We start from the raw sequence: 72,089 nt of genomic DNA on the forward strand, positions 1-72,089 counted from the left end.
GGCCTGTTGCTCTGTACAAGCTGTCAGCTTGACTACGAGAAACTCACAACAGGACACTGAACTTGTTCTCTTCATAACATAACTCAAAAATCCAAACTAAAACGTGCCATGCAGTATAAAGCAGGAGCAAGCATCTGAGCAGACTGATCATTTCAGATGCTAAACATCTTGCCAAACATCTGTTTATCTCAGATTGAATGAAAGCAGGGAGAGGTTTGCACAAGGAGTGACTATACCACCAAGTGTGGAAAGCCAATACACCAATTCAAAGCAAATGCAAATCTACTGCTGCTTGCCAAACACAATCAAGCCCATGTAAGTTTATTTCTCAGCTTCTCTGAAGGTAAGTTTGTCAGATGGGCCGGAGTTAGTGATGACAAAGACAGAGGAACAATATCTGCTGAACATAAGGATGTATCCAAAATTAACATATTTAGGACTGGGAGTTCAACAAAGGCAAAGAAAAGTTGTACCTCAATTTAATATTCTCTGTAAGAAGAGAAGAATGCCCTTTTCAAGTAATGCCAAATATAAAAATACGAAAAGTGGGGAAAAAACCCCAAAATGCACAGCTAGCTATCTGCTTTACAACATTTACTGACTCTAAATGTGTGTCTTTTTCTGAGTAAACAACAACAACAAAAAACCTAAATGCATGAAAGTGGTTGATTTTGATTGCAGGTTCACACACACAGAAACCAAAGGTATCTGTAGCTTACCACTTTCCCAAGTCACTTGACAAGATTAAATTAATAAATTTAAAATATTTTTGTTATACTTTTTTTGCTAAGGAATAAGGAGTTGAACTTAGCAAAGGGGAAAAATAATAACTCCTTAAAAATGGCAGTGTTCAAAACCCAGTAAAACAGAAACAAAAGTACAATATGATTTCCAGCATAAAGGCAGTGAGAATATTTAAGACTATAAAAGAAAATGGAAATTCATGATGAAGAGGCTCACTGAGCTATCTGCAGCTCTATTATCAGTGATGAAGGATCAGGCAGATGCACTCCATGGCATCTGTCACTGCAAATGGATTCCACTGAGTTTTATAAAAAATTACAGCTTGCCTGCATAACCAGCCAGTGCCTTGGCTGACTTCAACCTAGTTGTATTTGGCTATAAAGCCAAATTAAACCCACAAGGTTTAAGCTGAGGTTAACCAGCACAGCCATTCCTGATCCTGGAGATGGATGAGTTATTTTGCTATTTATGTTTGGGAGATGGCCAAATGCCAAGACAGACTTTGTACAGCTGCCGTAGCCTCACCTCACTGCCATTCGTACACAGGTTTCAAATATTCCTGCTCAGGCAATTCAGTTTGCAGTGAAATTTACTCTGTTCCCAGAAAGCATCTGACTTTTCACTTAGGATACATGAAGTCACATATGCAATTAACCTAGCCTAAAATTTCTTTGCATTTTGCCTCAGCAGAACTTGCTTTCTGGTTATCACAGTAAATCTCCAACTTCCCATGAAAGGCAACCTGCTTCTAGGGGAAACGTCACTTGCTGGTCCTCAAAACTCACAAAGCGGAGCACAATTTCTGGGCAGCAAGGAAAGACATGGAGAGGAGAAGGCAGACTGCAGCCCATGCCCTCCAGTGCCCCCCCCCAGCTGGGGCTGGTGTTTTACAGCTCCCTTCAAGGCCCTGGGCAGGCTGGGCTCCAGCATTCCAGCTCCTGGTCCCAGGAATGCCCTGTTGGTCCCAGACCAGGAGTGGAAAGCCCTAGATAAGGAGAGAGTGAGCACAAGCTGGGGCTGTACTGCCTTGCTTGGTGTCCAGAGCTGGGTCATGGCAGGAGAGGTGGCATTTGGTGCAGCTCTGTTTTTGCAGCAATGCTTGCCAGTCCCATCAAGTTGCAGCTGCCCTGAAAGCTTCTCTGGGGTGCAGGGTATGTCCCCTCTAGAACCATGCAGCCCGCATGACATTTGCAGGTGGGCAGACTGTGCCTGTGCTCCTGCTTTGCCCTGCCGTGCCACAGGGATCCCTTAGTCAGCCACTGGCATTTTTGAAAGATCCTGGAGGCTGGGGAGGTCCCCCATAACCAGAGAAAGGCCAAGAGACAATGGACACAAATTGAACTGGAAGTGGTTCAGACTGAATGGAAAGAAAATCTCCTTTACTTGAGGATGGTCAAGCCATGGAACAGGTCACCCAGAGTGTTTGTGTGGCCTTCATCTTTGGGGGTTTAAGGACTCAGCTACGTAAAGCCCTGAGCAACCTCATCTGTCCCCACAGCTGATCCTGTTTGGAGAAGGAAGTTGGACTAGAGACTTCCTAAGGTCCCTTTCAGTTTGCATTATCCTATGATTTTTTTTTTTCTTCTTCCTCATGTTTACTTATGGAAAGATTGTCATGGAACTGTTCTAAAAGTGAAGTCATAGCAATGTTAAAAAGCACAGCAGCACTGCAAGTATTTTAGCTCAGAAGGATTATCTCATGGCCACATGCAATAATTGAACAAAAGCTGTGTTGACATCTTTGTCATCTTCACAGGCATCAAAGGCTTAAGAGATTAAGAAAATTCAGACAAAGTTTTCTAGATTTTAAACGCATGACTTAAAGATGTAGACAGCCATTGGAAAGCTCAAGTGATCCCCTGGTAACAACCTGAACAGGTTCACAAGATCCCACATTTCTTATGACTTGTTTTTGTAGTTGCTGATGCCTACAATATGCACTCAAAGTACCTCTCCTACAGCATTAGGGACTGTGTTTTAATACTCTGGTGACTCTGAAATCCCTGCCCTAATTCTGAGGGTATGCAAGCAATAAATCAGCAGGAAGATACCTGTTGTCCATCAGGCCTCAAGTCACAATGCAGCTGGCCATGCCTACTTCAGGAAGCTTTCAGTAGTCTGTAAGTTAAATCAGCAAAAGCTGAAGAACACCAATTGAAAATAACTGACAAATTTATGAGATACAAGTTCACTGAACAGAACTGCATCCCAAGAAGTGGTAAAAATCCATGTTCCTGATTTTGACAAGTTAGTAAAAGTCAGAACTGGCAGAGCCAGACCTGCTTGGCGGTCTGGCTTGGCGGTCCTACACTGGGTGCCCGCCCCAGGCCCTTTCTGCTAGCTGTAAATGCAGCTACCCACTCCTACAACTGATCCTGTGGTTTAAACTCTATTCAAACAATACAAATATTCTTAATTCAGATATCTCCAACTGAGAAATATAAATGACATGAGCTGCTTAGCCAGCAGAATGGATAGAGGGAAGGGGAAAGACGGAAAATCCACACTTACTAAATGGTGTTTTATTTTCTGCAACACTCATGAAGGTTTCAATGTGCAGCAGAGAAGGTGACTTTTGGTTTCCTGGAAACATTTATAAATGTCTTAAAGTGACTGTAACTTTTTCTCCACAGTCCACTGAGCTAAGCAGAGTTTGTCATAACTTAGAATTAAGCTAAAGGTAATTGTAGATATGCAGCTCTATTTATCAACTTTACATAAAATGATTTTCATTGTGCTAACTCAGAGCAAGGTGCTGGGCAGGCAGGATGTTGTGTTCTGCCCACCTGCAATATTTTAACAAACTAGAAGGACAACTTGCCTGCATTATTATTTATCTCACTGAAAGTCAATACTGTAGTTTTCCATCCTCTTTTACCACTGGCTATGTGTTGTGAGCTCCACCTCCTGAATAGTTCCCTGCTCTTACTGTAACTGGAACAGTAAGCGATGGCTAGTCTCTCCCTGAACCTGCCCTTTTCCCCATGGTTGCCCGTATAGCACTGGTTGGAAATGCCATAAGCTGAAGGGATGAGCAAAGCCCCCAAGAAGCAAAAAAGAAGAAACAAGGCCAAATTTGCTGTGCTGTTCTTCACAAAAGACCAACTCTCAGGAAAAATAATCACCAGCCCCTGAGAAATCACCAGTGTGCCAGGACGGCCAGGTGCTGGCAGGGAGGTAATGATGTAGAGAGGAACAACCTAGGCAGCACGGGTGGAAATCTCCCCACACAGCAGAGCCACCGGCATCACTAAACAGCCTGAGCGATACCTGGGTAATGTTGCTCAATTTACGCAGCATGCAGCTGGATTCCCAGTGCCAAGGAATTAAAAACCAATCAGCTTTATTGGCCTGTCGATGCCAGGGCAATTAGCATTCATTTCTGACAGCATATGCCCATGCATGGCTCTGGCTCACGTGAGAGCATCTCCCCCAGCCCAGGCTGCTGAGCTGCTTGCTTGGGGCATGGCAGGGCTTGCCAGCAGCAGAGATGGCTGCCACTTCTTGGAGTCCCTCTCTGATCCCTGGCTCCTTCAAAGCTACAGGAGCAATGAGCTTAGTAACAGCATCACCCTCCATCCTTGCTGAAGGAGATGAAAACACCCTGGCCATTAGCCCCCCTTGGATCAGTAAAACCAGCAGCACTGAAACGCTTGCTTTGTTATATGGAGAAATATATTTCACAGGCAGGAAGGGGCATTTGGGGGCTGAAAAAGCAGAGGATCCTTGTTTGCAATCTACAGGAGGTTTCCCTGATGCTTTAATTGTGTATATTTGGAAGTGCTTAATAGTTAAATTAAAGCCTTGATACTAGTTCTTTAGGAGGAGCTGTGGGTTTATACCAGAGTTCTGCATTTATAATTGAGTAGATTGCATCAAAACAACATGTATTTAAATCAGACCGTACTTCTAAATATACCTAACCTCCACACATAAAAACTCCCAGCAGGTGCCTTGTTAAACAATAAGGAACATAGGAGGTAGACTGCTGTTATGAAGCCTTCAGTGAAAACTAACTCTAATTGTGCACTTGCATTTTTTTTTTATCAGTTGCAATAGTAAATCTCGCTGTGGTACAAAAAGAGACTTTTGCACTTCAAGCTAGCAAGCTAAGTAGTGTGATTTCAAGATATCATCTGCCTTAGTATTTAGGGCCTAAAAGCTCAGAGTATTAATATTTGATTCTGTGAGCATCGAAGTATCTTTGAGAACATTAGCCTAGTCCCAGAGACCTTAAATGCCTTTTTTTTTTTTTTTCTTCCATGCACCAAGTTCAAATACAGAGAAACTAGCCGTTATTCAGAAAGAAATCTTTGCCTTCGCTCCCCAGGAAAAAAGATACAATAGATACAGCAGACATAATCTAAACATTACCGGTACATTAAAAACAAGTTCCTTACACAAACCTTAAGGAAAAGATAACACTCTGGTGTTAATTAAAAGGCTGCCTATTTAGCTTCAGTTTTCTTCCTCCTTTTATTAGAGCATTTAATGAAGCTGCTAGGGTTTTTCAAATACAGATGCTAACTATATTCACAAGTAGACTCTGATAAATATATGAGCCTCTCAACACTTAACTATCCTCGACCATAATTTGATGGGCAGCCTGAAGCAAGAGAGGCACCCGCGCCGGTTTGTAAACAGCTGGGAGATTTCCCTTCTTGCCGTGCAAATTCTGCTGCTGAATCCCTCACGCCAGAGCAGCACCGCGAATGTCAGTACAATCCAAACCCCGCACTAATAAAGACTGAACAACAGAAAGTTTTAGTCATGTTAATGTAAAGATTTAATTTAAAATTACCTTCCTGTAAATAAGAATAAAAAGCTAAATTATCAACTCCAGAAAAAAAAAAGCCAAGAACACTAAATATGATTATAGGCCCCTAGTAAAAAGGGGGAAGAAAAAACCCCAACCAAACCAAAACAACTTTCTAGAAGCTGCTCTTTTACTCACCGAAGTAATAAGAGCAATCTAAAAAAGACATCACCACCCTTCCCGAGCCATCAGTAAAAAGCTTTAGGTGGCCACAAAGGCTTTTATAGCAGGAAATTAGGTGTGAAATGTGATATGAGGCCTGCGGCCCCTCGGGAAATGTAGTTTAGTGACTGGGTACCCGTCTTTGTGCAGGCCTCGGCTCATTGCTGAGGAAACTAAAGGAGACATTTTTTACTAGGAGTTTACTTCTATTTACTTTTTAATCCTGCATGGCAGGTCTCTAAGTGGTGCCTTTTTAGATGTGACTTGTCTGAGCCCTTTTCTGAGGGAAAGAAAATTTGAATTCCTAGGGAAAGGATTATGAGTAATCTGCTACTTTAAAAAGGAGTAAGGGAGCATTTCTCAGGTTAAATTTAATCGAGATTGCATGGAGAGCTCACAAGAGAAAGAAGTGCTACTGCTGATATGTAAGTTAGAAAGATGGATATTCATTTTCATCAAATGAGAGTTTATAAATGAGATCTTTTGTTAGGGATCTTTTTTGAGCTGGACAGTCTGTGGAAGCAAGAAATCTGGGTACAAACAGCTTTTAGGGCCAAACAGAGGGAGTAGCACAAAAGCTGGCAAGGAATAAACAGATAGTGCTTAGAGAAGCCAGTAAGCTCCCCCCCCCCCCCCCTTTGCTTTTTAAGCTATTCCAAAATGTTCTCTTGCCCTCTTCTAAACAGCTCCAAAGTGTTAGCCTTACAAATGCTTTTTTCTGGAGTGACAAAAATCTCTTACAGGAAAGGTAAATTAGACTGTAGCCGGCCTTCCTCCCATATACTGCTGCCTGGGCTCTCACCTCCACTTTTTCATTGCAGAATCCCATTCAGTAACCCTTGTTGCTGAAGCCTGAGGGGGTATCCACACTCCTGCCTCACCTGAAAATGTTTGGGTGTTTCTGGTGTTAATAATGTCTCATTAATTTTTCAGGTAACCTCGGTTATCTGTAGAGGCAGACGCACCTTTGGAAATGCTCTGTGGGGGTGTTTTCTTTACTCAGAAATCTGATGGTATTGGCTATGCTGAAGAGCAATTAAGTATGAGAAATCTAGCCTCATCAGCTTCTCTTTTAGGAGTTCTAAGGAGCTTTGAACTCTGATTGTATTAACTGACAGGCAGCTTCATTGTTTCCCTTCATCTGAGTTTTGCTGGGCTATGTAGAGCCTTGAGTAGGTGGAAGGTAGGAGCAATTCTCTCAGCTGCTTCTCTGCTCTGCAGGAGCATGTTGGCCCATGACACTACAGAGTTGAGTGTAAAACCCAGCATCCTCCAGGCATGTGTGTGCTTGGGGTGGAAGTATGCTGGGGGACTCCATGCTGCTCAACAGTACCTCTGTAGCTCAGCCCAGTTTTTGAGCAGAAACACCCTGAGCTCTAAGCCTCTCAATTATTTTTCTTCAGCCTTGCTCAGGTTATAGTTGTTGCTGAATGGGGGAAAAGAGCACAGGTGTGGTGCATGGTTAAATCAAATAGTTGTCCCAGTTCCACCCTCCTCCCCTGCAGCACCTTCTGGGAGGTGGAATGAAGAGCACCACCCAGTAGTCTCATTTATTAGAAGACACTAATGAGCACACAATCTAAAGTGAAGACCCTGTTGTGCATAGGTCAGCTTCATTTGAAACCTAAGGAGACCCAGGGAACCGGTTTACTGCGAGATGTTAATTAGTTTTATTGAAAGCAACAGCAGTTTAAAAACACAACAAAAATAGTTTTTCTTTTTTTTTGTTGAGAAGACGAGCTCACAACTAGTGACAGGGAGGAAGAGAGGAGAACAAAAAGATAACTGATTGGAAAAAGATGGAAAAATATTACTATGGGCTTTAACAACTTATTATAATAGCCAATGATATCATCTTGATTTCACAGTGAAACTCAATTTTATGTGTCAGCAAAGCAATCTTAAACTGCTGAGCAGATGTCAGCTGCATATCTGCCATGTCAGTGATCAGGAAAGATGTTTTTCATGAGCAGTAGCAGGGGCATTGCAAGGAATGTTATTTTTTTTTTTGCTTTGCAATGAATGTGGAAAGTTGCAAGGCTTTGAGAAAGTAATTCCTAATCTCTGCAAGTCATGGGTTCTGTCCATTTATGCATTTTTTTATACAGAATGTTTTCTGCAGCTTTTGGGAGACAAGTAAGACACCAGGAGGAAGCTATTGGATAAGGGTTTTTTAGAGAACACTTTAGGCAAGACTGGTATTTCAGTTCATTATTTTCAAATTAAATTCTGCTGCAAATCTTCACAGTCTTTGTAGAGCCTGGGTAAATTCATAAAACTATTCCCTAAAACACTTGCTCAGCTTTTTTAAAATTAATTTAGCTCTGTACCTGAGCATCCTGCTTCAACTTCCTCTTGGCTGGTGCTGCTGTGACTGGAGTTTTTACTGACATGCAGTCTTGAAAGCACAGTTTAAGTTCTTATGTGTGAGTAATGATACTAGAAAGGAGTTTTTGCCACCTCTCACTACTACTAGTGGTATATTGTTGCTAGAAGCTAGCTAAGATTTTAGAACATCTCGCCTAAGATGAGAGAGTGGCGTGTTATGGAGGAGATAGAAACCACTACTATTAAGAACCGGGGTGGGGGGAGTGAGCATTAAAATTAGGGGTATCAGGTACTCATCAGGCAAGTTGCTCCCTGCCATGTGACTGAGTCTGAATACTCTGCCCACAAGCTGTGGGTCACATATAACCTTGTGGTTTCTATCTAGTTTTCCAGGTTTGCAATACTTGACCAGCCATGTTTTCTTTGCGTCTTTTTTCCTGGTGTAAGAGATCTGCTAAATAACATCACATGCCACTTCTAGGGTTTTGTGAGTTTTTTTGTTTTGCAAAGTTCACGAGTGGACTTTCACTTCCATTTCTTCCACTGGGGTCAGACGTTCTGAAGATTTCAAAATTTGCTAGTCCTCAAGGGTGCAAAGACATGACTAGTGCTTGGCTGTGAGCTGTGTGTGATAGACCTTGGTTCAACTCTTGACTCTGCCTTGAAATTTGAAGTCTATGAACCTTGCTATAATTCTGCTCTCTGTGGATCTAATTAGGTACTGCTGTATCTGTATCGAGAGTGACAAGGTTTAAAGGAATAATGCAGGTGCTTAACTGGACAATGAGATCCCAGTAAACATGGCCAAACACAGACTAGGTTTACAATGGCGCTCAGAACTCCACATACACCCTGTGCACAGAAAATCTGTTCCAGAATCTAAAGTATCAACAGCCTTTTTTTTTTTTTTTTTAATATGATTCTACCATTTTTTAGTAATGCATGCAATGCTGTTTTGGGATTCCAAAGCACAGGGGTTTTTGTTTTTCTGGGATTTTTTATATTTATTTTTTCTCACTTCAGCTTAGCCAGGAGCTTGCAATACACAGCAGAGCTTGCAGCCTTGAGACACTGAAGCAGACAGAGCATTTTGAGCTGTGCTTTTGTCCTATGTCTCATCAGAATCAGTAATTTCAATCCCAGCATTGCAAAAGTTTTCTCAGTATTTTAAGTACAGATGAAATTAATCCTATTGTGAAGTTGTGACTAGAGTTTCTTTCATTTTCCATATTCAAGTCTTCATCCCAGAGAACACAGAGTAAAAGGAGAAATGTTGATCTTCAGTTCCAGTGCAGTAAATGAAGAGTTCTAGCTAGAGCAGAACAAATTTTGACAGGACAGCATGCACAACGAGAGGAGGAAAGAAATCTCTGATATCTCATTATCTATAAATAATGTAAATGAATATTTGAATGGGAAGAGATGAAGCTACAGGACTTATTCCTCATTTTCCCCATGGGACGGATTTATAGTGACTGCTGTGAAAGGACCTTTAAGTGGCTGGGCATGTCAAATGGACATCAAGATGAATACTGGAGTAGTGCAGTCACCTGTGATATATTTTCTGGTCATGAACAGTTGAAGATGTAATATGTACATGTGGGACTCCTGAAGCTTATCTTTATGTCTGAATTGCCATTTTACACACAAGACAGGTAGCCTTCACAGAGGTCATGAGCAATAGCATCCTCAAAGTCTGCTCTTTTGTTGCAGCGCTTTCACCACAGCATACTGTGCTTTGAGCAGGGCTTGTCAAAGCAGGAGTAGTTACTTCTGTTCATCAGCCTGATTTTTGTTTACAGAAATGAACAGGAGCTGTAAGTTCAAGCTCAGTTCCTGAAATTCAGCTTTCTAGAGATGCTCCCCCAGGCCCAGCAGCAGAGGAAGTTCAAGGGCACCGGTTCTCCAGCCTTGTATTGCATTTGCCACTGTCTAAAAGCATCCTGCAGCATCTGGGAAAACACTTCCCATTTTTTAATCTCTTTCCTGTTATTTATCAAATCCTGCTGGCTATGGAGTTTAAGGGGTCTAGTACTGATCTTATTCCAGTTACCCAAATCGAGTAGATGTTGAGGTGAGCAGGCATGCCGTTCTGAGCTTCTGCACACTGCTGGCTGCTACCATACCTGGGGGTCTTACAGCTTTCTCTGCTGATTTCACAACAGAAGGAGGGGCTGGAAGGGGTGTCAGGAAGGTAACACAAGCCCACCTTCCTGCCCCACAACAGAAACAGCTCCTCCTAAGCAACTGGTGCTGAATGTTGGTCCAATCAGTCCTTATTAACCTCCACAAAGATGAGTGCTACAAATTCCCTAGCCAGCCTATGGCAGCAGTTTCCTTTGTAGTCATTAAATAATTAGTGCCTTTAATTTGAATGAGTCAGGCTTTATCTTTCATGCAGTGGTTGTTACTGTGCCTTTATGATATATTGAATGGTTATTTACCACTTATATCTTCTCCCTCTGCATATCTCTCTCTATATATCTACATTGTAGTCAAGTCACTTCTGGGTAGCCTAAATAGATTTTGGTAAGTTAAACAAGGCTTTTTGCTGACGATGATTGTACAGATTGGATTTGAAGTATAATATTATCAGTCTAATCAACCCATGAGGAAGAAAAATCCAACTTTTTTCTCACAGTCAAACACAGGATTGCACAACCACTCCTTGCTGTCTCATCAGATATTCCAGGGAGACATTTGTCTAGGCTTTTTATAGCTTCCCTTAAAAAAAATCATGAAACTCCTAAACAAAAAAGCAAACCCAAAACCAAAAAGAAAACTCTGCTTCCTGTGTTTTGACCTGAGATGGGTGAAAAAAATTGCTTTTCCTTGACCCTTAAGGCACGTCCCACTCAACTCAACTGACAGGTTATTTCATGGCAGATGAACTGTCTTCATTCTTAATTATACCTGTAAACATACTTTTCAGTCATGCCTCCGTGTGTGTACATATGGCATAGGCCCCTGTCTTCTCCATTGGAAAGGTGGTCTGTTCATGGCATAATTTCTGAATTGCTACATATGTTGGACAGGTTCTCAAGGTTTTTCCATTTGAAATGCCTGAAATCTGATTCAGTAAATGTGTTGCATTACAGCTTTGGCTGCAAAGGTAATCTCTTGTGAAGCATGTGTAACCTCTAATGAAATTTGTGTATAACTGAACAAATACCTTGTGCTTTTCTTAGATGGAAAAGATATGTTTTAAAAAATTTATTTCAGTATTCTTTATTGCTCACATTTGTTTGAGTTCAGGGAAAGGAAGGAGAGAATTATAGTAGTTCTTTTAACTTTAGATTTTTATTTTCCATTTTTAATAGGTATCAGATGATTACGTCGTGAGAAACAGAACTCATTTGTGATGTTTGCAACACAGAGACCCACCCTGAATGCTTTACAAATAATGATGTCCTAAAAGAGAAAAAAAAAATACTTCCATGGGGTGATGAATTTCAATAGTTTAAAATAATTGCAGTTAGTAAGGGCACTGCTGATGGTTGCTGCAATGGGTCAGCATTCAGGTTGCAACAACACTGAGAAAGGAAGCTTCAATTGTAACTCCACTCTACAACCCACTTGGAATAATTTAAATATTTTCCTTGGCTTGAATGGACTTTACTGTGCAAACAAGCTCCACCCTAATTATCCAGGAGCTGCCGCTGCTGAATGCTGAAGGGGAGGCAGAGTAATCTGGTTTCCAGGCATTTTCTTTTTTTGCATTGCCTTGGCAGGTCACAGAATGCGGTACAGACCCAAAGTGCAGGTCACAATAGATTCTGCAGTCATTAAGAGCTGGGAACCTACTGCAGCCACTGTGCTCGTTTCTTCTAATCACATAACATCTTGTAGGTTCTTCAGCTGGCCATTTTTGTAGTGGCACTTCATTCTAATGGTAGTAACAACATATTACCAAGAGAGAGATGAGTTAGAAGAAACAGCTCTAGAGCTCATTAAAATTTCCATGCAAGAAAAAAGAATGAAGACTTATATTTGGTAATATTTGAATTGCTGAACACTTTGGTGGAATTGCATAGACTGAGTAAAACAAAATATGCTAGGGTGAATTCCCAAGTAGATTACCAAATAAACTCTGTGGCTGGAAGTGTAAGATCTGCAGTAAACTGTCCCAGTCCTGTTTTCTCTTTGCTCCTCCTAATACATGGGCTTGTCATAGGCTTGAATATGATGCACCATTCTTTAGATTTCTGGTTAATGGAAAAATCTGTTTCATATTCCTGATGGGATGTGTGTACCTTCAGCTGAAGGCTGGGAAAGTGCAGGAAATCAATAGGGTTCTGTTTTGCATAAAATTAACAGTGTGGAATTTAAGTGACTGCCTTCTGTACACAATTTAATTATTGGAAGCACAACCCCCTTTGAAACTGAGCCCAGGAAATGCATTTCTCTGTAAATGAATGAGCACTCTATTACAGTGTAATGCACTGGAAAAGAGTCCAATAAAATCAACTTGCTCACCCTAATTTTTTTTTTCTTAGAGTAGTTCCTGTAAGTGAGGAGCACTGGAAATCTTCTTCCAGTAAACTTTGGATTGAATATTCAATACAGTACTGTCAGGATATTCTTCTTCTCCCATTGTACTCCCCCTTCCCGATCACTCAAAGAAACTGGCAGTTTTGATTTACTTTTCAGAACGCTTGTTCTCTTTATAGGAATAAAAAGAAAAGAAAATAAGGAAATGTACCTGTGTGTTCAGGAGAAAATGTCATTAACTACAATATTGTTTCAGTTTCTTTCCATTATTTCATTAGAGAAATTAATGTTCCATTTCAAGTAAATTTTCAGATTCAAACAAGGACTCATGATTCAGTTAACATAATCCTAAGAATGGGACTATTCTTTGTCTGTATCTTTTATCTTTATTTTTCAAGGACTCCACCAGGGCTTGGAGGTCTCCATAGGGATTTTTTGCATTACTTGCATTTAGGAATTAATAACTTTGAATTCTCATTTTTCCCATTCTCTTTCTTTTTGCATACTGAACCTATCATTATTTACGATCGTTTTTTATGAGTTTGAGTTATCCATGAAATTGAAAATTCAGTGAAGACATTACTCAGGCATTTGACTAATTTAAATAAAATAAAAAAAAAGGAGAAAATTTCCAGCACTGAAGATTGTTAATCTTGATCATCTTTAGCACACTGAAGACACATAGTTTTTGGGTTGCTTTTAAAATTCTATTAATCGTGCTGGAGGCTCTGCCTCCACCCAGCCTTTAAGTCTACTAATACAGTCCCAGATGTTGTTAGCACCTTCCCATTATACTTCACTGACGTAATATAGGAAGGAAAATAATGTGTGTGGTAATTAACTCATATCCTAACCTGAAATCCTGGTGACTATAATAGAGTGTTGTGCTCCACTCACTGAAGAACCACATGTGTGTTTCAGGTAATGATACTGGTTAAAGACTTCTGTCATGGAAAGCCTTTGTCCAGGTGTAGACGACGCCCTTGTGATCCAGTAAATCACAATGCAGAAAATGTCTCCTTTTAGTGATATGATTAAAGCTCAAAATATTCCAGAGATTTGCAAATGAAGAACAGCAAAAACAAATGCTACTCATTTTTAGCTGAATTGTTGAATTCCCTTGGGTTTGCAGAAGCAGAATACAGATTTCTGAAATACTCAGCTCTTCTTCCATTAGCGTTTTTGCTTTTTCCATTTTCTCCAAATAGAAGAGGCGAAGGCACATGACAACTTTTAGAATATATGCTTAGGATACATCTCTTGGAGCATTTTAGCTAAAGCCTGGACAGAAATGCATTTTCTCTGAAAGAGTGAAATTATGAGTTAAGTGAAAGAATTTGGATCAATATGAGATGAATGCTTGGTTTGTGCTTTCTTTGCTGTGTTTTGTTTTTCTAATAGGAATAAATCAGAGCCCACAAAATGACTGAATGGTACAGGAGAACAAAATAAGCTTAGGATTCAAGGGACTGCTTTCAGTTCCCTGTTGTGATTTTACCTTTTTGGAAAATCTAAACCTGAGCATATATAGGCTTAGGTTTCTCATTTGCCAAGTGTTAATAGCAATTTCCAGGGTGTGGTGAGGATGTGGATATTGTGGATTCTGGCATATTTAGCTGTTATGGAAGCTGGAAGTAAGGAAGGTTACAGATATTCGATCATTCCAGTGATATGGTCATGCATGTTTTCTCCTCAGGACATCCTTCATTAACTGTCTTGCACTCTCCAGTGGCTTAGTGTCCCTCTTTTATTTCCTCCCTGTGCAAGAAGCAGATATACTTATGAAAAAAACATGTTTTTTTAATAAAAGGCTCTAGTTGCCATGCTAATACAGGCGTTTTAAAAGCTTTATCTGCCCAGCAAAGGCAGGAGTGCTTTCCAGTGAGACTTCAAACAGGATCATAAACTGTTTGTTTCTCACCACAAGACCCCTTCTACCTTTTGAAAGCTTCACTAAAGCATTTTCTGTGTTCGAATTTCCAGATTTCCTACTTGAGGGAAAAGGAGGCAGGCAAAGGATTGCTGTAGCAAGCTGCTTACAGTAAACTTCTCCATTTTCCTGCAAATGCATGAATAAGCTACCTCAAAGGAAGCTCCAAGAACAAGAAATTTTTATCCTTTGTCCCTTTTCTCCTTGTCCAGTAAAGAGGAAGGAAAGGAAAAAGCAAGTATAAAACTCTACTTTAGTTCTCAAATTTACTGAGCCTGCCAAGATTGCCAGAAGTGTCTTTAAATTTCTGAGCCTTTTGATACTCAAAATTCCTCACCTCAAATCTCAAAAACAAGGAAGAACTTAAGAACTTTTGACATGAACAGCGTATAGATACAAATAAAAATATTCAAGATGTAATCATCATAAAAACAGTGTGCAGGCAGGTTTATGAATTACTAGGCTTCAGGCAGACTCCTCTATAGCTTTGAGGGCTCAGTGGAAACCTCTGGAGAAAGAGCTCAGAAGAGCTTATGGTTGAGATGTTGCATCTTCCTCTGTTTCTTGCTGCTGCTGGAAATGAGACGCTGGATTAGATCCTAGTACTGTGCTGCGATGGTAGTTCCTTTAGACTTGTGATTCAGAAGTGAAAATGAAATAATCAAAGGTAATATACTGAGAAAATAGGGGCTAAAGCATTTATGGTTTAGTGTAATATCACTTAATGCCACAAAGTAAGTCATCCTTATTAAGAATTATGAACAAACCTCTATCGTTCATCTGCATTTCCTGGTATATCAGCAATGACTTTTTATTTGGATAGAACAAATAAAACCAGGAGATCTGGGATCAGGCCTTAGAAAGAGAAAACCATTTTCTTTTTCAAAGCATCTTTGCTTTCAGTTGCCGCAAGTACTTTTTTTAACAGAAAGGTCCCAGTCCTGCAGTCCTGATTGGATCTACCAGAGCAACTACACCAGGTCTGCTGGTGGCTCCTTTTAGTCTGGGCCTGGGAGCCTACACTGTGCTCCCCCCACCCTCCCGACCCCTATCTGTGCTTTTTGGGGGTGGAAGAGGGTGGGGTGGGCTGGAGTGTCCTGTGAGATGGGAGAAAAACAGGAACGTATTCACCTGCATTTCAATTGCATCACAACTATGTTTCCTGTGGCTTGATGAAAGGGTACTACTCTCATCAAGCTCTACAATCTGCTGGATTTTGGGCACCATTGACCTGACACTTTTGAATTGCACTATGTATGAATTTTGGAATTTACTTCTTATGTGAAGCTATGATTAGGGAGGGCATTTTAAGATATAAGATGCATCAGAAAAATATTGTTCTTCTGGAGACGCAAGTACTCAATTTCCAAACCTGGTGTGATATAGGATGACAGTATAAGAGCCCTTCTTTGTATGGCTTCATTGTGAGAGCTCAGAAAACACATTTTATTTCCCAAACCGCTCAAAAGCTCTACAAACACCTGCCGCTGGAGAATAGGCCAGTTTAGTCCTGCTGCCATTATCCCAGCCTCAGAGGGTGCTTAGCAGACAAGCAGAACGCGTTGCTATCCATCTCCTCTCCACTGGATAGCAGCTTTGCTCAGTTAATTATTTTTTGGTACTGCTGCCCCAGAGAATGCTTTAACTATGAGGCTTGTATCCAGCTGTGACAGGATAACAAACAAAGAAATAAATAAAAGTCAAACCCAGTAATTTTGAAGGAGCTGAATTATGAAAGAACTCTTCTAACTTTGTGTTAACAGTTGACGGGGTAACATTTTACAATGTTTTCTCAGTTTTATGGTTATACACGTGTCTGGTGACTGAAGAAAGGCTTGATTTGTATTTTCCCAAAGGTCCCTTATAATGGCTGTAGTACCTCATTATCCCTTGGCCCTTGAAGGTTTTAGAGAGCAGCTTTTGTAAGAAATACTCGGTGTTTCTAAAATGGCTCATGCAGCAGACTTGCCAAAAAATGTACTGGAAAGAGTCACTTGCTGTCTACAACTAAAGCCGATGGATTAGGGACTATATCCCTTGTCAGCAAATATCTCCTTGTGCATGAAATCAGGTTAAATTGTTTACCCTCCAAGATGCATCTGTGGATGACATAGCCCATAAGGATGACACACAACCAATAAACTAGCTGCTATGAGAATAATAGGTCCTAATATTTATGGTTGTTTGACAGTGTTAGATAAATATCCTTTAGATATCTGAACCTAGCAAGGGGTGTGTTTGTCACTGTAAATTGAGAGGTCTGCAGATTTTAGACATTACTTTGCAAAATAATTAAAAAGAATGTGTTGGTAGGAGTTAACACCTTGCTGAACTCTGAGGCTTAGACAACTGTAGAACACTGATGGAAAATGTACAGTTCTGAGTATAAATCTGGAAGCTTGTGCTTGTTTTATTTCTATTCTTTGATAAAACATGGGGGGAAAAAAGAAAAAGAAAACTCTACCATGAATTACCAAAGGGCTGACACTGACTCCTGTTTTTATTGAAAATGCAGATTACATGTTTACCGTCTGTTCATTACAGATATTAGTTGGTATATTTAATAACCTACGATTAATCTGTAATCACCATGCCTCTGGTTAACAGAAAAGAGGTAAGAAGCATGATTTTTATGTCAAAACCTTGCTGCTTTAGATAGTGTCCAGCACAGGTGATCCCAGTAGGGGAGAGAGAATCCTAGAAGGGAGCTGCTTTAGCACTGTACATTGAAAAAGAGAAATCAGAAAAAAAAAAAAAAGTTTATTCTTGTACAAATTTAGTATCCTTTAGGATGCAGAACCCAAAAATACTTAACTCTTCCTTGATGGGGGGTAAAATATCACAGAATTAGAAAGTGAAATTATTTACTTGATCATTTAGTACTTGGTACTCTTTTGGAATCTGGCCCCCAAAGTGGTTAACTGCTCACCTGTGTGATGGAGATATTTGAACTACCGGACACTGAGGATAGACCACAAATCTCTTTAGGCTGCTGAAGTAGAAAAGTTCACCTTCTCACAGAACTGAAAAAGATTGGAGTCCCTGACTACATTCTGCATCATGCTGGCCTGTGATACAGGATTTCTAAAACTGTTTCAGGAGATCAGTGATTGCATGGCAGGAAAGAGACACTGGCCTCAAGCTAGGAGATAAATGGAGAAGGTAGGAGTGAACGGGGAAGGTAGGAGTAAATGCAGAAGGTAGCTGTAAGGCCACATGGTTAGTTTGCTTGAGCTAACGGATTTCTTAAGTTACATTTCAGCTTGTGAAAGGGTTTATGCAAGAGAAGGCACTACAAAAGGTCACTTAATATATGGCCTTGAAGCAGATGGAGACACGGAGAGACTGAAGAGTGAAATGAAAAGGAGGAGGTGGCGCATTCCATTAACTTTAGTTCAGACTCTGTGTCCCCTGGAGAGAGGATGTGAACATGTAATCCTATAATTCATGTGTCTTGGTTGTACATCTCCATGAATAATGCACTGAAAATAGGAATCTGCTACAGCCTTCAGTCCGAGAATTTAGTTCTTAATTCCTATGTAAAGGTCCATGCGCCTGGTTGTGGGGACTAATTGTTCAGTCACTTTTGCCAAATGAAATTGCAACTGCTTCATGTTACCAGTATCTGAGAGAAGACAGACTCAGAGTTTGGAGGAATTTTTTTATTCTCCATTTGTCTCCAAGAGAGTTTTGGCTATGGGGTTGTTGTTTGGTTTTGGGGGTTTTTAAAATATGAATTAAAACATTGATTACTCAATGCTAACTTTGGTTTGTATTTCAAGGCAAACTTAAGCCTCTGCTTTATTTGAGAGTGCATGTGTAAAAAGATGCTTCTGTGCTGTTTTTATAACTCTGTCCTTGAAGTGAAGTTCTACTGACACACTGTTGCGTGTCTGTGAAGTGTAACTGGTGTGGGTTTCCTTCTTTCCCGGGAAAATTCCTTTGCGTGCTGAAGATGCAATAGAGGTTGTGAGCAAGACACCATATTTGTCTTTCCACTTCAAAACATGCCCTCTCCAAGTGTCTCTCAGTCCTTCTGCAGTTAGAGCTTATAGGAGGAAAAAGGTGGGTTTCGTCCACTGGAAGTGTTCCAGACCATCAAATTCCTATTGATCAGAGCAGCACTTTCAGTTTTTATCCCAAGTGTGTGATAATTCCCTGTGGACTTAACCCCAGCTCCAAATTGCCACATAGAAAACAGCCCTTTCTCAGACATACTCTTAATTTATCCCCCTCTGACCATTCTCGATTCAAGACTATGATATTTCACTGTCATCTCAAATAGAGATGATTAAGTCTCTCAATCTTTAGTGTAAAGGAACTGATATGAACTGCCCTGACAGGACAATGTCTTCCCTCTTCATCTCTCCTGCATTTAAAAGACGCCTGAAATGAGCTGATAAATGGGATTTCAGATGATGGGAGAAGCCAGTCAGCAAATCCCGTTGTGCCAGGCTCCCTCAGTCTCAAAGGTTGTAAAGATGCTGACTCCTGGCAAAGTTCTACAGACCTTGGATGACTAAGCAAGCTTCAATAACTTAGATTTGACTAATTGCTCATTTAAGGAAAACAAATAGAAATAGAAAAACTCAGAGCCAACAAGCGAAATGCTGTGAATAGGATATAGTGAAAATTGCTTGAAAGCCAGCTTTGGGGCATGTAAGCAACCCGTTTTTTTCTTTTTTTCATTTGCTGCCATTTGCATCTTTCTTGCTACTGCATCTTTGTGAAACTGATGGCTGGTGTATTTTTGCAGCTATTCCTTTGTTATCCACTAATTGCACACTTTTCACCTTGACTATTTCAGTGAAAAAGATGCAAAAGAAAAATCTCATACCCCCTGTGAGCAACACCCCATTGGAACTTGCAAAAAAATCTGGAGGATGAAAATCAGGTAGTATAATCTAGCTGCAACTTGGTTTTCTGTTCACTGCTGGTCCTCAACACTAGCATAAGTCATCCATGTGTTCCTTACTCACCTCCCATTTTCACCATCCCTAATTTGCTCCTAGCCTGTACTATTAGTCTAGCAGCTTCCAGAATACTTGAATCTAGTTTTGATTTAGTCACTGACTCAACCAAAAATATTGCTCATCTTATGGCTCCCTTCCTGACATGGTTTTTGTCTTGGAAATGTAGTTTACAGGTTTAGTGGGGCTGGGGATTTGTTACCATTCTGTATTTGTAGTTTTTATACAGTCCTTTGCTGAGGCCATTGTTCCACCCACAGCCTCAAAGTACTCCAGTAATTCACTTCAAAAAAAAAAATTTCATGTGGGTTACTTCGTCAATGAGAATCGGCAGATTCACTGGGGTTACATTTAGCACATGAGCAAATGGTGGAAAAAAAGATAAAAAAGAAAAGAAAAAGAGAGAGAGAAAACAGGGAGAATATATTCATCTGGTAATTTATTCATGATGAATAATTTGACATTGTCTCACACACCAGCTTGGCTGTCAGGAGTGCTCAGATGGTTTTGTGATGAACTTATTTGAAAGGTGCTTTATTTAAAGGCAGGCAATTCTTCATGGGCAAGTGTCACTTTGCAATAGGAAAATAAACATGACACTTAACATCATTAGTATCTTATTATTCATGTTCCCCTGGACAGCAGAAGGCATCCTGGTTTGGTCTTTGCTCTTGTGCCCTGTGTGAAAAATTGCCTGATTTCACATTTCTTTGTAAGTGGAGAAAATATTTCAGCTGAAAAACCTGCTAATTGTTAGCTTTATAGTATCCTGCTAACCTTAGAGACATGCTGCAGTTTTGCACTCCACTGAACAGGCTAAAAGGAAGAAGTCTTTTGTCCAAATGTCTCCAGTCCAGTTAGTGGTCCATGTGTCTTAGGGCCCTGGTGGAGATTATTCCAAGTCTGTATGCCAACTGCCCAACATGATAGCACCCTGATTCCCCCTACCAGGTGTGACTTCAGTATACCTAACTCTTACTGGGGAGGAGTGTTTCTTTTCCAATATCAGTTTCTAGGCTCTCTGTGGACGTCCCATGCATCTCATGAGGACAGGTTTACAAATAAGGGATGTTTTGACTTGTTCTGTGTCGGATGAATTGGAGGGAGGCTCTCCCACCCTGCCTCGTGTGTGCACCTTGTGCACTTCTGGTGTGGCTTTCTTCTGTGGAGTATTGCCAGGGTACTTCAGGCCACTTTGGTGCCTGCTCCTTGAGACACTGGGGACTACGCACCAAGGCAATGTTTGCCTTAACCATTCATACATATCCCACATGCTTCCATGTCCTTTCTTGCTTAGCTCTTGAAGTGTGATACTGTTAAGCCCTCCGATGAATCTCATTTATGAGAACAAGCCCAGTTCCAGTTGAGGCCAAGCATGTTTTCTAAGACATTTGCCAGTGTTTTAAGTGTCTGTCCAAACATTTCCAAAGGTGGATTTTTTTTGGACTTGCAAAACTGTAAGTTAAGGAGACACTCTGAGATGAACTTTGGAAATTTGATTCCAGTGGGAATTAGACCTCTGAATGCATATTTAGCATCAGGAAATTAGTCTTTAAGCATTAGATATTGATAGCCAAATTCTTAATTTTTGTTTTAAGCTGGGAAACGGGTTTGTTGCTTTGCTAATTCAAGACACGACTTCCTTTTAAACATCCCCACAGGCTTGCATGAGACAACAGACACAAATCACTTTATATATTTCGGCAATTCCCTTATTTTTAAAGGCAGCACTGATACTGTGAATAACTAGTATTTTCATGAAATATATTATTATGATTACTATTTTTAACTAATGCTCACCCCAAAACTTTTTCATTGCTCTGGATGGATGATCTTTTTCTGTCTCTGTTCTGTTAACAGCAAAACTAAGCTCTTGCTCTGCCTTGTTATGGAATCCTTAATGCTGCTGTGCACCTGTCTGCACGCTTTTATGTTTTGCTCTTCATAATGAAGTCCAACGGCTGCCAAGGCGGTAGCGGAGAGAGAGCGCTTCTGTTTGACACCAACACGTTGAACCATTTGTTCAAAACTGCAACTCCTTTAATCGTGCATGCTGCATCTTAATAGAGAGCCTTGTTGAAGTTAATTATTTCTGTTGGCATACCCCAGCACTCAAGATGTTCCAGAGTGAATCATGATGGTACCTCTCCTAGACTTGATGCAATTCGTTAAAAGCTACATTCGTTTGAAGGTGAAACATTGGCAACAACCTTTAATTTAAATCCTGTGATGGTTTTGTCAGTTTTATACACTGTGTAGTGATAAAAATTTTACTTGGTATGGGGAAGGGGGAAGGATAAAGGAAATAACTTGTAATTGTCATAGTGAGCACATCGGTAGGAATAGAGAGAAGCAGCCATTCTGGGCTGGAATATGAATCCATGCTGTTGCTTGTGGCTATATAGGCTGTCTTAAAAAGCTGGACAACCCAGAATAACCCAAATTCATCCCAAATTCATGCTAGAAACCTACAAACTAGTTTTGATAGAAAATTTTAGCAAAACCAGATTTCTGATCAGCACAGTAGCGAGTGAAAATGAAATTAGATGAATGCAGGGCAATTCATGTTAGAAAGGACAATTTATTAAACAACAGTGGAAACAGCATGCAGTTACATAAAGCAGTGGTGTATTTAAGATGTGTGTATTGTATGCTGTTACTCACAGAAAGCTGCAAAATGGTTCTCAGGAGAAAAGGAAGGGAAAAATAACCAAATGGTTCTAAAGTTTATTTTACGTTAGCTACAACAATATATTTTACCTGCTTTTAACTTCCAAAAGTGGTGAACAGCCTGAGCTGAATCTCTATGCAAAAACTGAACTGTAGCAGAGAATTTCCTTCCCAATTGTTGTTTAAGAATTGAAAATGAAATTTTATCAGGAAAAACGTCAGGCAACCTTCTCTTTCTGGGGCTTTCCTAAATTCCCCTATGCTCCTATGCTCAAGACAGTTGTAGTTGGGTTTAGTTGCCACATACAAAACTGCAAAGGGTTGCAGGAGGAAGTAAGTATACCACACACACAGAAAAGGCCAAGGAAGTACTGATATATACAGCTCAAAATTAAAATATTTGCCGCTTCCCACTTAGCGAGGTCCCATCTGGCTTGAAGCAAGTCATATTCATCCTGAAGAAGTGGTCCAAGATGACAGTGTTTCTGGGGATGTCATCTTCCCCTCCTCCAAATAAAACCAGTCAATTATTGAAAAGAATGAAAAATTATGTGAAAAGAAATGGTGAAAGGGCAAAGTGCCAGAAAGGGAAAAGACTTGGTTTCATTTTGCCTTTTCGTTCCCATAAGACACATCAAATAACATTCACACCATAACATGCACCTCTAAGAATGGCAATAACGGCAGCGATACATCTTATTGCATACAATATGTGTAAACAGATGACATTCTTGGAGCTTCTCAGTGAAATACAGTGATTAAAAAGGCTATAGCTCCTGCAACAGTAAAACAAGGCACAATTAAAACAAATTCAATACACAAATAAAATCAGTGTACCATTAAGGGAATCAGTTTGAAATTTTTAAAAAAACCCAAACAGGTATAATAATAGTGATAGATGATTCTATCTAGTTTTGGAGCTCTTTGCAGATTTGCCACCCAAATCAGAGGTAATCATATAATAAGGTATATGTCAGCTTTAATCCTGTTTTCTACTTAAACATATAAACAAATGGAAAGGTGTTCCTACTGCAGTGATGTGTAACACGTCAAGGAGGGGAATGTTAATTTTAAGAATCACGATGCAATTTAAAACTCAGGGACTCCTTGATTTCCATAACTCTGGCTCTGCAGCCCGTGCTGTGATGGAAGGAAGGGTAGGAGCAGTTTTCCACCTGACCTTCTCTGCCCACTTGAGAATGAGGAGTTATAGCCAACTGCTGACAGGCTGGGAGCGGGGGCTGCCCGAGCCACCAACAGCCAAAGGCCACAGGAAGCAAAGCAGCGCTAAAACCTCTGCGAGGTTTAGAGGGTGAATCTTGTAACTGGCATCTCCTCCAGGGTCTGCACGCTTGGGGTTACTTTCAAAGAGATGTCAGCACCCCAGGCCCTTGCTAACTTTAGAGGATTTGTTTAGATACACTGTTCTGGAGGCAAGAAATGCAGAGTATTTTTTTAAAATCCAAAGTGAGGTATGGTAATCATTGTTACAGCATTGTAAGGCTCAACAATTAGTCTTATGGCATTAATAAGAAACATAAGCTTAAAACAGCCTATGTTAAAAAGCTTAGCTTTTTTAGCTTTCAAGCAAATAATTGTCTTCATTGTGCTAGAAGTTGACGATAGCTGCAGGCATCGTTTAGAATTATTTTTCTTTTCTTTTTTTTTAAGGAACAGACTATTTTTTTAAAGGATTTTACTCACATAGGTCATATAAATGAGCTTTCTCTTGAACAGACAAATTAACTGTTTTAAGATGACTGGTTTGCAATGAGTGCAAATACTCGTTCACGTTTAACTGTATTTTAAGAGCATCACATTAGTAATTGACTATGACATCTTTCCTAGATCTTCCTACTAATTTTCAAGCTTTCACTAAAAAAATAAAACTCATGCTTGGCTTTCAACTCCAAACTCAGAAAATGCTTGTAAATTAGCACTACAGAAGTATCAGCTTGAGAAATCAATATCTACAGAGTATTTATTTGTAGAAATGTATATTCTTTAAAAACTAAACAACAACAACAGAAAACCAGCAAACCCACAAGCCAAAGAAAACCCCTCTAGGCACTAACTCAGTCCCTGTAGGTTAGAAATCTGTGTGTTTCCCTAGGTTTTATCTGGTTATTTTGGTGCAGGCTCCTGCTGTGAGGAACAGAAGATGTGCTCTGGGTGCACACTGGGTGCTGCTGAGATGTTCCCAAATCGGGTTTCAGCTGATCCGTGGGCTGGGGGGAGCGGCAGCGTCCCTTGCAGCTGTGCATCTGGGACACAGCAGAGCTCTGCTCCAGCCCATTTGATAAGCTTTAGGATCAAATCCCACAATTTGTATTCCGGCAACACCCCCCATGCAGCTCAGCAGGTTTTCTCTCCTTCAAGAGAGAGAAGTAAAGACCTGGCTCTCTGAGAGCACCAAAAGGAAAACTTGCTACATTTCTTGTTCTTTTCCCTCTCCTTTTACTGAATGACAATTGCTTGGAATTTTTCTTGACTCCAACCACCAAAGCCAAATCCAACAGAAAGAAGTGATAGTAAGCAGTTTCAGAGAAAAGAAGTGCTAGCAGATAGAAAGCTTGAACAAGTCATTAAAGCAACTGATGTTTTCTCATATTTTTTATCTCCTCCTCATTAATTGCTAGGAACGATTGCAATTGCCATCACTTCATGTACCCAAAATTCCCTCATCCAGTCATGCTAGCCCTGATCAAAACCCAATGAATTTCATAGTGGACATAAGTCTTTTTACTTCCACATCATGTAATGTCACCAAGTCTTCCTGCCCTTATCGTATTGTCAAAATATGTCACCAGGTAAGGAAAGCACATCCAAATATGAGAAGCATTGGCGCTCTCTCCCTTGTTTCTTTTCTTCATGCATGATTTATTTCCTGTGGAAATTAGAGGTTCTTAACTATTGCATGGCAGGAGCAGCATGCAGTCAAGCAGCTAGTGTAGTAGGTCTCCAAAAATAGTTTGTCCCATATTCTGACGTATGTACAGTCTGCCAGTGAAAGTAAATCACATTCTTGGGACACTGTGGACAGGTGGATTATGGATACATTAAAGACATAAACCCAGTCAAGTTCATTATTAGTGCCAATAGGATGATGGTAGAATAGATCACAGTGCAGGCAGAGTACCTGCGTTAATCCAGACTTTGGGAACTATTTTGAAACCTGCCCTAATGTCTGGTTGGTCTGGGTACTTTGCTGGATTTTTCACTCTGTTACAGCTACAAGAGCTGCAGGTGCTGTGCACGTTACAGAGTAGACGTGTTTTTATGCTCTATGCCACACTATTTTAAATGACTTAGCTATTCCATTTTAACATAATGAGATGGGTACCGCGCATCTATCCAATGTCAACTGATTGCAGAAAGAGCATTCAGCTGAACTTTAATTAGCATGTAACTGATAAGTCCAATTACTCTATAATGATTTGGAAATTACATGAGCTACATATTTTGTGATCGTGGCCTTATATAAAACACAAAACTTGTGAGGAAATTTTAGCTATGTAATGAACACTTTAAAAAACTATTCTGGGTGTAATCAGATATCAATTAGTTGGAAAAGGGAAATCTTAAATAAATATGTATTAACAGTGTTAATTGGCAGCAGCCTTCCCATTGAGTCAACCGCAGCATGGAAGCCCATTTCTACCACAGTGTGCAATGTAGCACAGAACGTGCAGTCCATACAATGCCTCTTATTGTGTGAAATTTTGTAAGAAATTCAATTATTCCCTTATTCTGGGGGTGGATCTGATACATAATTAATTCTGGCTTGTTTTAAAAGATGCCTACATAATTAGCAATGCATGGAATACATTCTCTCTGGCATATTTTTAAAACCTTAGTAGTTCCCCTGTGAAACTAGCCCTTGCTCTTTAATTAACAGATAACGTATTGCAATATTAAATTTTAGATGTTGCCATTTTGGCAGCATTGAAGTGCTGTTGTTCATTATGGTTGCCATGGAGTGTACTTGATTTAATTTATGATCATGTGTCCTTGTTGATGGAAGAATATCTTGGGGACAGCACCCACAATGTTACTTCAGAATTGCTGCTTTATATTTAAATACGTGCTCTGGAAATCAGAGTAATGTGGGCAGTGGGAGTATTTTTGCTGCATGTCTCTGGTGTTAGGTGGCTATTTCCCAATGAACTGTGGGAGAACTTTCTAATCTTTCTGGTGTCAGAGGGGGGACTTTTGGGAAGGCATTGGAGCCTAGCCTTCAAAAACAGCACAGAAAAAGGTTGTCTTTAGAGAATTAAGGACACAAAGGTTAGGTGTTTTTAGTGGATTGTCATCTGGAGTATGACTCTTTTTCCCATTAAACTCTGTAGGGATCCTAGCTAGATTGGTCATTCAAGTTAGATGCTAAATTTCCTAAAATAGTGTTTGTGAATAATCACCACCATGCTCAGAATTGTCCAAATATAAGTATAACCTGGATGTAAGACAGCCTAACACGCCTTTCCTTAAAGAAGTTTATATGAAACACAAAAAACGCAGAAAAAAAAATCATGGTTGTTGAAGTTTCTCATTACAGTAGAAGAAAAAAAAAGAGGCTTTCAAAGGCTTTAATTTCCTTCTGCTAGATTTCTCTTAGCCTTTTAATGTGACACATGACTCCTACTGTTTCTGGTCCATCAAAACACTTTTAAAATACAACAACAAAAAGATTCTGCATTTATTCATTGCAGAAGGAGGGAAGGGAAAGGTTACAGACCTATTGTTTCTCTCTATACTCACAGCCAAAAGGTTTTTTACTCTCTGGATATATTTGGGTACCAGATGGCAGATTAATTTCAAAGTTGTCAAGCAGATTAACTGAAGTTAAGATCCTAAATCCGTTTGAGGGCCTGATGATCCTGCTTAGCAAAGATGCCAATGATCTCACCCAAAGTGAGAGCAAAGTTGGGCATTTGGTACTCAAGAAAAAAACAGGCATATAAGTCCAAATGTTAACTCAGTTCTAAAACTTTGTTCTGAAAGAGAAATGTTAGACTCTTCCAGGACAAAGGAGGAGGCAAAGCGATGTGTCCTCCACTAAAATATTTTCCTTGGTTTTCTGTGACAAAGACTTTGGACCTGTATTCCAGGAATACCGAGTCTCTCCTTCTTTGCCTTCTCTCTCTGAGCTTCCTAGTGAAGAAGATGATTCTTGTTACGTGAGCAGAGGGTGCCAATACCACAGAGTCCCACTCTAAACAATTCCATTCCACTAAACAAGGCAGGAATATAAATAATGAACCATGGAAGTATGGGAAGGATGAAATGATTTGTACACTCAAAGTGCAAAGTGCAAAAGACAAACTGCTTCCATCCATTACCTCCACCACAATTGGCACTGATGAGCTTGTCCAAAATTCATTTGTAACTGAGTGATCACAGCTGTTGAATAGTGGTGAATGCTTTAAGTAGTTTAAAATATTGAGCAGTATCAGTATGGTTATTAGAAATGCCTAGAAAGCAAGATAATTCCAGTTGGCTTTTTGGCTGCCTTTAGTATAGCAGGATCGTGTCATGAAGTCAGCTGGTGGTGTTAACAATGTTCAGATGCATTGCTGTCTTGCTGTTTGACGCTGGCCTTAATGGAGCAAGACTGTGTGATTGGAAAATGCTGCCTAAATGGTTGTAATACACACTTCTGTTGATAATACTTTATAGCTATGTACAGAGCTGGCAGAAAAGAGGCTACGGGGAACATTAGGTCTACACAGAAAGGGATCCTTTCATTGTTTTATGTGTTGATCTGATATTCCTGAAGAGATAACACTGTTTTGTGGCATTGGTTATTTTCCGTTATTTTTTCTATTCTCCAGCAAAATTTCCCAGGATGTTGAAACAGAGTAGAAACAAATGGAAAATATTCAGGCCAAAGTAAATTTTTTTTAAAGTGGAAATAAGCATAAATATGTTCTAAGTAATCCTTATTTCAGCACAGACTGACAAAAAAGCCCACACACAAAACAAAACAAAACAAACCCAAACAAAAACTATTGAAATGGATTTGTGCTGTAGGAACATTTTGTGGAGTGCATAGCTTTATATATGTATGTGTGTTTGTGTTCTAGCTCCAAACTCCTGGTGTCTGCTTGGTCTACAAGAAACAAGACAGGGGCTGAACAGCCTAATGATGCTTTAAAACATTTTTGCCTTTCCCCAAGCATTCCCTCAGCACTACGCTCTGAGAGGCTGAGCAAGAGACCTTGCTTCACTCACAGTGGTGGGATCTGAGCCGCGGTGTTAGCTCAGCCTGCAGGGCTGGCTCTACTCTGACAAAGTCAAGCCGCCTCAAGGCAATTCAGAAGATACTGCAGAAGCCTGGGGAAGGCATCATTTCTCCCCCTTTTCATTACTAAGAAGAAGGCGAAGCAGTGAGCGATCTTTGAGCGTGGCTTTAATGAGCTGCAAACATGGCACGATGATTCAATATGAGCCAGAAATTAGTCAGGCTGAGTAGCAAAATGACACTTTTTTTTAAAAACACCACAAAAGCATACTGTAATTTTGTATAATTACTGATCAATTGCCATTGATTTATGCCTCTCATTTACCGTGAAAGGACCAACTAGAATTTAGCCTAAGCACCATACAGCAACTGGATGCCTTTCTAATAGGATGTACTAAATAATTATGTAAGATGCACCTGGACTTCAGGATCATAGAGACTCTGTCATGGGAAACTGTAATGTAAGAGCATGAGTTCTTTAAAACCTCATTACTCCTGAAAAGGAAAATGTTTTCTCCAGTGGAGCAAGTTGTGTCCTTTCCTAACACACTGACTCATATTTACCCTGTTGCAAAGACAAGGGTCCAGATTAGCCTCACCTAGTTCTGCTGTTTAACTGAAGACTCTCTGCTAAACCCCTAGGTATTGCAGGCTTCTTCATTCACTAAAAATAGGGGAGATGTCTTCACGGGTGGTCTATGCATTATGAATGTAAGTCTATATATTCCTGACTGCCACCACAGGCGCTGACTTTTTTTAGTCAAATTTCTTGCTGCTTTTATGACTGGTAGCTGAATCAACGCTAGCTGATCTATATTGTGTATAATAGTCAGGGATGTGCTGCAGGGACTTAGGCTGGGGCTCCTGTCCAGCTGTTGGCACCTGGCTTTGTGGGCTCCGTCGCTGAGCTGATGCTGCAGGCTCCAGCTGTAGCAGGACTGTGGGTCTGTACAGGGAGAATACCCATTCCCTGGCCAAAATAAAAGCTCTGCCTGGCACTGTTGTGGTCAAACGTATCTACCGATGAGGATATGAGTAATATATTCAGAGCCTGACCTTTTAGTATTATTGTGGAATAATTTAAATCAATATTGCTGTGTGACAAATTATAATTTCTGTCATCTGACACAATGTTCTGGGGGAAAAATTGCCTCTCTGAGGAGCACAAAGATGTGAAATGGAAAAAGCAAAAGCTTAGTTTTCCTTTCTGCTTGCTCCCTTGACAGTAAAAGGAGACCAAAACCTTAAGATGACAGTGTGATTTTTGACACACCACCTGTATTTTCAAGTGCCACCAGGCTGTGTGTGTCTGGATGTGTACGAGCAGGAGAGGTCTGTGTGTGTCACTGCTCTCATACAGTATGTGAAGAAAATGCTTGCATGCTCTTTTCCTCCCTTCCAGCTGAGATAGTGGAGTTTTTAATTGATTGTTATGAGGGCAGAATTTAAATAAAATGAAAAAACCAGCAATTCCACAGTACATGCTATTGATTTATGGTTTCCTTTTTGAGCAGAAAGTGGCAGGCTATAGGGCAGAGAAGTAGTATGAAACAAGGCAAAAGGATGAAAAAGGTCAAAGAGATAGGAGAAGAAAAAAGGTTACAAAGAGCACCTATAGAAGAGGAGAGACACTATTGAGAACTTGGCTTGCAGGAAAAGGGTATATCCAAGAATGCTTGGGGAAAAATGTGTGTGGGTAGGGGAACAAAAGGAAAGGAAACATCGATCTAAGGAGAGGGTAGGCAAGTCAAATAAGACGTCAGGTCAAAAAAGAGGTAGAGAACAGGAGCTAAACCACTTTTTCTCAGTGGTGAAATCTTGAACCTATCTCTGTTTCCCGAGGCTGTTTGTTATATCGGGCTGCTGTTCTTCGACACTGCGGGTGGAGGCTGCCCTTCCTCAGCATCAGCCAGCTGCACTGGGCTGCTCAGCAGGACCAGTCGTGGGTCTGACCAGCTTTCCTGGCGAGTGTTTCTGGTAAGTCTTTTCCAGGACTCGGAAAGTTAAATCTCTAAGGGCCATCAAAGAAACAAAGTGAGTGGCCAGGAATACTGCATGGTAAATGCATAGCTAGTTACAGTATAGGTCAAAGAGACTAATTAATGAAATGTCCTGAAAGTTTGAAGCAGCAGCCTACGATATGTATTTAGACCTGTAGTCCAGGGTCGCATCTTTGGAAAAACAGCACTTCTGGGATATTTTTGCTAAAACATGACAGAGGGACAGGGTTAAGCCAAATGAACTTTCTTTCAAAGCGTATCGGAAGTTAGAGAGGCGGGGAATGATTCATCATTCAGAATTCTCAGAATAGATTTGCTAAATTTACAAATTCCATGTTAACTCCGATTCTCTTCTCCAGTCTTGACTGGCAACAGCTGTTTACTTTGTTCTGCTTTACTCCTTGGCTTCATAATTTTCCCATCAAAATGTACCTGTTTGTCTGCTGTGAGATCCTGAATTGGTTTGGAAGTTGATGGCAGGAAGGGGATCTGTCAGTACAGTAGTGAAGCAAAGCTTCACTAATATTCAAAGAGAATATTTTTTGTTTTGTTTAATTTTCCACTGCCCATTTTCTGTAATTATATAGCAAAGACTGTAGGCATATTTCTGGAAAGAACAAAGTTTTGATGATTGCAGAATATTTGGGCAAAGCAAACTTGCATTTCTTTGAGAAGCTAGTTCTTTGTCCTCTTTCAAATACAAAGCCACAGAGCACTGCGACCTCGTTGGTCAATCAAGCAAAACAAATAGAATTTGAAGTAATTACTACTTGCCACAATGTGCTTGGGAATATACTAACAACTGAGAACTATTTGCAAAGAATTACTTCAGTTAATTAAACAGACAAAGATGAAACTAATCAGATAAATTATTTCTTTTGTCCAGGTCTAATAAAAAATATCAGTGGTAGGTTTCTTTTTGCTGTTGCACTGCTGATACCTTCACTGGTGAGTCTTGCCTCTTTGAGTAAGCAAAGCACGCCATGAAATGTAGCATTTTCACAGTATTTTTATTCTGGTTTGATTTGGAAGTTGGAGTAACATCTCCTGTCTTGAACTTCTGCATTTTTGAAGGAATGAATTTTGATTTTTAAAATTAACTAGTGTCAAGTGATTGGAGATGTAGTAACCAGAAGAATGAGAAGAACTGAGGTTGCCCAACCTCTAGAGAAGGGGGGATGCAGCACAAAGATTACAAAAGTAAAAAAGGTGGAGGAGGATGAACTGTTTTGTATATTTGCTTGGGCTAGGACAAAATACCATGGAATAAAATAACGCTGAGAAGTTCTAAAAAAAATAAAATAAATCTAACTGGCAGGTTAATTAAACCTGGAGTGGATCATCTGTAGACTCCACCCTTGGAGTATTTTAAGAACAGCCTAGGCATAACTTTAAGTCTAATATACTCCACCTTGGGATGCGGGGGACAGGTAACACAACCTTTATCCATGTTACTGTCATGACTGTGGTTCAGGCACAAGTTGGGTGAGAAAGCAAGAATTTAAACTGTGAGAACGTTCGTTTTCACCTGTAATATCTAAGGACTGGAAGTCATTTGAGCATCATCTGTTTAAAACTGGTAGTATAAATAAAACTGGGGTGTTTGGGGTTTTGGGAGGAGGAAGGGGTACCTGCACTGCTTTGTATGCATGCTTCAAATAGAGCTTTCCCTGTTTTAGCAGGATTACATATTGTCTATCCATAAGCCAAGTTAACTGTCTCAAAACGCGCCTGCGTGAGTGCATCTCACCTTTAATGAGAAAAACAGGCAGAGATGAAAGATGTTCATTCCTGTACCAGGAATTGCAATAATCTATGAGCTGGAAAACAAAACCACAAGGTTTTGGGTGGTGGGATCTGCCATGCTTTCCTCACTATGGATTACAGACTACTTTATCAGTGGCTTTAAGAGGTCTCTCACCTCCATACGTCGAGTGCTTGTGAGGTACCACCAGCCTTAAGTGATTTTTCCCTTCTGCATTATCCTTCTCATTTGGCAGTGCCCACCTTGACATTTTTGATTACTTTGAGGAGCTGCTCCCTTACCTAGGAGCCTCTTTTGTTACAGATGCACATACGATTTCTCAGAAACATCTCCAGTGTGTGTCAGGCTGTCTCAGGAACCATTCTTGCTTAGGCTGCAAGATAGTGACACAAAGCTGAATAGTACCATAATGCACCCAAGACAAGTTTTTGAGACACCAAGTTATCACAACCAGAACTAACTCCAGAGACCATTATATGCATTTATTATACAGTACTAAAGTATGAAAGACTCAATTAAAGTTTATTTGATATAAAATTAACACTCCTTTCTTCCCCTTCACTGTGCTGATTACGTTAGAACAGAACAATGAGGCAGCTGCAGTGGAACAGTATCAGAGAAATTTCTGTCAGCATTTACTATAGGCAAAATTATAAGGCTAGGTTTTCTCAGCCAGTTCAGTGAGCCAACTGGCTGCACATGTTGCAAATGCTTTTTTATACTATCATGAACTGCAACAAGAATACATTGAAATTTTCCTCCTTTTTGAAAAGTAAGAGAATGGTGCAAACGCAGGAAAAATTACCATATTCAGCTCTTGCATTGTGCTGCTTCTGCACAGCTTTCCAGGGCTCTGATCCAGCAAAGCCCTTCAGTGCTTGTACAACTTTTAAGCACCTACACAGTCCCTTTGAAGTCACCGTGAGTATCTTTTAATAAACGTGGAGTTAAACACATCTCACTTGAACTTTAGTTTGATTTGAATGTCCAAATTTTCCAAAGCAAAATACTGTGTTTTACAATTAAGTCAATTAATGTGATTTTAGTATATAGGGAAAACTGAGCAGGAATTATTACCTTTTAAAAGCAGTCAATGCAAATCAATCACAGGGACTATGTTTCTTTTACTTTTTTTATAGTAGAATAAAACTTCTCTAGACTGAGTTACCTTTTCAGGGCCCTTTAGTGTAATTTCTTTAGAAGTTTTTTGGATCTATTCCTACTAAATTTTATACACTTCTGTTCCATGAAAGTGAAAAATAATATTTCAAATGATGAGTCTATTGAAACCATCATTTTTTTTTATCATAAGGATTACTTTTTTACAAAAATCCTGCAATCTATTTTTTCCCCTCTATGATGGAGTTGGAATAAGAGTAGTAATTTGGTAAGGTATATTTGCATAGAAATATGCTGCCTAAAACCCCATTTATTACACCAGTTATAACTCAAGCAGATAGGAAATGACCCAAAGGTAAAGCAGAGTTGATGGCAGAATAAAAATATGCATGAAACTTTCTTTAGGTTTAAATCTGTTGATTTTGTGATAATTTAAAATGTCTCCAGATTATTATTTTTTTTTTTTTGCTGGAAGTTTACCTCTGGCTCACATGTATTAAAATAAAAAAATGGGTGCTCTGATGAACATTTGGTTTAATTTAACTGTAGGTTTTCTGTTCCTTGCTGAAATACAACTTCAGGGTTTTTTTTAAGGGTGATTTTGTTTTTCTATTTTCCAGTGACTCAGAAGGGATATTCCTACAACAAAAGTAATCATGCATTGTAGGTAGCTACTGTAATTTTTCTTCCTTCACGATAGCAAACATGTACTACTTTCCTTGCATTCAGATTTAGTGAACATGATGTCAGAAGAACAGTTCTATTCCCAGTTCTGTTTTTTTTTTCCTTTGTTTTCCATCCTTATTGCTCCCTGACTTACAGCTGAGAAATCTAATTCACTATGAATTTTATTCAAGGTATGGAAAAAGGAAACTGAGTCAGGGTTTAATAAGAGAGAGCAGCAAAGGGTACTTTTGTTCAAGCTCACAGATCCTGCTTCTGCCCTGCTAAAGTACATTGAAAAGCATGTGTGTTCTCAGCTGGCTTGCTCAGCTTGTGCTTTCCAGGCAAACATGACTTTTCCTGGAGTGCAGACAGAAGGTATCTTCTAAGAACAACAAAAACAACAACAACAAAAAAAGTAAGATTTTTGAGATGCTTTTTCCTCTTCCGATGTAATATATTTTCTATTTTATGACACAGTCAGACTTTGAGACATGGTTCTAAGTGCTGAAGCCAGTTTGATGCTGAATCTGTGCATATAGCAGCTCCTGGGCAAGTCAGATATTGCATGTCTTCAGTAAAGTCTTGTTATCCTTACTCTTCTGCAGAGTCACCAGGCTATAAAATCCAACTTTGAAGCTGCAAATGAAGCTGAAAAGTCATATGTTATGACAAGGGTTAATTGGGCAATAATTACTTTTCTGGTCTCTTACTCTCTGTTTATGGCAAATGAAAACAAAAAAAAGAAGCCAAAATAGCTTATGTTTCTATACTGCAGACAATAATGACTATCACATGGGTTGTTATAACCATTATAGACTTGTGGTATTTTTCAGCTGGAATAGTTTAATGTTACTTTTTTATTACTGACTAGTGTTTGCTGCTTTAAAAATTAGCTCTGTAATTGTAAATATCTTTTTCCCCCTTGTATTATGGCCATAAAAACAGGGTAATATTTTTCTCCCATTGCTTTTGTTTGGTTTTCTGACTTCTTCCATATTGATTTGTCTCAGTGCTCTTTGAAATTGATTACATTTGTTTCTTTAGAAATGAGGCTTCTGGAATTTTGCATTATATTTACCGCTCAAGAAAAAAAATGACAACAAAGAAACGGGTTTCTTTTAGAAATTAAACAAAAACTTCATTCAGTTGAGAGTTAATTTAATCAAAGTACTTAATCTTCCCCTCCTCCCTATCCTGAAGCAAGAAGTTATGGCACTTCTTTATTTTAAGATCTCCTTGCCATGTTTATTCTGAGTCATTCTCAGTTTACTGGCAGAAATTATTTTTTTATTCTGTTAGGCCTGCTGAGATTATCCTGCTCTGTGTGCTACAGGGAACTTTAGCCCTTCTTCTGGTTTGAGTATCATCAACAGATTGATCTAAAGGTCCTGTTACAGTATATTCACTTAAATTTAGTACTGCTTGTCACATGGATTCCTGTTTGGTTTTGTATTACCAGAAGAAATGGAGGGGGAGATGGCAATTGCAAAGAGGGGAAGATGCCAATTGATTTTGTGGCAAGTTCACATGATGCTGGATTTGATCCAGAGGACTTTGCTCATCCCCTGACCTGGCCACCCCAGGAGTGGTGAACCCATCCCCTGTACCCAGCCTGCAGATGGTTTTAATGCAATGGCACTGTTAGCAAGCAAACCTCTTCCTACCAGCTTGGTAGCAGGACATGGCTCCACAGGTCACACTCAGCAAAACTACAGCTGGGAAGCTCTGTCTTTGTTGGTGGCACTCTGCCTGCTGAAGAGCTTAATGCTGCGAAGGGCTGGGGCTGTCGGGCTGGCACCCTGCCCGCGGCTGGGGCGAGCTCTGTGTGCTCTGATCATGACAAGGAAGAGTAAACTGACTGGGCTCGGTGCTCTGCATGGCTGGTGGGAGACTCTCTGAGGTGGAACAACCTCTGCTGTTTGCAGAGGAAACAGATAAAGCTTGGCATTGTCAGTTATCTAACATCACCCTAGTGCCTTTTTGGAGAGAGACAGACCCATCCTCATTTCACTTGTGAGCTGCAGCATACTGCAGACAAGCAGGTGCCCGGTTCTAACGACAAGAGGCAAGGCAGCTGCAGCCCAGCTGTGTGCAAACCTTTCACCGGTATAGGGACTGGGATGTAGTTATTTCTTGTCCTACAGCCTAGAACCTCAGTTGAAAAGGTCTCCTTATGGCTTTTCTGCTTATGTTCTGTCTGGGGCAGATGCAGTAGCAGAGGGTACCATAGAAAGGCCATACTTTGTGCGGATGTCATGCTTTGATCCAGAAAAGCTAGTTACCATCCAGATGGAACCATGCAAATGCACCCAGCAGCCATGACTTCCAGCTGCTTCTTCTCTTGTTCTAAATCTTCATCTTTACATACATGTGGCAGTGAACATTGAAGTCATTAAAGTTAACCTCAGGTTCTGGAAACCCCCAAGGGCTGGACACATTTCTTTCCTAACTATTGATGTCCCACTTTGGGGCAAGCCTGGACCCCTGCCAGCAGGTTTTGTTTCTCATCTGGCACTCCCTGACCTGCACCAGGCCAGGGTGCTGACGAATGCAGGGCATGATGAGGAGCTTTAAAAAGAGAAACAGTTCTGTAGCTACACATTACAGTTCAATTTAGCTTCCAAATCACTGCGATGGAAAAAGATCAGATAAAATATGTTTCATGGAAAGGTTCTGCAGCTTCATATCATATGCCGTGATTTTTTTCCCCCAGTATAACCATATTAGGCCCTTTAAATACTGTGAGAAGGAGTGGGGAGAGGTGGGAGTGAGAGAAAGAAGAAAGAAACACTTGCTCCCTGTGTTGGCTGCGTATTTAGAGACCCGAAGGTTGAAGTGGAAACTAGATCACCCCTCAATGTAAACTGTATCTTATAGTGGAATTCAGAAATTCCATGAAAGGAAAAAGACCACAAGTCAGGCTGTTTTTTCTCTTTCTCCCACTTTCTGCCATGTTTTTATAGCTATTATTGAATAGAATCTATGTCACAACAGATTAATCTCTTGACTGATGCTCCCTAAAGTAGGAAAAAGCCACAGGCTCTATGTGAGTGCCATCAACAAGGTGTTACAGCCTGCTCATGGGTGGATGCCAAGAGTGGATCAGAAACAGGGGCTGCTTTGAAAGCACTTTGTGCCAGAGGGCACCTTTCCAGGGAATCACTGAAAGAAGCAAGAGGCTCAAGATGAGAGACTGCTTCTGTGTGGTGTGGTCAGTCTCAGAGGGCTCAGCCACCCCTTTGCAACGGGACAGAGGTAAGGGAGCCAAGGGAGAGAAGGTGCAACAAGCACCATCATGGTGAAAGGGTGCTAGCTGGCACGTCTTGATATCTCAGTTTGGAGACGTGTGAATAAAGCATCTACTGTTCAGGCCAGCAGAACAGCAAAGGCCAGAGCTGAATGGAGACAGGTGGATCTGCTTGTGTCACAGACTGACAGAACGTGGTCAATAGGGCGAGGGTCACCAGTCAATTCTCATTGAATTTCCATGTGCTGGACTGCATTTCAGCTGGGGATGGGATCCAGAACTAGTTTTAAACACCCTGAAATATCTTAACCCTTTCTCTCCACTCTGTTGCTTAGGCTCAGACTCCAGTTACAGACCCAGGGCATTGGGGGAAATACCACAGACCTTGTCAACTAGTCACAGCTGCTGAAGGCTGCTTGTCATTTATGATGGGCATATTCACTTTGCGGTTCTTGCTACCCCCACTGTGGCCTGTTTCAGATAATAAATAAAAGCCAAAAGTACCTGCTTAAAGGAAACAATCTGTCTGTAGGGATTTGGAATATTAAAAAAATGGAGGCAACCTCTTAATTTCAAGCCATTAAATTACTTCGGCCAGTGCTTCAGTGTCTTTTAAAATCTGTATTAACAAATATAAACAAGCCACCAGGGAATTTTTCCAGTGCAGCATTATTGACGGGAGAGTCCAGAAAGCATGTCCTCTCAAACCATTACTATCTCAAGATTTAAGTCCTTAATGACACCATATATGTCAAGCCTGTATATTACTTAGACAGCTATAATAGTTCTGATGTTCCAATGAAAACATGCTCCGAACAGAAGTCACTGCACTCTTCACTGCATACTTAATCAGATTTTCAGTCAATATATTGTGAGCAAGATTTTAAAACTCCATAAACTACAGTTTATAGCAAATTATAATGTTTGACAGGGTGAAAACACACTCCTCTTCAAGTCACTGTCTTCAAATGAACTACACCTTCAGAATATCCTGATGAATTAGGGAAAATTTCATAAATGCTGTTTTGTAGATGAGGAAATGTGGTTGCAGCCAGCGCAAATGGCTTTCTCAAGGTTGTGGCAGATTTCCTGCTATTTGCTCCTCCCTCTGGATCTAGATCATGGTAACATAATCATACTACACCACCTTTTCCCCACTGCAACTTGATGATAGTGGGAGTGCTGCTGGTGGAACCTCCTACTTTGTCTTCAAGTAGGAGCCAGAGGTAGGCTTAGCCTCAGCCTTTGTGCCTCCTGTAAGAGGGAGAGGATCACTGGAGTAACCTCAGAGTAAATCACTCCGTTGTAGCATTCATGAAACAAGAGTCTAGTTAGTAGAGACAAAAAGAGCATTAAGCATGTTTACTTCTACAGTTTCTTTTTGCATCTCTTTGCGGTGCTGTGGCAGAAACCACTAGCTCCAGTGAGGCTGGTGGCCCCATTTCTGAGGGACACAGCACCGGGAGTGTGTTGGTGAGTGGTTGATCCACATCCTTACTTGGCATCTGCATTGCCCACCAGCATGGACCCCCTTAGCATGCAACACATCCACAATCTGCCTGCCTCCCTCGTTTGATCTTGTGGTAGCAGTATGGTTTGTACCCCTGTGTGAAGTCAATGCTCCAGAAAATCTTTCTCCAAGGTTGTTTCTCTCTCTTGGATGCTTATAAAAGTATGTACTTAACCAGGTCCCTCAGCACCATCATGTGAGGGATTTCAATAGTTTCATCAGGGAAGAAGAAATTACAAAGACAGCAAAGTGCATTTTATTTTCTTGATCCTTAAGTAGCTTTACTAGGGGAGAATGAAAAGGGCTGTGCATTCTTCTCAGTTACCATCCCTCTCCAAAATAATCTCTATCTTCATTTATCTTAGATCCTTCTAGTTAATCTCTCTCATCTCACACACTCTGAAACATCTCTCTTATAAGAAACACTGCTTCCTGCATCCCTCCATCTGAATTCCTTTTGGAAATCATCCAGTCTCAAATTAATCTTCTGGATAGAAAGCTGGCCCTTCCTGACTGGCTTGATGGGTGACTCATGTCTGTGCTTCTGCCTCTTCCCCAGATATGGCACCCTGAGTCACTGTCCTCCATCACATCCCTCGCTCACTCTTCCTTCCCTCCCCCAGAAAGAAATTCTCCGCCGATGTGTGCATGAAATGCCTGAGCTGCGAGACAGTGCCAGCATGCCGAGGTGACCCGCAGGCTCCCCGCGTGCCTTGCGCCATGCCCTTTGTCTCCATCACTCTGCTGCTGCACTCAGGCTGTCTCTCTCCACATCTTCTGGGACAGGGCTGGCGTGCTGATGGGTTACAGAGTAAGTCCCATCTCAGAGTTCGGCTCTTTGATCACTTCTGGACATTGTCATCGGAGCTAATCATCTAGTTAATGAAACTGTCTCGAATAAATACCAGTATTGGGCTCTGGCCCAGACCTTTTATTTACATTTCTGACCAGCCCCAGTTCTTCGTTTAGCAATATATCAAAATGTACTGATGAATCAAAATAGTTCATCATTTCCCAGTAAAATATGATTCTTTGCAAATAGTAACCCAGACTGTCACAGCTGGTTTTCACAGGGCTTGAATTATACATGTGCAAGCTGGAAGTGCTTTGAAGACTCAGGCAGCCAGAACAGGCACAGTGCCTCACAGAACACTTCTCCACTCACATCCTACCTGCTGGCCCAAAGACGTTCCCTGTGGATGGGGATGGGAAGGCTTCCATCCTTCAGCTGAGCTGTGCTAGCCTCGTGCAGAGCTCAGCCAACGAAACCTGCTGCTGTCGGAGCACTGCTCACCACCAACTCATGGATACCGTACACTCAGAGGAGCTGTCTGACATTCAAATATTCAAATACACATATATTAGAGGAAACATTAGTCTTCAGCAAGCAGAAAGCACCTAAATTAGTTAGATAAATTATTCATCGTAAATAATTTGTTCAGCTCCAACACTCAGCAACAAAAGGGTTTATTTTTCATTCCTGCCGTGCAGTCAGGATTATTCTATCAAAACTAATGGGGATACCCAGAACAATCACATTAATATTGAGCTTTTTGCTTACCTACATGTTTTTTAGAAATGGGTATAATGTAAAAGTGTGGATATATTGGTGGATATATTCCAGCTCAGGGAGCTGTGCCAAGAAATCTCTACTGGGCACACACAGTGGCACACATTCCAGTAAGAATGTGTTTCACAGTTCAGTAAGTATTAGAAATGACATTTTTTAGTTATAGTATCTTCATGTAAGTGACAACTTTACCTATGTTATGAACTCCCTTCTCTATTCCCCTAGTTAAAAACATAATATAGTGTAAGAACTGGGTGACACTGAATATCCCACTAGTCAAGTACACTGTCCAGCTGCAAGGCAGCCTGCTCAGAAAAGAGTAGAAAAGCAAGGCAAGCATATAGCATGCTTCTCCCAGCTTCCAGAAATTTATAGCTTAGGATCATAAGTCGTGAGTGTGTCTTTCTGCTTAGTAACACTCTAGCGTGTGTGCGCCTGTCTGCGTGAGTGTGTGAATTCAGCTATGGCTTTTGTTAATTCCTCCCTTTCTTGTTCTTTAGATTTACAAATGTCTTCTATTCTTACAAAAAGCAACAGATTCTTTATTCACCCGCTTCAACACGTCACTGCTCTGATCTTCCCTTCCAACCTTGTCCAATGTGCTTGCAGAATTCCCAAGAAATGAAATGTATAGCTCCATGCTGTTCGGTCTCTGTTAGAGTGTTTGAAAAAGAATTTATGATTTACAGGAGAATATGTAACAAATTCCTAGGCCAAATAGCTTACCTTTATTGGTTTTATCTTTGTTGGTATCTCTTATCTCAGCGGCCATTCTTCGTCTCCAGACAAAAAAGTATTTTATTTCGTAAATCAATAATTAGCCTTTTGATGGAACTTTTTGCATTCTATAGTCCTCTGATGCCATTATCTTCTCCCTTTCCTTGTTCTCCCTCTTATTTTTGTAATCTCAGCATTACTATTCTTCTGGAAGCCCCATCCCAAAGGTAGGCATGACTTCAGAAGACTTCTGGATGACTTCAGAAAAGATGTTGGTAAATAATACCATATTTAGGCTGTGTAAACAGAGCTGAACTTCGGTCTGTTCTTTCCTCTTTGCAGCCTCCCGACTAGACAAGCAGAGAAGAAAAGCCTGTATGATCAGCCACCTCAGGCAATCCCTTCCCTACTGAAAGCTTTGCTCTAAAGGTTACTCAGAAGGGGAGAGAAGCAAATCTATATCTGTAAATAAACAGCAGGCAAAATAAAAAGATAAACATCAGAGGATGTTCATCAAGGGTCAATAGTGGAACAGTCAGCAAAAGGGAGACACAACTTCTTATGCACTAAAATATCCCCATGGTACCTATAAATAATTTTTCTGTGGCAAGAAGAATGAACAAATGCTGGGGATTAAGTGCAAAAGGCCCCAATGCTCAGTCCCTTTCTGAAGGCCTCCCTCCCTTCTTTCCACCCATGGATGTTCCAGTTGCACTGAAGAGCTGACAGCAATGTTTTGCAGGATTTAATGTGGCCACATATTCAATAATTGAGCTTTCCACTCATTTTGGGAGTCTCAGCAAACCAGAAACAATTCATTTACCATCCCAAGTCACCCAAATGTTGAGGCTGAAGAAATAATTTGGGGTGGAATAGCTCCTTCTAGTGATGTGGATAAGGAACATGGATATAGTTCTTGACTGTTAGGGCCAGATACTCAAATAGTGGCTCAAGAGGTGCAGTTAGTAGGCTGTAGTTGATCCAGTTAGATTCATGGACAAAGAAAATTCAAGAACTGCTGGTGTTGTGTGGTGTGTGTTTGAGCTGTGGTTGTACTGGATTCATTATGGCCAAAACCTGTATCAGTTCAGCTGGGATATGAATCCTGAGAGATAGTTTCAGCCTGGTGCTCTGGTTCGTAGTTGCTATCCAAAAGAAAAGAACCAACCAACTTCCTATTCATTTATCCTCTCCTGCCCCTGCCACTGAATTTAAGCTAGGCTAAAATTTCCCAAACACTTTAAACCACAGAGAATCATAATATTTACTGAAATCAGCATTTCCTCAAAGTTTTTTACATTTCTTGTGTGCTCAGTGATGTCATCCCCTGTGATAACTGCCTTCTCTGGGTCAGCTTTGCTTTATTTTCTATAAAACAATTGAGATTTATGGTTCCTGTCACTCTTTTTTTATGAGTTTATTTTATAGTATGACTGATCTTACTGCAAACAAAGCTTTTGTTCATATTTCCAGCTTTTTTAATATATATTCTATATTCAAGGAAAATACAGGAAAGCGGCCAGTTTGGAAGCTGTAGCTTTTTAAGAGCTGATAATCTTTTTTAAAGCTTTAAAGTATGGAATACCCCCAAATGGTCTTGTGGCAACCAATTTTCCATTATGTTATGATGCATCTATTCATAGACACTCATTCAGCTATTATTAGTGTCTACACTGAAGTAATGTCCAGGCATTTGCTTTCTCAAAGGAGTAGAAATCATGCCCCCCCCCCAAAAAAAAAAACAAAAACCAAACCAAATTTGTTCTTTGCACTATTTTAGCCACTTCTGGAGGAAGAAGTGTAATACAAGAAACAAGGTCACAAGTTGGTTTCTCCATGAGAATGGCAAACACACAATACTTTTGAAAGTGGGGGAAAAGTAGCAGGTTAGGATTTTAATTGCAAAAATACTTTCTGTTCCCAGCTTGGTCTGGTAAGTGTAGTGGTAGTGGCTGGTACTTCAAGACCTGGAAAGTTTATATTTAATACTCAAACTTTTTTATCAAAACACTGCAAAACAGCAAATTCCCTACTGTTCCACTTTCCAAAAGAGAGGACAACTAATGTTGTCTTCATTTAAGCCCCATTTTCTGCTAAGAGTAGCTGTTAGTTTATGTTTTAAGGCTGCAGAAGACATATGATTCTGTGATTCTATGAAAGGAGGGACTCTTTGCCCTGAAGAATTGAAAAGAAAATAGATATGAGAAAGGAGGTCAGAAGGGCAAGCAGTGTTAGCTCTACTTCATAGACAGGAAATGGAGAGCAAGGGATGAGTGTTTTTTTTAAAGCTTTCCAGAAAAAAATGATGATGCCAACTGTGCGTCAAGGTAACCATCTCTATCACCAGAGACAGCAAGAGAAAGATGAGGATATTAGATTCAGCAAGGGTGTAACCAAAATGACTGAAATAAAGAGGAACCTTTGGATCAGCTCAGAAGAATCCAGTTTTATTTCTAGTGATTTAGTCAGTGACTGGAGCTGAGGATTTTACCTGTCACAGACGCCTGTCTCATTTTGGTATAGTGATATCCTTTCTGCCTTTCAGCATCCTTAAATGTGGTGCAACAGAGAGCACTGCTACCTGAAGAATACATGTGGCTCCAGTGCATATTGTGTCTCAGGACTATTGCAGTATCCATATGGAATGCTAGCATCAAATCACATGTTCAAAATCATATATATAATCTGAGGAGTATCTCAAAGCTGAATTTCTGCCAGTCTAGTGGCTCAATCATTTTCACCCCAAATTTTCCCCAACTGGCTACTCCCAGCATTTTGCTATGCAAATATCTTTGTTGGAGCTGTCACTGCCTTTTGTCTTGCAAGTCATTCTCTGTGTGTGGCAGTAGCAGGGTTGAATCATATTTGAATTTTGCTTTCTCATGTGGCTTTTACAACTCTGAGTTCAGACCCTGCCCAGATGGTCTCTCCATGTTGGAATCAATCAGGCATTTTCTTTCCCATCACTCATGAGCAGGATCTGGGCATCTGGGCACATGGTACTGTCAGAATAAAAGCAAATGCCAAACACAGAAATCTCTTTCTTCCTTCATTTCTCTTTTTTCTTTTCTTTTCTTTTCTTTTCTTTTCATTTCTTTTTTCTTTTCTTTTCTTTTCTTTTCTTTTCTTTTCTTTTCTTTTCTTTTCTTTTCTTTTCTTTTCTTTTTTCTTTTCTTTTCTTTTCTTTTCTTTTCTTTTCTTTTCTTTTCTTTTCTCTTCTTTTCTCTTCTCTTCTTTTCTCTTCTTTTCTTTTCTCTTCTTTTCTTTTCTCTTCTTTTCTTTTTTCTTTTCTTTTCTTTTCTTTTCTTTTCTTTTCTTTTCTTTTCTTTTCTTTTCTTTTCTTTTCTTTTCTTTTCTTTTCTTTTCTTTTCTTTTCTTTTCTTTTCTTTTCTTTTCTTCTTTTCTTTTCTCTTTTGTCTTTTTTCTTTTCTCTTCTTTTCTTTTCTCTTTTCTTTCTTTTCTCTTCTTTTCTTTTCTCTTCTTTTCTCTTTTCTTTTCTTTTCTTTTCTTTTCTTTTCTTTTCTTTTCTTTTCTTTTCTTTTCTTTTCTTTTCTTTTCTTTTCTTTTCTTTTCTTTTCTTTTCTCTTCTTTTCTCTTCTTTTCTTTTCTCTATTTTTCTTTTCTTTTTTTTTTTTTTTGACTGCAGGTATTGGTCTCATGTGGCGGTCATGTGGGTCGCTCAGAAGTGACCATACATTGAAAACTTTTCTTTAAAATAGCTGGAATCCATTAAAAGCCCCCATTTGTATTCAGGGCATTTCGGCACTGAGTAGCATGAAAGGAAGAGATCGATAATCACATGCAAAATTCAACTTCTTGCTGTGCCAGGCTAACATAAACTAGCTCAACTCTAATATTGAATCCAGTCCTCCCTGATTTGTCCTTCAAATCTGGCACCCCACCTTCTTCCCTTCCACCTAGCTATCCTCTAGGGCTATTTCCCAGTTAAGCTATGATAACCTTGTTTTACTTCTTTGCAGTTTATTCCCATATCTATCTTCCTCCTCCCTGATCTATCATGTAGGGATTACTACTGAAGGGCCTCATGTTCACATAGTTATCATTGTATAGCCTTTATTTTAATGCTGCTCTCACTTACCACTGGCCCTACAAACTCCTTCCACTCCTTCAGTTACAAGATTGTAGCATCAGGAAGGAAAGCACTGTTTAAACAGCAAACGTGTATCATGATGGAAAAGGTGATAGGGGATCTGTGATGACAGTGTCGTGAGCTGACAGTATGGCAAAACCAGGTATTGTTTCCTAAAAGAAAATGGTAAGAATGTTAACTAGGAGGGGCTCCTTATTTCCTTTGTTCAGTGTTTTCACAACTCAGGTAATTCCCTACATAAGCTTTATCATCATTAACTCAGATCCCACTCCTATCCTGTTCTGCCTGCTACCTATCCTCAGGCTTTAACATCACTACCAACTCTCCAAGGTTGTCTAAGAATATTTAAAGTGCGTTTCAGGTTTTTTAATTGTTGTTTTAAAACCAATTAAATTTCTCCCCAAATTAGCTCTTGGCATTACTGATGCCTCTTCCAGCAACAAAGCAATAAGCAATGGGACCCACTATTCCTTAATGCTCCAAGACGGGAGAAGTAGAGGAGGCAGGTATGTAGCCAAAAATCCAGAGTTGCAACAAGGGGATACGTTGTGGGAGGATGGAGGGAGAGAGAAAAACTGAATGTGGTATCGATGCCAAGAAACAATGAGTGCAGCAAAAGCACTAAGCAGCCCAAGTGAGATGCCCTTCTGCATGACCATGTGCCAAGGCAGGGAGAAGGAGCACAAGGATGTGTTGATGTTTGAGTCACTGCTGGGTTTGTGTCACGCTGAATTCAGCAGTCACACAATTTCTACTGTGTATCACAAAACTCCTGCAGTGAGAAACCACATAAAAGAAATTATGGAGGGGAAAAACATTGGCACAAGAATTTCAGGCTGTCAGTCCCTGAAATGAAATCTTGCTTTAGGTATACTATCAAATCCCTCCAGTCTACTCTTACTTTCACTATATTTATGGCCGTGTCTCATTTTCCACTGCTTCCAATTGCACAGACATAAAAAAGGCTTTGAACACTGCCATATGAACAAGAGACGTTCTGTTTTTGCAGCATATCATGCTTAAATGGCTCTTGCTTTACGCACATGTGAGTTTGTAACTCAGACTTAGGCCAAAAGATACTACGCAGTGTTAAAAATTGGAGCAAGGTCTTTGTGGATCCAGGCTTATCTCATGGCTGGAGTGTCAAGGGTTTGAGGTACTGAATTTGTTGATTATGTTGTCCGTCTGATTTTGTGGAATCTGAAACAGTAATCTGGAGGTTTGAGCCACCTGACTCCTATGTGCAGAGGCACACCCAGAGTGAAAGACTGAATCGCAGCATTCGTAACTGTTTCACTGTGGTCTCCAAAAGAACCACCCACCTCTGCAAGCTCTTCAATCTTTTCCTGAAAGCAGGCTGGCTAGGGGATGTAGGGAATAACTGGGGGACAGTCTGAAAACTTGTAAAGCATCCAGAGAGAAACTGTCTCCCCTTTCTGTGGAACAAAGGTCTTCCATAATTTTCAGCACAGAACAAACCCTGGAGAAGTTAGCAAAGAACTGAGTAATTTTTCCTGCACTGTTTGCTTTTCCTCTTTCACTTGTACAGTTTTGGGTTGGCTCAAAGTGCAGGAGTCAAAATGCTGGTATGGGAGAAGAGCTGTAATGCAGTTCAAAGTTTAAACATCAAGATATATTTGAAACAACACCAGGGGGGAGGGGGTGATGCTCTACTGAGCTTTGTAAACTAGGTTTTATCTTCTAGCACAAAAGTAAATGGAATCCGCACCCAGACTTCCCTTGGCCTGAGCACTGATCCTGGCAAGTTTTATTCATGTCATATTTTTCAGAAATCTTCAAATCTGACGTTGCAAATTAATCCACAATAGGCAGAAAACTTGGGCACTTCAGGTATTTTCAAGATTGCTAATAATATTAGGAGGTAGCCAGGATTTCCTGCTGTTTTCGTCACTGTCTTGAACATCCAAGGGCAGAGAACTGAATATCGCAAGTAATTAACAGAGTGTTCTACAATGAAATTTCCATCAGTTAAAATAAGGCTTTTATTTTTTTTGTAGTGAAATGGGAAATTCGCTTGCTCTGAGCAAACTGAACATATGTTTATCCCATGTGAAAATCTGCCATTAGCGCCCACAAGCTTCCAGTTTACACAACATCTATTTTCTTTTGCAGTGGGTAATGAAAGAAGCGTCGGTGCCACCCAGTCTTCTGTAGTCTCACAGACCATTATTTCATGGACCTGGAAGCAAAGGCCACAGCATCCATTCTTGTTGACACATTCCTAATATTGTGCACAAAAGATAAGCTAATACATATATATATAAGTATGTATATTTGAAAATTAGTTTTAAACCCCCTTCAAAAAGTAAAAAATAGTACAGAAGGAGAGAGCCTCCTTAATTTTTTTGTTTGGTCTGTTTATTGAATGTCACATGATAAGAAGAGGAAAATCTGTTGGATTTTGTAGCAAAGTTTTGGCCAGCGTTGTTAATTGTTTTCTTAGGTTTTAATCAAACAAACTGCCTTGGGCTGAAGCTAAATCTCTTGTGAGCCACACAAGTGAAGATTAACTTCTTGTCCTTCCTCTTTTGTGAAGCCATAAGAAAAGTGTCACTTTTCTCCTTCACTGTTTCCCCTCCCCCCTTAAAATTTTGTACACAGCCCTGCTCAGCATCCTTCTCATTTCAGAGCTACAGACACACAGCTGCTTCCCAGCTTTGTTTGCCTGTGCCAATGCAAGGGGCCAGGGCGTTCCCACTGCGTTTGAAGCAAGATTGCTCTCAAGGTTCACACACCAAGTAGAAAATCCTTTGTCATTTCAGAAACAGTAGACAGCAGCTGAGTATTTGATGAGTTGACGTTAGGAACTGGTAGCAGTGCAACAGGCTGATGCCGCTGTAGTGCAGCCTGTGAAGTCTTCTCACATACCAGCTTTTGCTTTTTTAAAGCTCCTTCCTACACAATAGTGGAGAGTCCTTCAGGCTTTTTGCTCAGTAGTCCATTGTAAGCTAACCAAAAAAAAAAAAAAAAAAAAAAAAGAGGAATGGGAAGCTCTGCAGCAGAAGTGCAGAGTCTCATAGGCAAGGCTGCATTCAGGCAGCTGCCAGGGGGGTTAAAGACAGTATTGCTTACAGGGAAACTTCCATGAAGTGATCAGATTGGCATCAGTGAACAACCTGTGACATCCAAGAGAGCACTGCTAAAATCCCACTGTTCTTATTATGCCTAATACTTGGGAGGTGATGACCCAATGCTGCTCTCATAGTGACATTGTTGGGTTTTTTTAAAAGGAAAAGATGCTCTAAGAAATCAGACTTCTTTAGGCATGTTTACAGTGATGAGTCCTATGATTTTATCATAATTAATTTATCAATGCATCGATCTCTAGAACTGGAATATGATGTTAGACAAGTAGATTCAACATAAAGCAAGGGAAGAGCATTTCTAACCCTTGTGGATTTGAAAGACTCAAAATCCAGGAACACAATCTAGAAATCCAAAAATTATAGGTTTTATTATTAAAAATCCAAAAATTATAGTAGGTTCTGAGGGCAAGCTGAGGATGCTTCTCCCAGAGCAAGCTAAAACCGAGTAGAACCAATGTCTGGGGAAAAATCAAAGAAAATTAACCAAATTACTTCAGACTCAGGTGAATAGTTGGGTTTGAAATATGGCTGCAATTTCTAGTACATTGTGCATGTTATTGCATGTAACTCAGGAATGTTTCTAGCATAAAGATTTTCAAATTGACAGAAAAATGTAACTGCAAGGAGAATATGTGAAAAAAACCCCATTGGATTTGTGGTATTTTTTTTCTTTTTTTTTTTTTCCCAAGTTATTAATTTTTATCTCTAAACCTTGGCTATTCTTTTTAGAGGGGCGTGTTCAGAAGTAAGGGCAATCCCTCACCAGCTAGTATTTTGCATTTTGCCTACCTGCTAATTATGTGAAAGGATCTTCAGAGAGCCTGATAGACACATCCATAATACCTGCTTGATAGCATTTCAGCAGAACCTTGTCCCTTTTTTCACCACACACACACATACACAATGGCTCCATAGTGTATTGACAGCTGTGTTAGAGATGTGTGAGAGGAAGGAGTCAGAGAAGGAGCATATTCCAGGCTTCCATGTTGCCACCCTCCTGATGAGTAATTCAGGCAGTTTGGATCCTCCTCATGGTTATCTCCATCACCCCCACCCCTCCATTCTCAGTAGCACATTTTGTCTCCTTCAGGAGTCACACCAGCCTCTCAAACCTAAATGGTACATGATGTTAGATTAATTGGCTAAAAAAACATCCACAGAATGAGGGGAGGTGGGGAAGAGGAAGGCTTGCTTGTCTGAAGTGTCATTTTGTCACACTGAAACTCATAGAAATAGGGAAGAGAATCATAGATGCATGGACTCGTTTAGGCTGGAAAAGGGTCCATGTTGTAAACGAAAACAAGATGCTTGCCTGGAAGTGACCGGCAGTAACTTGAGGGACAGGGGAAAGGAAGAGGGACCAGGGGAGGGAGGGGAGAGAAAGACATGAAGTCCTAGTTGGTGTGTGATGGTTGTCACCATTGCAGGCAGGGATCTGAGGAGGCCTCCTCAGCTGTCTCTGCTTTACATCGCTGGAGCAGGCAGCTCTCCTCTGTCACTGATAGACTCAGAGCGGAGACCGAATGGGGCCCTGGGGGTGCAGGCTCCTCAGGGGGGAGTGTGCTGAAAAAATGGAAGGAAGATCAACGGCAGCCTAAGAACTGATCCTGAGCTCCAGCACCAGCCACCCCTCATTTGGTGAACTGGCCTCTGGATAAAGCTCCCCATCGGTACAAGCTGATGATGGCATTTCTTGTAGCAGCGACTGTATCCTGGCAGTTCCCCTGCTACTTCTCGCACTTGGCTGTAGTAGAACCCATACAGAAATCTCTCCCTGCTTTTGCTTTTCTCTTATGAATAGAATAATAGAATCATAGAATCATTTCAGTTGGAAAAGACCCTTAAGATCATCAAGTCCAACTGTTAACCCAGCACTGCCAAGTCCACCACTAAACCACGTCCCTAAGCACCACATCTACATGCCTTTTACTGCCAGAAGAGCTCTGTTCTCCTTGAAGCTGAGATGGAGATGTCTAATTCATGCCTTGCAACATCTGTTCGCAGTCACAGGAATTATTTGATGGGTTCCTTGCTAACTGAGTCCAAACTCCTCAGTAAAGTTGGAATTCAATTGCTGTTTCTCACTAGTGGTTTGGCAGCCCAGCATATTCCTGGTTTTGGAGTCTATTTTTCTATACTTTTTTTCCTGTTATACCCCCCCGTCACTGTATTCTCCATGTGCTGGGACCTCCCTTGTGTTGTCAACTTGCTGGTTCCTTATTCCTCTGCTTTTCACCCACACAGTTTTCTCTTTAGTGTCTACAAGGAATGCATAGCACTGCTGTTTTAAGTTACTTTTTTTGAGGTTTAATTTCTTATATGCTTTACATACACAGAATGGTTTTGGTATAACGCACTGCAAGGACTATTTTGGTTACTGGTTTTCAAAAGGGAATTAAACACCCATGGTAACACAAGTCTGAGATTCTCCCCATGGGTTTTCTGGGCTCTTTTTGCTTCTTGCGGTGCCAAAACTCTATGGAAGTATTTTGTCTCATTCATTGTGATTGACCCTGGCAGACATGAAGCGCCTATGCAATAATTAAGAGCATTTTTATATGTAAGCTGATTTTTCTCATAGCCTGCATACCATACATTTGGTGTGGGGGAAAAAATAATGAAAAAAATCTTCTGAAATGCTACAGATGAAGCAAAATGTCTTCTTTCACTCAACTTTGTTGCTGATTTTGCTTCCTACACAAGGATCATGTACTTACCTCCTAGGTAATAACATCCAATAATGTCAAGTAATAGGAGCTAGGTGTTGGAGAGAAAAAATAAAACCAAAACCATTCCAGTGGGAAGGACAAAGATGGACTGAGAGCTTGGGGTATGTGTTGAAGAGGCACTTCCGGAGTTTCACAAAAACAAGTTAAACAAATGTTTAATTTTAGTTTTACTGGAGTTTGTGTTGGGACAGAAGGAGAAATTACTGCCCTTGTGCTCCCCTTTTTCACATCTCTAAGATAAACGGTTCACAATGGCAAGAGGAGAAACTAGCCTCTCCCATGATGTGAGATCAAGGTGAAGTTCCATTTCCTACCTTAGTTAGTAGAGCTGTAGGCGTGGAGGTGTCCTTCAGCCATCCGTAGGATGCTTCCCTGCTCCCACATCCAACATTGGTAGCCTGGCACCGAGACGTGCCGAGTATCTGCACCTCCCATCATACAGCTTGCTGTGGTGTGTTGCAGAATCACCTCCGTAACTGAGCTCTGCCAGTGATACCGCCTGCCAAGCTGCAGGATGCCTCTTTGTTCTGTCACATTGCTGTGGCATCTCACGAGGAGATTTGTTGTTTCAAAAAAAGACATATAAGCAAGCAGTGTTTGCAAACCGAGATGGCATGTTAAAGCATCTTTGGAATGGATTTCTCCCTGTGCTTTTTGTTGACCATTTGTTCTCTTCAACTGGAGCGTGAAAGGACCAGACATGTCCAATTCAACTTCCCTATGCTAAGTACCACCTGCCAGGCAAATAAAGATAATCTATCAGTCACTTTTCCTTTTAGACAGTAAGTTTTCAGAACGAAATGCTGACACACTCCCACGCTGCCCTCCTCCTCTTCCCTCTCCCTCCCCCCCCCCCCCCCCCCCCCCCCCCCCCAGCATTCCCTTCCTGTCCAGACCGCAGTGTGACTAGGAGCAGGAACAACATAGAAAATCCATATATCTCAATAGTATTTCAAATCTAAAACTTAACCTACAAATAAGTGACTTACCCCCAGCACCTCCATGGTAATTGGACTCATTTTTAGACCACTTTCAGTAGTAATACCTGAATGAAAGGACAGTAGCTATAAGTAAATCAGGATGGAAGATGTTATTAGAAGATGTTATTAGAAAGACAAAGGTAGATTAAGTGGAGGAGAGGAAAAAAATACCAGCCCAGCTACTCCAGCATAAACAAAATAGAGTAAAATTAGAGCTGGCTGTAGGCAGAGCTTTGAATGACTGAAGAGTGCATTTGCAGCCTGCTGAGCAAAGGCAATTCTGCCCCCACACTGACGCACAGAAGATTTGGATTAATTTCAGTCCAGACAGGTAGTACAGCTGCAGTTTGGGCTGATAGCTTGGTAGGAAGGCAAACCAGAGGACTGATGCAAATCTGAGCACACTACACCTGCTGGGTAACAGAGATATAAATGCTAGAAAAGGGGCAGCCAAAACGAGTCTCTTAAGCAACACACAGCTTCTGAACAGTTTTAGCACAGCTTCCATAACAGAGAGGTGTGATGTGAAGCTGCTGTGAGGACCAAGGCAGTAATCAGTTTTCCCTGTCTTTGAGATTCAAAGGGAAGCAGTAGGATTGTTTGGGCAGGCTCCAAAACAGTTGGATAAATTTCCCTCAGGATGAGTTATCTGGAGTCTACCCTCCCTTAGTCATGGTCAGGGTGACATTTTCAAGGTGCCTCCTGGCTTTATCTTTCTGTGCTGGGACAGGGCTATCAGGCAGCCTGAGTCCTACCCTGCCGAAGGAGGGTAGGCACCATGGCCGGAGGGTGCTGTTAGGTTGTGGGACCCTGAGGTATGCGTGGGTGAGCATCACTCCACCATCAAACCCGTGGGAGGCTGTTGTCATCTCCTGCGTACAACAAACTGCTCCTGGGGCTTCCTGTCACTTCAGCTCTCTGGGCTTTGCAGCTTGTGCCCAGGCAGTACCAGCAGGCAAGTAGTACGTCCTTCTCAGTTTTTATTGGCATTGGGTTTTTTATGATTAAGCTACAGCCACAAATCTGTTCAGAACCTCATTGTCTTTGCTATTGTAAAGATACCTAAGTCCATTGTTCAATAGTTTTAGTCCAATTTAAGATTTGTGGAAATAGAACCCCCTATGGTCAATGTCACTTTACTAAAGATTTTCTTCCATTAAAATCCAGCTCTCTTTAAAATGTGTTTGTTTGACACGCCAGAAGATTTCCTCCATGAAGAAGAGAGAAATGGGAGTACATTCTACAGTGCAGAGTAAATCTGTATGGGGATAAGACAGAAAGAAAAGGCATTTCACTGACTTAAAACGTTTCCTCCACCCAGGAAATGAGAAAAGTGGTGTTGCCCAGCATTTGGAAAACATTGCCTATCGTTTGAAGTGCTTTTTTTTAACAAAGAAAAACTTTTCTTTAAAGTCTCTTGCCACAAAAATACATTTTGGACAGCAGGTTGTAGCATATGGGTCAGTTTCTAAAAATATATATCTTAAAGGTGAACTTTCCTTTTGGTTTTATACAGTGGCTCAACCAATCACAGCAAATGTTAACCATAAAGTACTCAGTCCCACATAATCCAGACAGCTCAGTGCTTTGTGAAGCAAAAGGAAGAAAATTTCTCAAGTTCATTGGCAACAAAACTTTTTTTTAACCTTCCTTACATATTCTTCTTAGGACACAGGCATTGTTCCATGTCTTTCTGACCTTTACAATCTGCAGGGAGTACAAAGGGAGGAGAGTGGATGGCTGACATGGTGACCAGTCTTTCCTCCTCCATCACCCCTTTGCTCTGCATATTTATGTCCCTGTCAGAAATAGTGTTGCAAAGTTGCAAATAGCAAAAAGCTATTTTATTAAAACATTCTTAAGTATTTTCAAAAAGCTGAATTAATCACAACTCTGAGAATACACACACCTTCAGGGGAAATGAGCACATGGGTTAGGGTGATGGAAAGCACCTTTAATTACCTCAATAGCTTCTTCTGTATTGGCATCACTCAGGTAGTTTAAATCACAACAAATGAAGTGTCAACTTGGGGATATATATTTTTAAATATAAAATTGATTTTTATACTCTGCTTTTCTAATTGTAAAGATACTTTTTCTTGCATCTTACTTTTTTGGGGTTTTTTTGACAAACGATAGCTTCCATGGACTGTCCTCAGTAATGGTCTTTTGATCAGTTGGTCCAATTAATTTCAACACAATCCACGGTTTCCCAGGTGGAAGGCAGGAACCCCAGCATGAACAGGGTCAAAATCCAGATTAGGGGAAATACAGCTGGTGGGTGAGGTGTTGCCCTTCAGGCATTTGGAAGATTATTTCTAGGGCTGGTTTTAGCCATGTGCTTTCAGGCACCTCATGGGTGCAGCATTTGCAGGAGGCTGCTACTGAGACAGCTTTCATTTAATTTGGCACAGATCAGGGCTGTTACAGAAGTCTGTTGCAGGCTTAAACCAGAAGAAAAGCAGGCAGGATAGGGCTCCAAGTGAGCCTGGGACACAGGCTAGTAACGTGTAAGGAAATTGTTATAGCACTGCTAAAAATCCATTACACAGTCATGCAGAAAGGAGTTGGATTTACATCCAGGTGCAGTCTCTGCCGGGAATATCTACGTGTTCTCTGTACATGGGCTAAGAAACCCTCACAAAACTGTTGCATGTGAGAGAAAATAACTTTCTCATTCAATCTCTTTTTTAACTGCTTCTATTAATCTTGTATTTATTCTCAAAGCTCCTACCCTGTCTCATATATAGTGGAGACTGAGAGAAGGGTAGATAGGTTCGTACAACATTCATATCCAGTGAAATATTCATATTAACCTATATATGAACTTATTTATCTAAGTTAAGTAAATAGATATTTATATATTTTTCAGGCAGGAGAAAAGAGAGCATGAAGACGTCTAGACAGCTGGGTTCAGGAATGAGCCACCTATGGTCCTTTTTTAAACTACTGGGAAGAAAAGAGCTGCAAATAAGAGATCCCTATCTTTTGATTGTAAAGGTGCCCTAGCAATGGGGGGAGGTAACTGAAGATGATAAACTCAGTCACGCTTAGTAAATGGCTTGAAATTGGTGTGGAGCTGTGTAATTAGGACATTTAGAGTGAAAGTCAGCATATGGGCATTTTGACTTTGAAAGCATAGTCTTACAGACTTGGGGATCAGATATTTATCCTGAGAGAATTAGGCTTATTCTATTAGTGTTCTTGCATTAATTGAAGTAGTGAGTTGAAATGTTCACAGGCTGCCATGCAGGTTGAAGATTTGAGACGTCTGCAGTTTTTATGAGGGTAAATGAGGAGGGGGAGATATAACAGCTGGGGGGTGTGTATGTAGATGGATGGTGAAGGGTTGTTCTGCCTCTTTGCTTTGAGATCCAGATGATTACTTCATTTCTCCAACTTTAAACCCTTACTGCCACACAGCATAGCATCGTTTTCCTACTGTAGCCATGTAAGGGTGGATCAAACTTTAAGGGTAAAGTTTATTCCTTTGACTTCAGCCTTTGAGCTCCTGTCTGTGTGACCTGAAAACTACCTGAAGTTTACCAAGTGACAAACGCACCTTAACTGATTTAGCTACTTCAACAGTGCAGTGAGGATACCGATGTTCTCCTTAATATCTTTGTGCATGTTGTTGATCTGTAATATATATGGGATTCCCATTACCAAAACCATGGTAATTCAACTAGTCGATGGACATTTTGCAAACACGGTATAGCACTCTATTGAATGATTAGGTTTCTTTCACACAAAAGCTCTGTATGTTTTGAGCTGTTTAATTCGGGCACTGCACAATAAAACCTGAAATGTTTCCGGGCCATCTCATCTGACAACTAGACTGGCCAAGAGAAGTTTTTGGCCTCATTGGCAGATGTCAGTGTTAGAAATTCTGTGAATTTAAGCACTAGTGTTTGGGATAGGATAAAAGCCTTGAAAAGGCTGTGGATTTTTTTTTTCCCTCTTTTTTTTTTTTTCTGGAAGATTTAAACATTATAATCATGTTGTGCTCCTCTGAGACTTTGGCTGGCTGCGGAGAAGAGTTGAAGTATCCTTCTGTTCCATCCCATTTCTGCTGTGTTGGGAAGGCCACTCTAGATGAGCTTGGAAACAGCTGTGAAAACGCTCAGAAGAGCTAGAGGAAAAAGCTCAGCTTGTCTGGTGAAGGACAGCATGCACACTTGCTGAGGGAAGTGCTGTTTGCTGAACTTGCTTTGATACAATTCCAAATGTCTGTGTTAAGGGAAATAAACATGAAGACCACATGCACTTCATAGAGTCACGGACTCACAGAATGGCTTGGGTTAGAAGGGACCTTAAAGACCATCTAGTTTCAACCCCTTGCCATGGGCAGGGACACCTGCCACGAGACCAGGTTGCTCAAAGCCCCATCCAACCTGGCCTTGAACACTGCCAGGGATGGAGCATCCACAACTTCCCTTCCCACCAAGTGCTGCTTGCTTGTGTCACCCATCTTCTGAATGTTTTCAGGGTTTACTGATGTCCTTGAACTCCACAACACACACGTACACAGACACACACCTTACCCCACCTGAACTGTGTTGTACCCCTCTATGCTGTACAAGCTCATTGCATAGTCTGTGCATCTCAGAGCAGACAATCCCATCACAGATTCCCATGATACCATGAAAGCAGGTTTCTGATTTCATTTAAATTGCAGATCACTTCCTGTTTTGAAAGAAAACTGGAAAGGAGATTGTTCTGGAGGTGGATTGGTCTGGTTCAGCTTGTTAAAACCACAGCTTTGAGAGTGGGCTGTTCATACCCATTTCCAGGCAGCTCCATTTGACTAGAGTACTGTCGGCCCAAGTTCTGGCCTCTTGGGAAGCTCCTTTTCCCTGTCCCACTTAGGCTTGAACTGAAAATACTAATGACCCCAGTGCCTGACTCAGACCTCAGTTCTGCTTAGTGTAGTAACAGGTGTGCCTCCCCTGTGCAGTAAAGAGGTATGAATTAAGAATTGGACAATGTATGGAAAATCTGGCCAGGCTCTCATAGTTAGTCACAGGATGAGTACGTAAGATGCTGGATTCAATTCAGGAGAAAACAGGATACTGAATGACTAGACAAAAATGTTACGCCTACTCCCTGTCAAGACAGTAAATCTAGTCCTAAAAATTGGAAGAAAAGTCTACCAGTCCAGGCTCAAAATCCGCTCAGACATTCTTCCAATAGAGTGATGAATATCTTTTCTTTAATATAATGAGTTAAGAAATGTGGTCTGTGGTAGTAAGTGGAATATTAAAGGTGAGAATAAAAATTTAGAAGCTGTCTGAACCTTCTTAGAGGATATGGGCTGATGGAAAGGTTGCTTTGTATTTATCCAAGGATAAGAACACACAAGAGGTATTTCCGCATCATAGCTACCTTGTGGCAAATTATTCACTGTCACAAAATATGGGATCTCTAGCACTGTTTTCATCATTGCCAGGATGTAGTGAAATCCATCATCTCTTTAATGGAGACAGAAGTACTGCAGAACTCATTGGTTTCAGTTTGTCCCTACCAGACTCTTACTCTGTAGCTTAAACTCATGGCTCAAATCTTCAACGGTATTTGAGGGACACAGACCATAATGTCAAGGGAATGGTTCTTTTCACAAAGCCTTTGCTGTTATCTCATCAGTCTTTTGTATATAGGTTCCTCACCCCTACATTGCATAAACCTGTAGATGCAAACTATATCTATGTATCTATATCAGCAGTCAACATCCTAAAGAAAATGGGATTAAAACTGCAACTGGGAGAGCAAGGCTCCATTCACTGACAAAAAAAAAAAAGGGAGGAGGAATTAGTTGAATAACCTCATTTAAGTGTTGTTTTATATTTTCCCTAACTGAGATGTGTTCAACTCCAACTCTTGGAGAACTTTCAGTCCTGGGTGTTTTAGTCTTCCACCCTTGGTTACCTAAGGGAATATGGTACCCCATGTTCACCCCAAAGGAAAAGAAATCTTTTTCCAGGTTCTGTCTTTAAAATCATCTTTGGAGCACTGGCATGACTATGGAAGAGAGGACAGAGCGGGGAGCAGTGTCTTCCTAACTAGGGCTACTAGATGGCTTCAGGTGACATCACATCATTCATATATGGGACATGAAGCCAGAAAGCAGTTGAAGAAGTGACGTTGTAGATTGGCGTGGTGTCACAACACCACAAGCAAGAGTTGGTCACTAATGTAAATATGCATATACCAACCCTGTATTGCTGTCCTGGGAAATAAAAAAATAAGCACTATAACATGACAGAATAGGGGAAGGCATTTTCCCCACAGCTGTTTTACAACCAGCTAGGTGGAAACAATGCAGCAGTGAGGACTGAAGGGAGATGAGAGCTAAAGTCCTTCAGATTTTCCTATGGAGAGAAAATATGTTTGAATATACTAGTCACACGGCCTTATATGAAAGTTTAATGTCTTGGGGGCACCAGGTCCGTACAGCTCTGTGATTCACTGTAATCAAGCTACAAACAACGGCTGTGTGAAAGATCTTGGAAAAGTTTCTTGGCATCTCCAATGGATGCGTTGCAAAGCAATGATCCATTTTTCAGTCACTAGTTTGTATTTGATAACCATGAAGCCCTACACAGTAGATTGGGAAAGGAAATGAGGTTGCCTGAGCTGAAAGAAGTGGCTGTGTGAACCAAACCATTGTGAGGTTTTATATGTTGATTGCTTCTCGCTGGAAAACTCTGCCAAGTCTAAAATAATTTCCATAATAGTGTGCATTGCTGATATAAAACAGAAAATGTGGCATTTCTTTTCAACTTGCATCTACAACACATCAAAATCCTTTCAGAATATAACTAGAACCTGCTTATCAGAGAAGAAAAGTGCCCGTCTGGGGTTCTTCCGACCAGTACCCGAGGCAGAGATAAGTTTTCTAATGAACCATTCCATATAAGCACTTTGAAACTACCCATTAGCTGGCAGATTTCACCTGCAACAGACCTGAGTAAATTCTCAACTAGCTTTTTTTTTTTTTTTTTTTTAAATTTTCTTTAATTTTTTTCCCCCAGTTCTAAATGGCATCTCTTGACTCTTGTTGGCAGGAATGGAGGTATTTACCATCTGTTCAAATGCACATTGGCCATGGTAAACAATTCAGACAATTCCCCAAGCAACGGGCATGGGGAGTCAACCAGTAATAGCTGCTGTCTCTTCACGCAGCTCGGGTGCAGGCGGGGGACCGCACATTCAGGTGGGTTGTTGGCACCGAAGTGAACTCATGAACAGAACATCTCTCCAGGGTGCTTCCAGCAGAAATTAAGTTATGAAAGTATTAATGATCAGATCAGAAGATATTTGGCTTTGACTTAAACCGTAGTATTTTGTTTGCTCTAATATGTATGGTGCCTCTGCACATCTTTCTGGGGAGGGATAGCGCAGAGAAAAAAGATAGGAGATAGTGGCATGGAAATGAACTTCAGTTCAAAAGCTGTAAGGTCATGTTAGAGCAGCTTTTAGTCCTGTGTTCAATATACTTTGCTCAGAGACAGCTGCAAGGAAAGACATCAACTCTTACACGTGTTTAGCTAAACCTGCCCCTTACTGTAGGCTTCTAGCTATAGACTTTGTCTATGAGAGGAGGCTAAGGCTGTGTTGTGGTTACACTCCCAACAACCAATTTCTAGACAAACCTGTCACAGTTGGTGGACCTGAATCAGGACTTGCTTGTAAAACTGCCCATGCTGTTAAAAATTGTATTTGTAAATAAGTGCAGGTGGAGAATTTAGAAGGTTGCTGCTGGGAGCAGTGAGTGTCTCTCAGTGGTATCTCTTCTTCAGAAATAATGCCTACACCTCTGGTGGGGCAGTGTCTCAGATTAAGTCTCTGCCAGTCATTGCATATTTACTTTATATTTTGCAGAACTTTCCAGCTGGAGTCACATGATGTGTTTGTTCCCCATCGCATGAAAGCATGACATCTTACTGCTTTTCCCTGGAGCAAAGTAACACATTCATTTTTAATTGTTGACCACTATATCAGAAATCCTATTTCCCAGAGTATAATTGTTTGGCGTGATGTTTAATTCATGGCTTCCCTACAGAAATCAGCTGTTAACCTTTTTTAAAAAAATAATGTATTATTTAGTATTTATTTATTATTTAGCAATAACATTTTTAATTGTACAGGATGATATAATTTATTTATGTTTTCACTATAAAATTCCATGTCGCTCTCCGTCACCCTCCTTTTCTTTTCCTTGCAATTATGAAGAGTGGTAAAAGCTGTAGAAATGCTGCTGTAAAGGTTTTAAGAACAAGTTTTTGAAATAAGATGTTCTGATGCAGAACAACATTGAAGACACACTAAAATCCTCCTGAAAACTCTAAGACATTTAACTCTAAGACAATACTTCAGAGCTTTTTGAAATCAGGGCCTAGGTGAATATACTTTTCTTTCTTTCTGATTTTACATTTTTCCATACTCTTGCAAACAAGCTGCCCTGCAGAAAAGTTCAGTGGAATGGCAAATCTCAAGCCGAAGTTGCAGAGGATTTGTTAGAAACAAGAATTCAGAGTTCCGAATTTCTGCCAGAGACCTGATGTGATGAGTGATACTCATCCAGCCAGGAGACTGTGCCATCCAGAATGTGTCTAGCTGAATTTCACAGACAGCAAAGTGCTCTTGGAAATGTTCCAGGACAATAATTACTGGATACCAGGGAGCTGCAAATAAGTGCTAAGGAATGAGGAAGCACAGCACTTGCACAGATAACATCCCCGCTTCTGGCTGCTCAGAATCCCCTCTCCGCTTTGGCTGCCATGGCAAAATCTCCATCTTCTCTTTCCAGCTACTAACCGATGCAGAGCAAGATGAAAAGGTTGGGTGCCGGGAGACATTTTGTGGTATGTACCAAGTCCTAAAGCTCCTTCCAATCCCACCCATCAGGCAGAGGCCTCAGGAGTCCCCAGCCAGCTCTCATCAGAACCAAACTTTCCCATGATGAGCACAGCTGCAGCCCGAACACAGCCGCCCCCACGGCGATGTTGCTCATGAGAGACAGGGTCCAGCCATGTAGGCAGAGGTGCTAGAGGTGGGTACCAGCATAGTGGGTATATTTGCAAGTTCCCTGTTAGCAGCATATTACTTACCATGTGTGGACTAAGCCACATTTTTATTTATATATGTCTGGAAATAGTAAACTTTCCTTGTCTTTTTGTCTTTTTTTCTTTTCTTTCTTGGGGTTTTTTTTTTTGGTTTTTTTGTTTTGTTTTGTTTTGTTTTGTTTTGTGAGGGGAAAGTGTGACGGAGTAAATAGTGAAATAAACACAGAAAGACGAAAAATAAGACAACACATGGGTTGCTGACTGATAGGGCTATCGGGCCAGTGTTAATGTTTGATCCAGCATCAGTCTGGGAAAATACCAGAGCAGAGATTTACTTCTTTTTTTTTTTTTTTTTTTAAGAATGGAGGGAAACCAAAAGAAGTCAGCACTGAAAAACATTGCTGCACCTGGACCTGATCTGCAGCTCCATTTCATTCGATGGAAACCTGACCCCTAAAGCAAATATCCCTAATTTCTTCCTTCTCTGAGGCAAGTGGTAGACCCAAGAAAGCAAGCCAGGATGGGTGTTTCCTTGCAATCATCCAGCTTCTCCTGTGCCCTTCAGCCTTTTTCCTTTAAAAATTATCACCTCTGCTATTGTCACCTACACAGGAGCACATCATTGTTTCACTACTTTGGTAGAGTGCTCTTGTGTCAGGCACCGCTGGAGGAGGAAGTGCTACATCTGGGCAAAAATCAGTTTACAGTGGAAGAATCACAAAGCTTTTAATGATGAAAATAGAAAACAATCTAAAGCTTTTTGCTGAGTGTGTTTGCTTTAACAACAAAATTTACATTAAATCCTGAGGAGGCAGAGCAGCACTTCCTCTCCTAATTTTGAATATAAACCTTGGCAGAGCTGAAGGCTGGATGGCTAAGGCAATTACAGGAAAATTCCAATTCAGTAGAAAACAGGAAAAAACCCAACTACAACAAACAACTTGGTCATTTCTAAGAGACAGGATATCTGATACAGCTGCTGCTCTTTCAAGAAGTACTTAAAAGCATTTTTGACTACTTTTCTCTGGAAAATATTTCAATCGCCATATATCAAAAAAGCCTTTCTTCTCTCTTTCACTTTGTTCCTACTTTCTCCATTCTACCACAATGTAAGTTGTACTGGAAAAGAAAAAGAGAAAGACTGCTTAGCACAAATGAGTCTCACTTCAACCAAATATTGCCATAATTAATTATGCTTCTTTCTGTTCTTGTTTCAGACATACTGATGTTACGCATGAATTAACCAAAGAACATAATGCTTCACTGACAACTGAGAGCTAATCCTTGAAGTTTAGTGCTATTATGCTTAACATATTTCAGTTGGATCTCAAACCAAGACGTGCAGAAGAATTGATACCACTGAAGGAGCTGGATTTCTTGTCAAGAAAGAGTCTCACGATTCCTTTGCTCCAATGAAATTTGAATGAAGAAACATTTGGTTTGGAGATTTGCCTATTTCACTTGGAGAAAGTTAAAAAATGGGTTGAGGAGAGCAGACAGAGCTAGAAAACATTGAAAAGAAAATTAACATATTCTACTCAAAATTCAAGTTTACAAGATTTTCCATGGGACTTTTTGGCAGTTGTCCACCCATCCATTTTGGGAGATTTCTTCTGGACTTTACACCTGAAGCTCTTTCAATTCTGTCTTTTAGCCAGTGCAGGACAGGGAGTTTGTTTGCTTGAATCATCTAGATCTGCTTGCAATTCCCAGCGGACTTAGTGACTATTGACGTGTGGTTTCTGGTGCTGGAACACATGGACAACAATGATCCTCTTTTAGATTGGAGGTCAGTAAGGTGCTGAGCACTGACATAGATTCTGGGTGGACATTGCTCCCAAATCACTAGTCTACGCCATTTCATTTTAAGCAGTTGCTGAGACACTAAGGAGGGAGCCTGACAGCCCTGGGCTGCCTGTTAGAGACGGTGAGGTGTGCAGGGTATCACCAGAGCATGAACCTGAAGCACCCTGTAGTGCCTTTTGGTGACTTGGTTCCTGATTTAGACACCTCCATGAGACACAAATAGGTGCTTGGGAGGGATGCAAACAGCAAAGGCAGCAGGGAGAGACAGCATGAGAGCGGAAAGCTTCAGCCAAGTCATTTGCATGCAGAGAGGGAACACAGAAGGAGAAAGGGACCTGGCATCACAGTCGCAGTTCAGCAGCTCAGTCCAGGGGCTCTTGGCATCGTGCATAAGGTCACTGTGGAGTTCTGTGGGTAACGGTTGTTTTGCTTTAAAAATGGGGATGGGAACAGTTCCATGTAGCAAAGAGCTGCAGAGAAGAGCAGTATCCATCTGACAACAATTCAGAGGAAAGGCCAGTGTTCGCTGCATGAGCTGCCTGTGGTTGCCACTCTCATCTTCTTCAACCTATTGAGGTACATGTCAGGATGTACCTTCAACACCCACAGTCTGCATGAGTTGTGCTTGTAGTTATACACTTATTAAATGGTTGTGTGCATTTGTATTTAGACTACTATAAATCCATTACTTCCCTGAGGCCACAAGAAATGGTTTTGAAATGTGAGGCTTTTCTACAGGGAATAGAGAGACAAAAATACTAAAGCAATGTATCTGGCCTGCACAGATCAATGTAGTGCAATAACTGGGAAGATGAACCAAGCTTAAAACATTACAAATGTGATAGAATGAAAGCTTAACATGACATTGAGTAATTATCACCACAAAAGTGATAAAGAAAAAAACCAACAAACAAAGAGTCTGGCAGTAAATCATAAAAGAGAAATGACAGTGTTTGCACTTGGAACCAAAGCCTAGGTGATATAATTGCACAGTAGTGAGTGAAACTTCAAATTTGCCTTCTCTTTTTCAATACAATGGAGAGGTATAGGTGAAAAGTCTTGGGATGTGAGATATCAAGAGGTTCTGAAAATTATTTTTCCACTAAAACTTTCATGAAGATTTTTTCTTCAGCAGTAACATTGTTTCTCTGTCAGGGAAAAAAGTGTTCCAAACCTGACAATTCCTATTCAGGAAGGGAACAATGAAGAAAAGAGAAACAAAGCAATCTTTCAAACAAGATTCAAAAATAGTCATTGAAGTTCCTACCAGGTTCAGAAGCTGGTGCTAGGTTGAACTAAGGCACAAACGTTATCCAGTGAGCAATGAGATTTACCTGCATTTTCAGGGCAATGAATTAGTATTTCATCCCAACACGGGCAGGCACGATGTACAGGTTAGTGAGACTTGCCATTATTTTTCATGAGTCCATATTAAGCTGAAAATAAATACTAATGAAGAGAAATGTTTCCTTTTCTGAAACACTGAGCCACTTATAGGAATACTTTTGGGGGGGAGGAGTAGGAAGAGAGTTTATATCTCAGACTTCTGTCATTATCTCGCTTGAACAGATGGAAGCTCAGCTACTTGTGATTAAATCACTAAAATGAACGGACATCGCTGAGATGGTGGTCTTTCGTTTGCTCAATTCCAAGTGAAGAAAATTAGCAATGGTTAGCAATGGATGTGGATTTTCTGAATAGGAACAAAAGCAGCTTTTCCCAATAACTCCAGTCATTGCAGGTTGTTTTCCCACACCACGTACATTCATGGCCAGGGAGCTATGATTCTCCATTCCCATTTGGGATGCATTCAGGAGAGGTCCAGTATCCAGAAATACTTAACTCCCTTGGCATCTACATTTTTGCCACAGGTTATGCACATAGAAATTCTTCATTTAAATGCTACAGCTACTTAACCCAGAGCTCTGCAGGGTGAGGGCTCTCAAACAAAGCATTCTCTGAATCCCCATAATGTATGGGACCTACAGCAATGGGACCCCAAACACGTTTGTATGCTCAGCATAGAAAACGTATTCCTGGTTTTGGAACACATCAGTAGCTGCATAAATCTCTTTGGCATCTAGAAATACTTGGTTCAGGTCCCTGTCTTAGAGTGGGGTCTGAAACTCACAGTCTGGAAGGGAACAGTTCTCTTGGCTGTTGACTAATGTCAGCCTTTGCAGGTCTTGCCTGGGAAAGTGGCCTACACCTCCACTGTCCCTGGTGTTGAGTGTGGCAACTTTGCAAAGCACTAAAATGCATTTAAAACAAAACAAAACAAAACAAAACACCCCCCACCCCCACCCAAACCTAAATCAGTAAAATCAATAAAATATTATCCGTCCATCAGATCTTCAATCAGATTCTCAGCACTCCATTTCTAATTAATTGCCATCTGGTGCAGCCCCTTCTCTCCCAGAGCAACAGGGAATATTCTTCTGGAGCAGGCACACTCAGCAGGGCTACTTGCATGCTAACTGCTTCTGACTGGTGATCCTAGGGAGCCTGAATGTTTCAGTCAAATCACCTCCTCAGGGACTGCATGATTTATTCCCTGCATTTGGGTTGCAAGATTTTTTGTAGGGGGAAAAAATCCTTCTGTGTCATTTATAATGGATCTTGCTCCAATCAACGGCCATCCTCTGGCGTAATATGACTGTGGCTTATCAAATAATAAAACCCTGTCGCTCTAAATCGCTGGGTATGGGACCAATCAGCCAATGCTGATTCGTATGTCCATTTTGTCATGCCATGAAGTTTTCAGTGGGGAGTGTGTGTAGGAGTCACAGCTGTTAGCAGGGAAGAGCCTCAGTGTGCCACAGGGAAGCTGCAGAGACAAGTGGGTGTGATTTCTCAGATTCGGATCCTTAATACGCTATCCAATTTTAAGTGCTACCTAATGTTCATTAGGGACGATCAGAAAGCCATATGGCCTGACAAATGTAATACGTAGTTCGGCATATTGGCAGAATGACTCCTTGTTAATTCTGTCTTCTATTCCACCCTCTGCCTGGTAGAGAGGATAGTGAGGAGGCTGGTTTTACCATGCTGAAGAGATGACAGACTTGATAACTTTAGTATGGAGCATTTCCAGAGCTTAACAATGAATGGCACAAGCTTTCTAAGGGGAGAAAAAAATAGGCACAGATTTTCAAATGCATCAGCAGGTTGCAAAAATGTGCAGATTAGCCATTTGTATCCTTGACTTGGGACAGTGGGGACTTGAGAGATATCAGTTTCATTTCTATCCCTGCAACATTTTCACTGTTTGACCTTGGCATGCCTTTTAATCTCTCTGCGCTTGGATTCTCCCACTTTCTCCCTAGGGTAGGAAGTGGGTCTTGGTACACATGTGTTTGTACAGAGAAGACCTGATCTTGCACACAGCCTCTGAGAGTATTTCACAACAGTGTGACATCCTGGGCCTTTGTAGGTATTACCTATATACCTATAAGGTATTTCCTTACTGGAGACCTTCTTTCTATGTCTTTTCCTTGTCTTTGTCAAAGCCTGAGTAAGGCCTGTGCTATGAGTTGTGGAAACTTCAGAAAATCCAGATAATATTTCGAGATGGATGCTTTGTCAGACACCTAGAGCTAATGAGAGCAGATTATCTAATGACTTGGAAGGCACTGGGACCATCCACTGGTGCTGGACTTTGGCCTGGGGCTTGGATTCCTCCCATGGCAAGATTTGCCCAGAAGCCCTCCAGTCATCACCCCCTGCTATCCATCACAAGGTATAGCCTTGAACTTCTGATGCAGTGTTTCTTTCCATGACCCAAGGTGATGGAGTGCCCATGAATCCTTTCCTAAGATATTTTGGAAAATTCAACTTTCGGATGCGTTGGTAAATTCAAGGAATTATTTTCTTCAACATTTAATATTTTCTGCCATTATTCTCAGTATATTAGGTGAAAGGCTGCTGCAATTTGGGGTGATTCTTGCTCTGCTGAAACCACTGTGCTCTATTGTCAAGCCCAGGACTTGAATGTGTTCTCCCCACAGCCACCAAGTGCCAGCAGGAGTGCACCTCTTACACTGCTGCAGTAGCATAGATGAGTAAATTTAAGAAAATGGCTTATTTGAAACAGAGCCCAGAGAAAGGAATAAAAATGACATCAGCAACAGTAAACTACTGTTGCAAATAACAGCAACGAAGTCTTAAAGCAAAGGTTGGCTGTGTCTATACAGAGGCAATACTTAGTGTCTGTGTGATATACAAGGCAGCTTATCTCTTTGAGAGCAGGAGACTATAAAAATACAATTGCCAGAACGAAAGAAAATTGAAGCTGATTGCCATAGCAACAAAAGAATTACATTGATGAAACAGAAGCACATAAAATCCTTGTATGCTACATTAAGGACAAAGCAATCAAAAGTAAACAAGAATGAATTGGAATTTGCTTGGCTAAAGCTGGAAATGACAAACGTTTCCAGCTGATGGAGGCAGAAATGAGCCCACAAGAAGTGAAGGGGCAGCCCTGCAGCACTGAGGGCTTACTCACCGTTTCCTCTGGGAGCAGGACATGAAGGACCTGGCACTGCGGGTGTGGGCACTTCCCAGGCTTTGAAGGCAACTGGTGGAACCAAATTCCTGATCAGGTGGTCAATAACATCAACCAGTTTTCATCTGTGTCTTTTGCACAGACCTCCATGACTTTCTCCCTGAGACTGCCTGGTTTGTCTCTCCTGCTGAAATTCTCCCTTGCAACTGGGTGAAACAAGCTGGCACTATAAAAAGGAGTTTTCTTTTTCCAGCTGCATCTCTTAAAGCATCTTGCTCAGACCAGCCCCTACTTAGCCATGAAAATATATATCCCCTCCTCTATGGTAGCGCATTTTTGCCCTTTCCGGTCTGCATGGGACGACGAGACTGCAGACACTGCAGCAGAGCCAGCAGCTTTCCAGAGTACGCTGGTGAAAACACAGTTTCAAACCTCTGCATAAATCTGACAGTTTTCTGATATGAGGGATAAAGGGGGTTGAGGAGCCAGACCTCAGCACCTTCCATAGCGTCAAAACTGTAGTGGCAGATGCAGCACCAGGTTGTGCTTCCTTTTGAAGATCCACACCCCTGTTTGGGGGTGAATTGTTGCATACCTGTGGGTTACTCGCACTTGCTGAACCATTCCCACAGCATTGTTTTTGATCCCACAGAATGAATTTACCTATAGCATAAGCAGCATAAATCTCAGTGATGCCACACCAGAAGAGGAGGATGCTCCTGTGTGCACCCCTGCCCACATAAGCTGAAGCACAGCTATCCTGGTTCTTTGGAGAAGGAGCTCATGTTATCCAAGTCAAAACCATCCAGAGTAAGTGTCTGTACTCCATGGTTTGGTCTGGAACACTGAGAAAAATAGCATGTGTTAAATGAAAGATCTTTCCTGAATGCAGCTATAATTAAAATCTAAGTATTTCTTATCATAAAAAAGCCCTGAAGTTGGTCCAAATGTTGTAGTTAAGCACAATGAAAATATTCCAAGTGTTGGACTGACATGTCCTTAAGATACAGGAACATTTACTCTACTAGATCTTAGACTGCAGTAATGACCAAGCCTTTCAAAGTTACCACAAAAATTCTTAAGACTAAAATAAAGTTGACAGTTCCTTTAATTAAATTCATCTTCCTTTCAAAGGAAGTGACAAAAAGAGTTAAGGAAGATTAATTAAGACTTAAATGCACAGAAATGACTCAAGGCATATTTAAGTAAGACTTAAATTAGTCTTTCATTTGGACATGGGAGATTCCATTAACAACAATGAAACGGAGATAGCCAGATCTTAAACCCTTTGCTCTAAGCTCTGCTTGGAGGCTGTTTCTCAAGTCCTACCCATCTGCCAGATCTTAGGCCAATCCTTATTGTTGTTTCTTTAATACTTCTGTCATCCCTTTTTTCAGGGTTATTATTATTATTATTATTATTTGTGCTGTACATTAACAAAACTTTTAGCCTTAGCCTTATTTAGGTTTACATGCTTCCTTCCATGACAACCTCCTTTGCAGGACCCTAAATACAAAGGTATTTTGATCCTCTGGGTTTGGCACTAGTTGGGCTTTTAGGGAACATGACTCCAAACTGAAATCTTGCTTTCCACCTAGTAAACAAAAGGCATCCATGCAGATCCTGGCTCTCTGGTGCTCCCTAAAAACCTGATGCTTAGTAGATAACTGCATCGTGCAGCAGCACCAGCTCCTGCACAGAGATGGCGTGAAGTTGTGAGGAGAAAAACACAGATAACAGCTCTCCTGGTTTGCACCGAAGCAAAGGTTTGCAGCATCTTGCCATGCGCAGATGGGCATGAAAGTCATCCTGGTCACCATGGTAATAAGACAATCAAAAACCAACCCTTGAATTTTTAACTCTGGATGATGAATTGCAGAGACAGAAAGTAGCAGGGCAGAGGCAGAAAAGAAAGGGTTGCATGGAGAAACATCTGTGGGGGAGAGTGAAGTTGCATCTACTGAGCAGGGGAAGGCTCCCAGGTGTTCCTTCCCCCAAGGAGACCAAAAAAAAAAAAAAAAAATCAGTAAAAGATTACTAGCAAAGCAGGAGGACAATGTTAGGAGCTTCCCCCAGCTCAGCATGAGATTGCTCCCACGACTGGCAGATGTGTGAACTTGTGGCCACAGTGGCCACAGCGGGGTCTCCTTGCCTTCTGCAGGGTGGTCCCCAGGTTTCTGTCATTGCTGTCTTCACCTCTGCGGTTCCTTTTTTCTGTCTTAAATCTGCCTTGCTACAGTGTAAGCCCATCATTTCCCATTGTGTCTAGCGTGGGTATTGTGAGGGGACTGCTCCCTGCCTTTTCAAAGGACAACTGCTGTTATGATACGCGTTTCTATTGTCTCTTCAGGCTAAAAACCCTAGCTCATCCAGTCTTTCCTTAGGGTCATGTTGCATAGACCTTTCATAGCTCCTGTCATTCTCATTTATTTTCCTTTACTCACAAGAAATGTATCCTCCTTTCCAGGTTTATTCTTGCAAGAAAAGGGCTCCTCTGGCATTTGTCTTCTGTACTTTGTATCTTCTGGCTGTCAATGATTTTTTAATTATTTTTTTTTATCTCCACCAAAGCAGACTGTAAAACCAGGGGGGCAAGGAGGAAATTAACTTCTATTCATTTTTGTTGGGGTTGCAAATTGGATCTATCCATTTCTCTAAGCAGGAAAACAAACAAAATGCCAATACTCTGGGGAGCACATGTAGCAGAACTATGCAACAAGAAAATTTGTAAACCCAGTTTCTCTCTGTGGGTGCCTAAATGTCTGTTTAAAGCCATTTAGCATCACACACAGTTGAAGAAACAGAATAATAAAAGAAAGCAAGCTACATCTTCTTATTAAAGAAGCCCTTTGTTTTATCCAAATTTCCTGGATTTCTGATTTAGAATTGCAAGGCTAAAGCTCTTTATGAAGGGGAAAAGAGCTTCATTTGGGCTTGTAATTGCATTAACATGCACTCATGAATACACACTCAAGGCAGTGCTGCGTGACTGTTGAATTGCTGCTCCTGTTGGCCAGAGACCAATACACTTTGGGCACCACGGAGGAGGAGACAAATGGGTACCATTTTCATGGTTAATGAGCATGGTCATTAGCAGGCATGGCAGCAGGGGTGAGGAAGGAAAGATGGTGGAAAACTTGCTCAGGGGATAAGTCCGCTGTTCTCCTTGGTGCACAGCAAGCTGGAGGGGTGCTGCATTTGTCCATGCTGCTTCTGTTTCAGAGCGAGAGTTCTTTTTTATTGTAGGTTTCCTAAATTTAAGCAATAGATGTACTGCAAGTGTCTGCCTGGAGGAGTCCTAGGGGTTGCTGGGTTTTTAATACCTTGGGTAGAGGTAACATCAGGTCACAGCAGTAGAGAGGAATCATTTACTCTGCTAAACTCCGTCCTGCCTTAATTGCTCTCTCCTACTAAATCCCAGTCCAGTTAGTTGAAAACTAACTTCGATATTGCTGTGGTAAGCTGCTGTGACAGCAGTGTGAATAGACCTGAACGTTCTTTATCTTGCAACACTTAGAGCCAGGAGACCTTCCCACATGGTTCAGTGGGACTTCCAGGTCCCACAAGAAAACACAGACAGAGGTACAGCCGGGGTTTGCATTTCAGGCAGCTTACAGGTGACTGCCATGAAACATCCCCAGGACAGAAGCCACCATCTGCCTTGCAGCTGGATAAACCAAGAAGAAGATATTATTTAATTTTGCTTCATTGATGCCCTGTTCCATCATGATGATATCAAATGATGAATGGAATTGAAAGTATTGTTAGCAGTTTGAGTTTCAGACAATTAGAACAAATGAGTTGGTAATGGTTAATTCAAGTTATAGGCATTTTTTAATGCCCTGCTAAGCGCTTCGTTCAGCACCAGCAAATTCTTTGTTTAAACAAGGAAAGTACCACCACAAGATGACTGAGCTGACTGGAAGTTTAACACAAGAAGCACTAACTAGGGGAAAGGTAATTCTGACAGGGGGAGATCATGACCACTGATTTATTGACCACTGACTTGAGAAACTCCCAGACCCAAAAAGAAGTTGAGACTGAGCATGTGAAGCAAGAGAATTACTTGAAAAATAGGAAACTGAGTATTAAGCAATGAAGAAATTACGTAACTTGTGACCAATGAAGGCTGATGTCTTTGCTTGCTGAACTGTATGGATAGAGTAAAGCTTTGACAACCAGAGAGCTGGGCATTTGTAGGTGACCACCTAACTCCCTACTTTGCACCAGCTAGAATAAAGGACTAGAAATACCTCGACTTGGTGTGTGTGAGTTGCTACAGCGCACTGGGTAACGAACCAGCCTACAGGACGACAGTGATGGGACTGAGACTTGCTTGTTCTGCTTTGCTTTTTAATGTCCCCTGCTGAAGTCTGGGTGAGTAATTGCAGGGCACAGCCCAAGAGACAAGGAACTCTTTTTCCCTAAGCTGATACATGCTGCTTTGGGGCTTTAAGCTCAACTCAGAGAGGAAAAAGAAATCAAAATGGATAAAAGCCTCCAAATAGTGCAGTCCTCATGTGTAATCTCATGAAAAATAAAGTACTCTAGATATGTCCAGCTTCCAGGACACAGCCACAGCCACACTCTGCTTTTAAGCCTGGCACACTTTCATGCTGCTGCAGCTATGGGCCAGCTGGCCATGCTTCCCTGGTGCTGCTGCTGGTTTGCAATTAACCCCTTCCCCCAAAGGGAAGAGCTTGGATTCAAAGTAGTTTGTATACAAAGAGCAGCATGGTTCAGGTCTGTGATTTCAGAAGTTGTAGCTGCTGATACAGAGCTGTGTGGGTTGACGCATCCTTTTTCCAGATAGGACAGGCAGCACATGTCCTCCAGCT

This window comes from Falco rusticolus, chromosome 8 (assembly GCF_015220075.1).
Source record: "Falco rusticolus isolate bFalRus1 chromosome 8, bFalRus1.pri, whole genome shotgun sequence".
Lineage (NCBI taxonomy): Eukaryota > Metazoa > Chordata > Aves > Falconiformes > Falconidae > Falco > Falco rusticolus.